The 70945-nt window shown below is 44.0% G+C and overlaps 1 protein-coding gene across 1 annotated transcript; it reads right to left on the bottom strand.

The window, feature by feature from the left end:
- Nucleotides 1–7452: 7452 nt before the first annotated feature.
- On the bottom strand, nt 7453–45923 carry EIF2B5 (eukaryotic translation initiation factor 2B subunit epsilon). Its single transcript, XM_083177426.1, has 16 exons — nt 45652–45923; nt 43509–43633; nt 39450–39635; nt 35031–35208; nt 34077–34157; nt 33889–33966; nt 32088–32400; nt 24203–24348; nt 23973–24111; nt 23623–23721; nt 19094–19201; nt 13597–13687; nt 12737–12860; nt 10416–10541; nt 8362–8472; nt 7453–8055 (listed from the first exon to the last, which is right to left on the bottom strand). Exons 1-16 carry the CDS (start codon nt 45772–45774, stop codon nt 7996–7998), a joined length of 2088 nt encoding a protein of 695 aa, XP_083033552.1. The 5' UTR covers nt 45775–45923; the 3' UTR covers nt 7453–7995.
- Nucleotides 45924–70945: the final 25022 nt, after the last annotated feature.

Raw genomic sequence — 70945 nt, forward strand, 5'->3', positions numbered from 1 at the left:
ATTTCCAACCTACGGCCGGGTCCTAGGGGTATCTGACATGCTTTAAAAATCTACAGCTAATGGCCCTATCTAGATAACTTACTATACCTGACTTTTCATTAAGGTGACCACAGGGGTGACTACTCCTAGCTATTGTGACTTTCAAAGTGGGCCAAAACAATAATACCACGCTCACGACAAAGGCAGAAAAAGTTTCACTCCCCCTCAGCGGAGGAGATGGACAAATATATTGATAAAAACATGCCTTCCAAGACCCCTGCAGCTCCTAAAGCTGGAAAATCTAATAAATCCTCCCAAAAAACAGCCCCTCCCTCCCCGATACAATCAGATGTAGATATGTCTGATCCTCAACCCAGCACCTCCACCCCACTAACCGCTAAGGAAATCGCAGACTTCATGATGCCACTGTTGGATAAGAGGTTTGAAGACCTCCAAATGCGAATGGAGGCAGGATTGGCAAAGATAGATTCCCATGCCTCGAGGTTGGTGGCCTTGGAGACTAGAGTTAGTGACGCAGAGGATCATATTCATGTCTGTCAAAATGCAGCTGAGTCCCAAGAAACCCTTATCTTGTCCCTACAAGATAAAATAGAAGACCTAGAAAATAGGTCACGTAGAAACAACCTACGCTTTGTGGGAGTTCCTGAGTCTGTTAAAGGGAGGGACTTATCTGACTACATTGTGAATGACGTTCTCGCAGCCTTAAACGTCAAAAATGATATAGAATTACCACACGTGGAACGTGCACATAGAATCGGAGTGGAACAGGAGGGAAATGGGAGGCGCCCACGCCCCGTAATAGCTCGCTTTCTTGATTACAGGGCAAAGGAGAAGGTTCTGTACTCCTACCGTAGAGCCCAGAACTTAGTGGTGGGAGGCCATAAAATCCTAATCTTCCAGGATTTTTCAGTTTCGGTGGCCCAAAAGCGAAAGGAGTTTTCTGAGGTTTGCTCCTTCCTACACAGCCAGAACACCCGCTTTGCCCTCCTATACCCGGCAAAATTGAGAGTTATAGAAAATGGGGCCCCAATTTACTTCACAGATCCCAGGGTGGCAAAAGACCACTTCCTGCCCCCAAGGTCACCTCGACACTCCCCTAATAGATGAAACAACAGATCATAGCAGATCTACATTGGAACACTTGGAGATAAAAGCCCTAGGTAGGGCCCCTAATGGATATAATGTTACCCCAAAGGGACCGGTTCTTGTCCCCTCTGAGTTTAGGTAATAGGTATAGGTCAAGTTAAACTTAGTCTAGTGCACACCACTTATTCAAGATGGTGTCCACTACCTTGTTGGTGTTGAAAAAGTTTGAAAATGTGTATTTGAGGCAATGCAACTGGAGTCCATTTCTTTTTATTGAGACTAAGAATGTTATTTTTCTGTGTGTACATAGCGTCTTGCTTTTATATGTTGTATTGAAACCAAAATGGAGTAGGAATCCGGAGCCTGGGGGTGTAGACTTAGACCCTCCTATACATCTCAAATCCCGACATGTGACTGGTATCAATCATTTATCTCATGCTATACCCTTGACACAATGGTGACTCCCCCTTTACTGAATGAGACTGTAATAACCAGCCCGGCCCAGCCCCTAAAAATACTGTCGTGGAATGTGGGAGGACTGAATAGCCCAGTGAAACGTAAAAAGGTCATAACACACATTAAACGGTTTACTCCAGATATCACATTCCTTCAAGAAACCCATTGGGTTAATAGCGAAAATAATAGTCTAAAGGCAGCGTGGATAGGCACCTGCATATCTGCACCATTTAGGAGAAAAGCTCGAGGAGTGGCCATTCTTTTTAAAAGAGATCTACCAGTCACTATACTATCTCAAGTCCTAGACCCTGAAGGACGATTCATCATCTTGGATATCAACCTACACAATGTCCAGTACACCTTAGTCAATGTGTACGCCCCAAATGTAAACACGCACATCTACATGCAAGATCTAGAACATACCTTACAAAGCAGACAAACATATACTCTAATTGTTGGAGGTGATTTCAATTCAGTGGAGAACCCAGCTTTAGATAGGGCAACAACCTCGGAAAGACCACAGGGTCCTCACGTAAAGGCACTCCAATCACTACGGATGAATCTGGGGCTGGCGGATCCCTGGCGCCTGTTAAATCCTACAGATAGGTCACACACCCACTTGTCTTTAGCACATGGGTCGGTCTCTCGAATTGACAAAATACTGATATCAGACATATTGATGACTAGAATTGCTAGGGTGGACATTCATGATATTCTTATATCAGACCATGCCCCAGTTTCAATGGCTATAACCTACCCAGGCATGCAGGAAATAGACCGCATGTGGAGATTTCCACACTATTTAAAAGACTCAGCCGATTTCAAGTCATATCTTACTCATCACTGGACGAATTATGTTGACGACAATCTTGAATCATGGGACCAACCAGCACTATTCTGGGAAGCCTCTAAGGCTGTAATGAGGGGCCATATCATTAGTTATATCTCTAAGAAGCGAAAAGAAGCTAAACTAGAATATGAGGCCTTGAGGGAGGCAGTAGAGAACTCCTTACAATTATACACCACACACCCAACAGAAGAACTGCTAAATGCCTACAAACTCTCCCGACAGCTACTAGAAAATTACCTTATAACGCAGGCTAAGACATCCATGTCATACACGCAACACAAATATTACAAATGGGGGAATAAAGCAGGCAAGCTGCTGGCCTCACTATCTCGGCCTCATAGATCCAGGCATACAATAACCAGCTTAAAAGACCCCCTAACAGGCTCTATCCTAACCAAAACACAAGACATATTGCATCAATTTCAAAACTATTTTGAGACTCTGTTCAGCCCCGCGCCAGTTGACATAGATAATCAAAACCAATTCTTCAATGATAACACCCTGCCTAAATTAACCCAATCTCAAAGAGAATCCCTAATGGGAGAGATCACTATGGAGGAAGTAAATGAGGCCATCTTGGGTCTTCCATTGGGGAAATCGCCAGGCCCCGATGGTTTTTCTGGGGAATACTATAAATTATTGCAACCCCATTTGGCCCCAACGCTAGTAGAACTCTATCGAGATTTACAACACAACAATAGTCATTTCCCATCATTTAATGAAGCCTACATAATGCTCTTCCCCAAACCTAATAAAGACCCACAATTAATAACTGCTTATAGACCCATTAGTCTTCTCAATGTGGATTATAAATTAATGACAAAAATCTTGGCCACCAGGCTCCAAACCATTCTTCCGTCTCTTTTAACAGACCATCAGGTAGGATTTGTCCGTGGGAGACACGCGGTAAAAGCCATACGTACAGCGATAGCAGCAGTAGTAGCAGCGGGGGGCTTACCTGGCAATAAAAATATGCTACTGAGCCTGGATATTAATAGGGCCTTTGACACGGTCCTGTGGCCTCATTTGTTCTCGGTCATGGAGAATAGAGCATTTGACACCAATTTTATTAACATGGTACGCCTCTTTTATAAAACACCCTCAGCCACCTTGTTGGTGAATGGAAAAGTGGGAACAAAATTTTATTTGGGTAGGGGCACACGCCAGGGGTGCCCGCTATCCCCCCTTTTGTTTAATCTAGCTATTGACCCTCTCCTAAGAAAATTGCAGCACGATCCAATATTTCAGGGCATTAAATGCGGACAGAGAGATATAAAAATTTCAGCTTTCGCAGATGACATCCTCTTGTATATCAGTAACCCTGAGAGGTCCCTCCCGAACCTAATGGAAAATATTGCCCTATTCGGCTCAATCTCAGGGCTGTATATTAACTGGGACAAATCCACCGCTTTGTCTTTGGAACCAGGTAGACACACTCCCAGGTGGGCTGGATCCACCCATATACAATGGGCAAGAGAATGTATCCCATATTTGGGAATCCTGCTACCTCGAAATATTAACAACCTGTATAAACTGAACATTGGAAAGGCAATACACACTTTTAACAACAACGTGAAGTCTTGGGAACGGCTTCCACTCTCTTACCTTGGTAGAGCAAATCTTCTGAAGATGGTGGCAATCCCTAGAATTCTGTATACTATTCAGTCTTTGCCACTTCTCATAACTAAATCAGACCTAGCACTAATTTGCACGGCTATACGTCGGTTTATTTGGAAGGGAGGTAGAGCCAGAATAGCTATGAGGAAGCTACAACAGCCAAAGTTCAATGGGGGAATTAATTTACCCGATATAGCAACATATAATCACGCAGCAATCTTACAACACTTACGTGATTGGCTTCACAAAACTACAACATACACAGATACAAATCTAGAACAGAACTTCCTTGATAATTGTGATTTGGTGTGCTTCCTACATCTTCATGACCAGGAGATTCATGAATCTCTTAAATCAAACCCTTTGCTGTGGACCACGCGAAGATTATGGCACATTCTGCGACACAAAGCGGGTCTTAATCCCTATCATTCGCTACACCTCCCCATAATAAAGAATCCAAACTTTTTGGATGGTATGGCCGCACACCCTTTCACAATGTGGAGGTTGGCAGGAATATCTACATTGCGAAACCTGGTCTCCACTGATAGGAAAGCTCCACTGACATATGCAGAACTATCCAACGACCATGCAATGATAGCCCCCTACCCGCTAGCTTTTCTCCATATGAGATTTTATATCAACCATGTGATTAGTCACTTTTCACCCCTTGATTGGCAAAACACACTTGACACTTTACTAACGTATGTGGTACCCAACAAAAAAGCCATATCAACTCATTACACCTTCTTAAGAACAATAATTGACAATGGGAAAATATCAAGTGGGATGTCTAAGTGGATATCACATTTTCCCCACCTTACAATAGACACTATTGAAAAAGCTTTAGAGTATTCAAGGAAGACATTGCCCGCTACCATGTATACAGAACTCTTCCTAAACACTTTCCATTATACATACCTCTCCCCATTGCGACGTTATCACATGGGTACTAGTGAGAATACTTCATGTCTTCGATGCCACCAGAGTGACGCTGATCTCCTTCATTGCTTATGGTCATGCCCTTTTGTTCAATACTTCTGGCACTTAATCAGACAATTCGCAGAATCCAAACTCATTAACTATGTCCCCTTTACACCAGAGTGGGCAGTGTTGGGAATCCTTAATCCTAACCAACGTATGACATTGAACAGTAAAAAAATACTGCTAGCCCTTAGTGCAGCGGGTCGCAAAACAATACTACAAGGTTGGCTGGACAGTACACCTCCACAAATTCCACTATTCAAACAGAAGTTCAATTTCATCTTTAGGATGGATTGGATGGAGACATTATTAAACAAAGAAAAAAAGAGTAGAAAAATTTATATCCCTATGGGAACCTTACATAGACACCTTGCCACTCTTGGTGAAAAAACAATTGCATGGTAGCCTAAAAAACACAATTTGGTATCTCACCAGATTAGCTGCGAATGATCCCCCAATTAATCTGAGTGACCACTAGATGGTTTTGGGACTGCACCCTCCAGGCTCCAAAATAAATAAATAAATAAATAAGCAAACAAACAAAGGTACATATGCAGTAAGAAAACTCAAACTCCAAAATGATATAAGTCTTAAACCCTGTTTATTGTATATCTTGTCATCACAATTGATTATAAGATGCAAATGAGACTAAATGATAATTAATAAACGGTTCTCATAATCTGTACAGCTACATAAACATTGAATGGATATGCTGATGTATTATGTTTGGTATTACTGTAAAAGCTGTATTTTATTGCCTCAATAAAAATATAATAAAAAAAAAATAAAAAAATTCATTAGAAGCCTTACGGGACAGTGTGTGAAATACCTTCCAACTGTCCTGATTTTCCCAGGCAAGTCCCGCTTTTTGGGGGCTGTCCTGCATCCCACACAGGGCCGGTAGTGTCCAGCAGTGGAGCAACAGTGAATAAACGGTATGCACACAGCGCCTATTCAGAGAGGCTGGGGGCATGGCGGAAAAAATGGGGTACATGGCCTCGCAGGAGTACCACAATTGTAGGTCATGCCCCCTCATTTCGGGCGTGTGCCTGTGGCATGCGCAGATGTCCCTTCTCTTCTGCCTCCAGTGTTGGGAGGTATGTATGTGGTATATTGGACATTGCAGTGTGTGGTATATTGTGTCTGGGGCAATGCGGTGTGTGGCATAATGTATCATTTATCAGGCCTTGATAATAACATTACTTCACAACTTGCCAGCTATTTTTTTTTACTCTACCTTTTTCTTATTCAACATAAATTAATTGTTGTACATCCATAGTTAATGGTATGTTGCAATAACACAACTGCAGTATAATTGACAGTGTTCACCACGATCACACCTGAAGGTTTTCCTTCCAGGCAATAACTGACATTTACATGGAAAGTTCAGCAACAAAAAGAAATGCAGTATATTCTAACTTAATGCTTCAATGCACCCACCTCTGGTTACATGTTATGCTATCTCCTCTAGGGCATGGATAAATCCATCAAGAGTTAGGATGCATTTCAGCACTAAATCCATTTCAATTACTTTCTGTACACCACAGGTGACCGTAAAATTATAAGAACATGTAAAATAAATTTATTCTAAAGAGTAAAGAATTTAGGAACAGAACAGAGGTTCTTGTACTGCCTCATTCAATAAGCCCCCCAGAGAATTGGATTTGGAACTTGGATATTCATGTATTTCTTATTTAGTCCCATGGCAATTTATGTTTATGATTTTAACCCCTTACCGCCGCAGCCTGTTTTTGCCTTCCTGACAGAGCCCTTTTTCAAATCTGACATGTATCACTTTATGTGGGGATAACTTTTTATTGCTTTTACTTATCCCAGTGATTTTGAGATTGTTTTCTCGTGACACATTGTACTTTAAGTTAGTGGTAAATTTTGGTCGATACAGTCTGTGTTTATTTGTGAAAAATACCAAAATGTCGTAAAAAAATTGAAAATTTTGCAATTTGCAAAATGTTAAATTTTCTGCTTGTGAGACAAATAATCATACCACTCAAAATAGTTAATAACTAACAAAGACCATATGTCTACTTTATGTTGCCATCATTATTTCAACCTCCTTTTAATTTTTTTGGACACTAGGGGGCAGCAGAGACAAAATTATACACAGAACACAGAAAACGCTGCAATTGGCTGTTCACATTTGAACAGCCAATCGCAGCGATCGCCGATGGGGGGGGGGCATCGCTGCCCCCCCTGGGCCACGAGGGAAGATGTCTGCTGTCAGGGACAGCAGCCATCGTCCCTCTGTCACCGCGTCTATAGACGCGGTGACACTTTAAATGCATGACGTACATTTATGCCATGCGTCGGGAAGTACATCCCGACCATGACGTAAATGTATGTCAAATGTCGGGAAGGGGTTAAACATTTGCTTGACTGATTGAAAAAAATATAGGGCAATAATTATAGTAATTCTGTACACTGAAAACAATTCCAAAGGCAGACACAATCCATATAGATTTTTATTTATTCCCTGAAATAAATATTTCCACTCAAACACAAACGTTTCTCCATCTGGTAAGGTTCGGCACTGGGGCAGGTGGGTCACGTAGCCAGATCTTGGCAGATTACAGCGGATCCTTGGTCACAGAAGAAAAGATTTAATATAATATTTTATAGAAAGTCGTTTTAAAATAAGCAGTACCCAGAGCATCAGTACACACAAAGTACAATACTTTATGTATAAGCAAATAGATTTCCCTTGAAGGCAACGTAACGATCACACCAAGTGGTATGATAAGCAGTTTCCTAAACTGATACACTTAGTTCGTTCAGAAAGGGCAGGCTCAAAATATTCCTTGGTTAGTAGACTATGTATTTGCATGTTGTGCCATTCAGGCCCTGACCTGAATGTTAATGGAGCCGTTCTCTGAATGTCAGCTTCTGCATGCTGGTGTAGGAATCGGAACAGTGAGTGGTTCCATATACTGTATACCAGCCAGCCACAACGTGTGGACAGAAGGAAGCTAGGTAAACTTCCCTTTTCATCACTCATCATCTGAAGATTCCTCCTCCGCTTCTTCCAACCACTGTATAAATTTCTGAAGCTATGTTGGGGGGAAAAAAAAGTGTAGTGTGAATCAAGACATTCAAAGGGTGAAATTTAATAGGATGAGAGATTCAGAAAGTGAGAGATTTGGTAAGAAATCTCCAGTTTTTTTAAAGCGGCAATTATTTACACTGCAAAACCAGTTTGATTTTGCAGTGTAAATGATTGCCGCTTTTTAGAAAAAACTGGAGATTTCTTACCAAATCTCTCACTTTCTGAATCTCTCATCCTATTAAATTTCACCCAAAGCCATCAAAACAGTACATTCAGTAATGCATTTTAAGAATGTGATAACTACACTCACCACTTGTTTTTTACGCAACTGCCTGCCTTGGTCTGTTATTTCTGTTTGTGAAAACCAGCGAAGAATCATCTCTTCTGCTAGCACATCATGCTGGTAGAATCCCATCAGGACCTGTGGTGAAGAGTGGATACAAATCAGTAATGCCTTACAATATCATAATGCAGTATCATTTTTCCAGGCTCTAGGTATATAGCAATGAACCTAGTGCTGACCTCTCCTTCAGCAGGTTTAGGCCAGTTAACGGAACCCATCCTCTGTATCAGGATGCCAGGGTCAGTCTTTTGACTGCTGGAATTTTGTGTGTATCCCATCTATATTTCTATAGTCTGTAATCACATAAAATAAAGTTGGGATCTCATAATACTTGTTGGCTCGGAAGGTTTTTACACCCATCTTCATTAATGTCATGACTGCTTGGTTTCTTGATAGTTATAGGTTTCCCTTATATTATTTTATCCCATATTGCAGTGGTTCCCTGGGGTGCCTTGGAGGACTAGCAGGGGTGCCCTGGATAGGTGGTCCATGACTCATTAAAATTATTTTATGACCAATGTAATAGGCAAAATGGACAAACAGAAGTGAATCCTGTCCCCATCACATAACGGACACTTAATGTGCCCATACACAGTACAATATTCCCCGTATGTTTTGAACTCGATCGCATGAGATCGGGACCTACAGATGAAGCTGGCTCCATCTTTGGCCAGCGCTCGCCAGATGCCTTTCACTGGCGAGCGCCGGCGATAGAGACTGGGGCGCGCGAGCGTCACGCGCGTCCCAGTATCACGGCGGCTGTGCAGTGTCTCCCTGCCCATCCCCGCTTCAGGGAGACACTGCCCAGTTCGGGGGGGGGGGGGGAAGGGGAGCAGCGGGGGACCTCCGCCAAGCTCCGTCGCCATGGGGCGCGCAGGTGTCTCATGCACACTATCTTGGCGGTAGCCGGCCGCTGGCGGTAGAATCGCCATCCACTGCAAAGATGGAGCCGGCTCCATCTGTAGTTAAAAAAGCACGGGCTGCACAGACTTTATGTGTTGTGCGATGGGATGCCGCATCGCACATCACCATTGTACCGTGTATGGGCACCTTAATGAATAGGTATAAACACAATTTACTTACGTTAATATTTATTTCTTATTTTCTCAATTCGAAATATTTGGGCTAGGGGTGCCGTGATTGAAAAAAGTTTGGGAACTACTGCCATAGTGTACTGAGATACTATTTTACTGGTTAAGAGGAATCATGGTCAGCTTCTGCTGTAGGAAATATTGTTACAATGTAATTAGTTACATCTCCAAATCACCAATTTACACTGTATCTATGAGTGAATTGTCACTCTTATCTAGGATTCACAGTATGGTTTACTAAGGTTTGTAAGGTTTTTTTTAATAACAGTATCAATGTATCCTAGCTGCTTGGGAAAAAAAATTCTAGGAGACATAGTATGCCTGAGCAAGGCAATGTCGCTTGTGTAAGAATATATTTGTTTTTCTTTTATATCCATACAAAGACATGTTGCATATATTAGACCTTCAAGAAACAAGCAATATAAGAAGCTTTAGGCAATTTGGGTAAGGATATATTTCTATTGGTGCACGCTGTCACACTCTTCTATCTCTCAGTATCAAATGCTGCCTATAATAATGTGGCTTCTATGTGCCGATATCATTTATAACTATTATTTAATGTCTGAGACCTACACTGCTAGTGCTGTCATTAACTAGTAAATTGCATGTAATATGCTGTATTATTTTGTATGGTATCTATCTCCCCGCAGTTCATCAGCCGCGGGACCGCTGGTTTGTGGCTGTGCGTAAGTTAATGCATATCAGATGCTAGTAGTCTACGTTTCGACCCGCTTGAGGTCTTTGTCAATACATAAGTAGATGACCAAAGGTACAGCAGGCAGGCACCTCTACTGCTTTGGGATGTGAGTGCGGATCCTCCCTGCTATCTATCTATATATACACATACACTACTGTATGTACTATATAGGCCTTCCCTAGCATACTATATAAAAGCATATCAGTTGCTTTTTCCTTTGGTCACTAAGTTACCTTTGCAATTGCTGCCCAAAGAGGCTCATGTTCCAAGAAGAAATCTTCCATTGCTCTAAGGCAGCATAAATGGTCTGTAGCACGCTTAATGTAGTTCTTGAGAAGTGGGGTCCATATTTTCAGGAGCTGTACAAAGAACAAACAAAAGAGGTTATACAGATCTGATCGCTGTGGCATGATTAAACAGCAGCCTGCAAACACCCTGTGATCAGATAACTGTTGCCCAGTTCAAGTGAAATCCCGCCCCATGCAAGCGTCATGCTGCTTGTGCTGGATCAGCGATTAGCTGCAAATCCATACGCAAGCAGCTGTCTGTAGCCCATGACTTATTTGGCAGCTGCAATAGAAGCTGTCGGTTCGGGGCCGGAGTGGACGTCACACAACTTCCCAAATGCCTTGGTTTTCCCCTGACACTCCCAGAAAACAGCCAGTTAGCACCCATAAATACCGACTTTGGTAAGACCAGCGATAAAAAAAATAAAAAAATAGCAGGACATAATCGCAGGGTGGTCACGCACATACGCACTATGATCCGTACACATGCCCATTCATTGGATAATCGCTCATGTTGTGAATTCGCAGCCGTGGGATCATGTCTGAATAACCCCCAAAGTCATCTACACTTTTAATGATCAATTGTTACACTGATATTTTTATTTTAAGCTTAGTTTTTCCGGCACTTAAACATTACTGCCTCTGCCACAGCGGTTTTCTTTATCAGATTTTTTACACTTCATAAAAAGGGGTGTGGGTTGTTAGGTCTACACCAACTAGGTCGACAAGCATTGGGTCGACACCACTAGGTCAACAGGCAGCAAGGTCGACAGGACATTAGGTTGACATGGGCAAGGTCGACAGTCAAAAGGTCAACATGGGGTTTTTCACAGGTTTTTTTACCCCATCTGTCGACACAGTCGACATGGACACCGCTTTGCTCGGCACACTATTTTATCCTCCCACCACACCCTAGTGGATGGTAGGACATGAAATACCGCTTGTCGGCACATGTCGGCTTAAAAAACAGTGAAAAACCCCATGTTGACCTAGCCCATATCGACATAATGCTTGTGTTGACCCACAGATTGAGCCGGGCTCCCTCTTGCTGGCAAATCGCCAGACTGTCTCTGCTGGCGATCCGCCAGCAGCCCGGCGCTCCATCTGACTGAGACGTGCATGCGCGTCTCAGTTTCTGGGCGGCGGGGCGACGGGAATCCTGTCCGTCTCCACGTCAGGGGAGGCGGTGGGGACCCCGGGTGACCACGACAAGCCGGCGGGGACCCGGGGGAAGCGCCGTCGGAAGGGGACGCGGGCGCATCTCGTGTGCGCGCGTCCCCTTTCGCAGATACAGATGGTGGCTGGCTATTCTGCCGCCATCCCCTGCAAAGACAAGCCCGGCTCCATCTGTAGTTGGTGTAGACCTAATGACCGTATCCCATTAAAAAGACACTAAAGTGCCAATTCCAATAGTGCTTTTTGTTTTTTTTTTTGCTATTTTTTTGGTTAACAGAGTTAATATAAACAAGTTTTTAGAAAGCACAAAACAGGCCAGATCCAGCTATTAGCAAATCTCATACAAGAATATGTGATACACTGAAAGAATGGGTGGAATTTGCATACAATTAAATACATTTTTTCCAGGCCAGGTAGATAATATAATCAGTGTTATGTTTTCCACCTGAGATATAAAGGGCTGTTCAAATGAAAGTATCCCTATTTAAAGCATTCTGGAGCAAGTTTTAATAATCGTCGTATTAAAAAAGAAAATTCAGGCAACTGCTATTTCAGAGAATGCGCTGGGTATTTATTGGAAAAATAAGTACTTTTAGATTTGGTCACCAGGTGGCGATGGTATAATACAAACCATTTGAATAACATTACAATTTTTCAAGATGTCCTCTCCATAGTGGTCAACAACAGTTACCATTCAAAATGCAGTATTCTCTATAGCAAGAGCGTAATGTGTTAAATGGAATAGCCAGCATGACATCTAATGAGGTCATTCAAATTTGACACCTGGTTAGTCAAAAAAAAACCCCCACATCATTGCCAATTAAAACATGATTAGGATAGGCATATGAATATTCTTGTAAAAAACTAAGGATCAAAAAAAGGGTACAGTCTAGATAGGCCAAGTGGTTCTTAGCTGGCAAATTCTAAGTTTCGATGTTAATCTGTTTTCAATAAATGCTTGGCCCATCCTCTGAAGGCTCACAATGAAGAGAAATTTGGACAGCCGGAACTTCAAAGTATATTTATGTTCAATGGTGTTTAAAAACACAAAACAAAAAATACTAGTGCAAATAAAAGCAGGCAAGACTCACTGGCAACAACACATTGCAATAAGGATTGACATCATGCGGTCCATTCAACTGCTGCAATGGGAACTCCAGGACCACCTTGCACAGAACTTGCATCACTTCCACAAGGGAGATATTATAGGCATATCTGTTGGGAAACAGAACAATGACAAACTGACCACCAAACCCTCTCCACATCTGAGGAAGCCGCCGACACACCAGAGGCGGAGAAACGCGTATGTGAGCCTCTAATCTATTACCAAGAACCGCTGATAACTACAAACCCATTGCTATTGGGCTGACAGAGACTGTGACTGTCATATGGATCTGAGCAACATCTGAGCCTGGGAGTGTGGAGGTCCAGTTGGATACAAATAAAGGGGGCACTTATACCCCACAAAGAGAAGACTGCCAAAAGCACACCAGGGAAGAATATTTTCAAAAATCACAATATATGGTCACAGATGAGATTGACTCTCTGAAATGCGGGACTGGTAACTATATCCATTGCCTCATATATATTTGAAAAGCCTAAATTACCAAAGCCTCATTAGAAATAAATACAGCCTCATAATGATTCTAGTTATATGTTATATGTAGTTTGTCCTGTTTGTCTATTATATCAAGAAGTGCACTTCGAATAATTGTATTTTTTATGCTATATGGAAAATAAATTTATATTTTGATTATATATTAATTGTGTTTATTGCTCTGGGTATAGCTGCGCCTCCTATAAACAGAAGTTGCTATTTACCAATCTTCTACCCCCAAAAACCTCTCCATATAACCATGTGAGATCATCTATATGCAATATTTTTCATCAAATAAAAGAAGGATGTTTATGTCAAAGACTCTGTTAATGAAGAAATTATTTTTCAACTTACTTCAGCGAATTGATTTCTAGCACGAGATTATCACAGGAGATGTTCTCCTCTACTCCCCTCTGCAAAGTTCCCAAAACTTCGTTGTGAAAAACTTCAGAGTGGGAAAAACAGTATTAGAGGAAAATGGATATAGCAGCAAGTTCTACAGTATAATGGTAAGCCTTTAGGAATATGGCAGTAAGTCCTACAGTATAATGGTTAGCCTTTAGGAATATGGCAGTAAGTTCTACAGTATAATGGTAAGCCTTTAGGAATAGGGCAGTAAGTTCTACAGTATAATGGTAAGCCTTTAGGAATATGGCAGCAAGTTCTACAGTATAATGGTAAACCTTTAGGAATATGGCAGTAAGTCCTACAGTATAATGGTTAGCCTTTAGGAATATGGCAGTAAATCCTACAGTATAATGGTAAGCCTTTAGGAATAGGGCAGTAAGTTCTACAGTATAATGGTAAGCCTTTAGGAATATGGCAGTAAGTCCTACAGTATAATGGTAAGCCTTTAGGAATATGGCAGTAAGTTCTACAGTATAATGGTAAGCCTTTAGGAATATGGCAGTAAGTCCTACAGTATAATGGTAAGCCTTTAGGAATATGGCAGTAAGTTCTACAGCAGGGGTTCCCAATCTTTTTAGAATCACGGCACCCTAGAGTACCACAATTTTTCCACGGCACCCCTAGGCCAAAAAAAAAATATATAAAATGAAGTATATTGTGTTTATATGTGCTTCTAAGGTTCAGTTATGTGGTAAAGGGCAGGATTTGCTTCTGATTGTACACATATTTATGATTGGCAGCCACCAGCACTGGTTTTGTCCATAAATAATTGATCATAAATAATTTGAATGGTCCTGGATGACCAACCCGAGGCACCCCTGCAAGCGTCCCGAGGCACCCCAGGGAGCCGCGGCACACAGTTTGGGAACCACTGTTCTACAGTATAATGGTAAACCTTTAGGAATATGGCAGTAAGTCCTACAGTATAATAATAAGCCTTTAGGAATATGGCAGTAAGTCCTACAGTATAATGGTAAGCCTTTAGGAATATGGCAGTAAGTCCTACAGTATAATGGTAAGCCTTTAGGAATATGTAGTGTTCCCGCTAGGCTTATTTTACAGGGCGCTGCGCCCTGCCCCTTTAAAAGCCGCCGATTTCCGCCCTGCCCGTTTTTGCCCGCCCTGCGCCCTGTACAAGTTAATAACTGCTGCCGCGCTAGAAGTCTCCTCCCGCTGACAGCTTCTAGCGCGGCAGCGTGTGAAGTGGTCACTCCCCTCTCAGCCTGACATGCCGCTCACCTCCTATGGTGAGCGGCTGTCAGCTATTCCATCAAGTATCCCTCCTCCCCCCTGCCACGCCGCTCACCTCCTCTTATGTGAGCGGCTGTCAGCTATTCCAAGGAGCATCTCTCCTCCCAGCGCACCGTCCGCTACAACCCCCCCCCCCAACCTCACCTGATCTGCCCCGCATACCTCCGTCCTCAAAGTTTAGTGCACTCGCAGCTTCCCCCGCCCGCATAGCTGAGCGCTGTGGGTGTCAGCGCAGGAGCTGGTGTCAGTAACAGTCACTGCTCCTGCGCTGTTAAAAAAATAAAAAAACACAGCGAAGCAGCAGTGACTGTTACTGACACCAGCTCCTGCGCTGACAGTTGGGGGGACGACACACTTTGTGCGCACCACCAGAACCCGCTATCGTAGCCCTGCGGGTGCACCATGCATGGAAAAAAAATAAGACATCATCTTTGCCTGTGCCGAATCAAGCCCCGCCCACCGGGCCCGGGAGGAAGGCACAGCAGGGACACCAACACCATCTTCCCCCCATCAAGCAGCAAGAAGGGAGAGCAGCGGCACCAGCATGTTTGCCATGGACAGGGACTCTGCACGCACAGCCGGCCACCCCTTACAACTGGTAAGTGCAATCCCATCTGCACTTTATGCCTTGTGGGGTCTTGTAGAGAAGGCAGTCACCGGGCTAAGGAGCAGCCATGCACATTCTGACAACAGGGGGGCCTTATAATAGGTCAGGGGTGGGGGGGCAGCAAAAAATGTAGTGCCTATGGGCGGTCAGGCACTTAAATCCGGCCCTGGTTTGGGGGGGGGGGGTTGTCGCGGACGGTGCGCTGGGAGGAGAGAGGAGAGCCCTACAACTTAGCACACCGCCACCGCGATGACAGGCGCTGCCCTATTTGCTGCTGCTCTTTCCCATCCCTGTCTTCCCACCGGCGGGTAGGCAGTAGCAGCCGGAATATAGTCACATGCGCGGCGCTTGCTCCTCCCACCTGCAAAGAAGGGACAGGAGCGCAGTGTCACATGAAAAGCACATGACTTCACTTCATCACCTCACCCTCCTCTCTCCTTCCATCACCTTACCCCCTGATATGTGATATAGGTGATGGAGGAATAGGCAGGTATTCAATGCCACTGCGAGCGGCCGACGAGGGGGTTAAACAACGAGGATCGCAGAAAACCAGCGATCCTGTTTAACCGATGCGCCGGCCGGTTGCACTATTCAACGTTATGGGGAAATCCTTGCCATCACAGGATGGCGAGGATTCCCCTAAACAGCGAGACCTGCAGCTAATGCAGCAAACTCACTGTAATTAGCCGCAAGTCTCACAGCTTCTACAGCCACATACGCCGATTCCCCCTCACTCAAAAAACGGAGCGAGGGGGAATTGGCGTATGAGGGGGGTTAGTTGAATACTGACAGGGTGAGCGGTGACAGCGAGCAGAAAGCCCTGCTCGCTGTCACCGCTCCCCCACGACATTGAATACAACCCAATATGTGTGATGTAGGGGCTGGAGGCATTATGTGTGATGTAGGGGCTGGAGGCATAATGTGTGATGTAGGCATAAGGTGTAATTTAGGTGACCTAGGCATGATGTGTGATGTAGGGGCTGGAGGCATAAGGTGTGATGTAGGGGATGGAGGCATAAGGTGTGATGTAGGGGATGTGGGATAAATATGCTGATGGTGTGACGCTCAGGTGTCACAAGATGGTTATATAGCATAAATGTGCTGATGGTGTGACGCTCAGGTGTCACAAGGTGGTTATATAGCATAAATGTGCTGATGGTGTGACGCTCAGGTGTCACAGGATGGATTATATAGCATAAATGTGCTGATGGTGTGACGCTCAGGTGCCACAAGATGGTTATATAGCATAAATGTGCTGATGGTGTGACGCTCCGGTGTCACAAGATGGATTATATAGCATAAATGTGCTGATGGTGTGACGCTCAGGTGCCACAAGATGGTTATATAGCATAAATGTGCTGATGGTGTGACGCTCTCAGTTGTCACAAGATGGTTATATAGCATAAATGTGCTGATGGTGTGACGCTCTCAGGTGTCACAAGATGGTTATATAGCATAAATGTGCTGATGGTGTGACGCTCCGGTGTCACAAGATGGATTATATAGCATAAATGTGCTGATGGTGTGACGCTCAGGTGTCACAGGATGGATTATATAGCATAAATGTGCTGATGGTGTGACGCTCAGGTGCCACAAGATGGTTATATAGCATAAATGTGCTGATGGTGTGACGCTCTCAGTTGTCACAAGATGGTTATATAGCATAAATGTGCTGATGGTGTGACGCTCTCAGGTGTCACAAGATGGTTATATAGCATAAATGTGCTGATGGTGTGACGCTCTCAGGTGTCACAAGATGGTTATATAGCATAAATGTGCCGATGGTGTGACGCTCTCAGGTGTCACAAGATGGTTATATATCATAAATGTGCCGATGGTGTGACACTCTCAGGTGTCACAAGATGGTTATATAGCATAAATGTGCTGATGGTGTGACGCTCAGGTGTCACAGGATGGTTATATAGCATAAATGTGCTGATGGTGTGACGCTCTCAGGTGTCACAAGATGGTTATATAGCATAAATGTGCTGATGGTGTGACGCTCTTAGGTGTCATAAGATGGTTATATAGCATAAATGTGCTGATGGTGTGACGCTCAGGTGTCACAAGATGGTTATACAGCATAAATGTGCTGATGGTGTGACGCTCTTAGGTGACATAAGATGGTTATATAGCATAAATGTGCTCAGGTGTCACAAGATGGTTATATAGCATAAATGTGCTGATGGTGTGACGCTCAGGTGTCACAAGATGGTTATATAGCATAAATGTGCCAACGGTGTGACGCTCTGGTGTCACAAGATGGTTATATCGCATAAATGTGCTGATGGTGTGACGCTCAGGTGTCACAAGATGGTTATATAGCATAAATGTGCTGATGGTGTGACGCTCAGGTGTCACAATATGGTTGGTTATATAGCATAAATGTGCTGATGGTGTGATGCTCCGGTGTCACAAGATGGTTATATAGCATAAATGTGCTGATGGTGTGACGCTCAGGTGTCACAATATGGTTGGTTATATAGCATAAATGTGCTGATGGTGTGACGCTCAGGTGTCACAAGATGGATTATATAGCATAAATGTGCTGATGGTGTGACGCTCTGTTGTCACAAGAGGGTTTATATAGCATAAATGTGCTGATGGTGTGACGCTCTGTTGTCACAAGAGGGTTTATATAGGTGTGTTGATGGTGTGACGCTCCAGGGGGCAGTCCTTCGCATCGCACATCGCAAAGCACAAAAAGTATGTGCTGCACATACTTTTTAACTAGATGCAATGTGATCTAGTTCAAAATGTATGGAGCGCATCGCTCCATGTATGGGCACCTTAACATGAATTTTGTCTGATTCCGTGTGGCATAATGTTTATGGGGCAAGTAAAAGGGGATCTACTATGTGTTACATAATGTACATAAGAGGTACACTCAAGGACACGTCCCATTTTAGGTGATCACGCCCCCTTTTTCTGGAGCCTTCGGCGCGCACATAACCCCAACCTTCATTTTGCCCTTTAAAATTAAAATGTGCCTTCCTGACTGGAAAATGTGCCCTCACGATTGAAAAATGTGCCCTCCCCGTGGTCAGCACCCTGCCCTAAAAAGTTTCTAGAGTGAACACTAAATATGGCAGTAAGTCCTACAGTATAATGGTAAGCCTTTAGGAATATGGCAGTAAATTCTACAGTATAATGGCAAGCCATTAGGAATATGGCAGTAAGTTCTACAGTATAATGGTAAGCCTTAAGGAATATGGCAGCAAGTTCTACAGTATAATGGTAAGCCTTTAGGAATATGGCAGCAAGTTCTACAGTATAATGGTAAGCCTTTAGGAATATGGCAGCAAGTTCTACAGTATAATGGTAAGCCTTTAGGAATATGGCAGCAAGTTCTACAGTATAATGGTAAGCCTTTAGGAATATGGCAGCAAGTTCTACAGTATAATGGTAAGCCTTTAGGAATATGGCAGCAAGTTCTACAGTATAATGGTAAGCCTTTAAAACAGGTGAAACACCCTTTCAATTAAAATATATTTGGTCAGAAAAGTACTTTAGAAGAGTCCAAACAAATTGGCAATCTATAAGTAGATAGCATAGTTTATAAGATATCCAGAAAACGATATTCACCTTTAATGTCATCCAGAAGAGGGGAAGCTGGGCGACTGTCTATTTGCTCTGAACATGCACTCTTTCCGCTGTCACTGTCACTGTCCTCCTCTCTGGTTATGCTGAGCCCTAGAAGAGAGAACATTTATTTATTTATTTATTTATTAGCAGTTTCTTATATAGCGCACACATATTCCGCAGCACTTTACAGGGTATATTAGAACATTCACATCAGTCCCTGCCCCCCGTGGAGCTTACAATCTATATTCTCTACCACATGTACACGCACACATAGACATTCTAGGGTTAAGTTTTGTTGAAAGCCAATTAACCTTACATTTTCTTGTTGGATTGTGGGAGAAATCCGGATTACCCAGAGTAAACCCACCAAGCACAGGGAGAAAATACAAACTCCACACAGTTAAGGCCAATACACTATACACAGAGATTATTTACTAGCCCCTTCATGACAGAGCCAGTTTGTGCCTTCATGACAGAGCCCTTTTTTTCAAATCTGACATGTCTCACTTAAGTGGGGATAACTTTTTTTTGCTTTTACTTATCCCAGTGATTTTGAGATTGTTTTCTCGTGACACATTGTACTTCAAGTTAGTGGTAAATTTGGGTCGATACAGTCTGTGTTTTTTTGTGAAAAATACCAAAATATCGTGAAAAAATGGAAAATTTAGCAATATGCAAAATGTCACATTTTCTGCTTGTGAGACAAATAATCATACCACTCAAAATAGTTAATAACTAACAAAGACCATATGTCTACTTTATGTTGCAATCATTATTTCAACTTCCTTTTAATTTTTTTGGACACTAGGAGGCTTCAAATATGACTAGCAAATTCTCAAATTTTCAAGAAAATTTCAAACACTGATTTTTTTAGGGACCAGTTCAGTTCTGATGTGACTTTGAGGGACTTGTATGTGAGACACCCCCATAAATGATGCCATTTCAAAAACTGCACCCCTCACAGTATTCAAAACAGCATTTTGGAAGTTTGTTAACCCTTTAGGTGTTTCACAGGAATTAAAACAAAGTGTAGGTGAAATTTCAAAATTTCATTTTTTTTTCGGATTTTCAATTTTAATACATTTTTCTAAGGAACACAGTACATTTTACTAGAGAAATGTGACTAAAAATTGATTCCCCCAATTCTTTGGTTTTCATAAATATCCTATATGTGGCCCTAGTGTGCACGGTGACCAAACCACAGGCTTCATAATAGAAGGAGCACCTACTTGATTTTGGAGACTCCTTTTTATGAGATTATTTTTTAGGCACCATGTAGGTTTCTAGGCACCATAAGATGCTAAAAGTTAGGAACCCCCCCACAAGTGACCCCATTTTGCAAACTACACCCCTCAGGGAATTCATCTAGGGGTATAGTGTACATTTCAAACCCCCAGGGGTTTCACCAATTGTGGTACAACTGGGCAGTGAAAATGAAAAAAAATAATTTTTCATTTTCACAGCTCAGTTGTATCAAAATTGGTGAAACCCCGGGGGGTTTGAAATGTACTCTATACCCCTAGATGAATTCCCTGAGGGGTGTAGTTTGCAAAATGGGGTCACTTGTGGGGGGGTTCCACTGTATGGGTGTTTCGGGGGTCATTTAACCAGAATCTGTGCTGCAAAATCCAAAAATCACTCCTTCCCTTCTGAGTCCTGCCATGCACCCAACTGGTATTTTTTGGTCACATGTGAGGCATTGCCGTACCCGGGAGAAATTGGGGCACAGATTTTGGGGTGCTTTGTCTTCTTTCATTCCTTGTGAAAATGAAAAATTTTGAGCCAGATCTGCATTTTTGTGTAAAAAAATTTAATTTTTTACACAAAAATGCAGTTCTGGCTCAAAATTTTTAATTTTCACAAGGAATGAAGGAGACAAAGCACCCCAAAATCTGTGCCCCAATTTCTCCCGGGTACGGCAATGCCTCACATGTGACCAAAAAATACCAGTTGGGTGCATGGCAGGACTCAGAAGGGAAGGAGTGATTTTTGGTGGTGGAATGAATGGCGGGTGCTATGTCGCATTAGCAAGACCCCCGAAGCACCAATACAGTGGAACCCCCCCACAAGTGACCCCATTTTGGTCACCAGCTTTGGGAGGGGGGCTGGCGCTGCGGCTGGCGGGGGGGTGGGAGGGGTGCTGGCGCTGCGGCAGCCGGGTGGGTGGGAGGGAGGGGGGCTGGCGATCGTTGGTGATCGGTGCGGTATACGCACACACACACACACACACACACACACATATATATGTGTGTATATATATATACATATATATATACACACACACATATATATATATATATATATATATATATGTGTGTGTATATATATATATATATATACACACACACACACACATTTGCACATTTTTTAATTTTAATTTATTTTTAACTTTTCCAGCAGCAGCATGATGCTGCTGCTGCTGCTGCTGCTGCTGCTGCGGGGGGGAGGGGGGAGGAGGGGAGCGCAGCGTGCGCTCCGGATGTAGCGGTGGAGCCGCTGGAGCTGCTGCTGCTGCCGGGTGAGTGCCCGGCGGGTGGGAGGGGGGTGCTGCCGCTCGGTGGTGATCGGTGCTGCACCGATCACCACCGTTTTCTGTGTTACCGAGCGGCTTAGCCGCCGGTAACACAGGAAACGCTGTGATTGACTGTTCAGATTTGAACAGCCAATCACAGCGATCGCCGACCGGGGGGGGCACCCCTGCCCCCCCTGGGCGACGAGGGGGGATGTCTGCTGTCAGGGACAGCAGACATCTCCTAACTGTCACCGCGTCTATAGACGCAGTGACAGTTAGAATCCATGACGTACATGTACGTCAAATGTCGGGAAGTACTTCCCGACCATGACGTACATGTACGTCAAATGTCGTGAAGGGGCTAGTAAGTGCAGGATTGGCCGTTTATCATGCCATGTTGAAGATTTGTATGCAGGAAGATGGTAACTATGTAGATGTGCATATATTTGTATCTGATAATAGTCATAGAAGTCCACATGCCTAACTAAGCAAATATTTATTGTACCTAGTGCAGGGCCCAAGGACATAAGCATGGTGACTTTGCAAGTTACAGGATTAAAGGAGAGTTTGCCAGAATGAAAACCAACTCTAATGTAAAGCAGGCAGTCTAGGACAGCTAATACACCATAATTCACAGTGCATCCGGAAAGTATTCACAGCGCATCACTTTTTCCACATTTTGTTATGTTACAGCCTTATTCCAAAATGGAGTCAATTAATTTTGTCACTCAAAATTATACACCCAATACCCCATAATGACAACATGAAGATTTTGCTAATTTATTCAAATAAAAAAACTAAGAAATCACACGTAAATACTGTGTAAAGTATTCACAGTCTTTGCCATGAAGCTCAAAATTGAGCTCAGGTGCATCCTGTTTCCATTGATCATCCTGAGATATTCCTATAGCGTAATTGGAGTCCACCTGTGGTAAATTCAGTTGATTGGACACTGTTTGAAAAGGCACATACCTGTCTGTTGTGGCAGGGACAGCACAAGTTCACATGAGGTGAATGTAAACTAACTGAACCAGATTTAATAGTGGGTCTCGGACGCTCCAGCAATGAGACGCTCCTGCGTCTGAGTAGCTATTACGGCAGGGTACAGCAACCCAGCCTATAGGGTTAGGGGATCTGTAGCGCCTTTTCAACCCCCCACTATCCACGGCAGCCCAAAGCGTGGCGAGTGCAGCGAGCCCCGCGAGGGGAAGAGTTACATGTCCACCGACCTGTTCATACCCACACTATCCACGTCGGCGTGGAGTCGATAGTGTGGCGAGCGCATGCTGATTACATGTAAGGTCATCCGAGGCCGCTCGCCACACTTCGGGCTCGGTGGCTCGCCACACTATATAAAATCAAGTCCACGCCAACGTGGATAGTGGTTGTATGAAAGGGTCGAGAGGACGCGTAACACGTGCGCTCGCCACGCTTCGGGCTGCTTTGGCTAGTGGGGGTTTGAAAAGGCGCTGCAGAACCCCTAGCCCTGTAGCCAGGGTTGCTGTACCCTGCCGCAATAGCTACTTAGACGTAGGAGCGTCTCATTGCTGGAGCGTCTGAGATGCTCTTGCGTGTCAAACAGATGGAGCGCCTCTCCGCCGGCACCAGCATGATCCCCTCTCCGCCAAAGAGAAGGGATCATGCTCGCGCCGGTGGTGTGAGAGGCGCTGAGTAGGCTTGCCAGGGACAGAGATGCAGTTCCCGGCAACAGTACGGTAGTTACTTGTGTAGTTTCACAGCGGCAGCCTACGCTGATAACATAGCCAGGGACACTTAAGCGGCCGCGGGAACACTACGCTACTTCTGACTGACTAAGCTAACTATGCTGGCCGCGGGAACACTATGCCGATTCTGACAGGAACGCTATGCTGACGGCATAACTGCCGCCGTGAAACTACACAAGTACCAGGATTTCTTTCCACCAATTCTAATTGTTATATTCACAAAGTCTATTTTTATAATTATATACAATTCAACACAAATAAAAAACTCTATGCAAACTATATCTCCTGCTTACCCCACAGGCTCCTCTGCAATTCCTCCTCCTCTTCCTCAGGCACTGAAGACTTCCATATGTAGCCTTCACCTTCTGATCCAACCTCTGCTTTATTGTACACTGTTTGAGGATGGTACAAAATTGGTTACTCCTAATGGTCCTTAGATTGAAGTCATTACAAGTTAGTCAGAACCCACTGCACTTAACGTACTTGCATACACACCATTAACAGACAAAATATACATTCCCATGTGGAATTCCTTCACCTCTCTAAAATATACTGGTATCTTATGTAGTGAATGAATAGTAAGATCACAGTTTTTATATTTTACCAATATCTTTAATAACCAACTGATTGTTTGCATCATTACCTTTGACCTTCGATCGTTCTTCCTCTTTTCCAGTTGCTGCATCATCACTGAATTCATCATCATCATCTTCATCCTCATCTGGATGATGCAGAGAAATAACAGTGTTCTCTGGCAGCTGTAAATCGGGGCCAACAATGACCTTCCGGTAGACACAGAAGAGACCACTATAAATTAATGATTTTCCAGTGGGACCATGAATACAACACATTAACCCTTACTGATTTAATTACCTTTGAAGTTAAGACACAGCGGGGATTAATCTGTACTTTATTCTTCACAATAACATTGTTGCAAATTATAGACCTCTTAATTGTGACATCATCCTCAATGTGAACCCCATCCCAAATACAAACATTATCCAGGACTACTCTATCCCCTGCAGAAAAACATAAAAATTGAGATATGAGAGACATACACTGACAGTAGCAGAGACATGTGAAACATTTGTGCAATCGGAGTTCTTAATCACTTAGTAAACTATTATGAATTTAGATAAAGCATCATATCAATGGAATAACAGGATTTTTGGTCTTACCAGTTAACTCTGTTTTCTAAAGCCATGGTGGAACACTGGGACCACGGGTAGGTTCACAGACCTGGCACCAGGGAGTTAAACTTCTGGAGTGCAGCAGAGAGAGGCTCCTTCTCCACTATACCCAGGCAGAAAACACATCCACACACGCACGCACACATAATCATCTTTAAGAGATTTAAAGACAAAGATAGACCTCTCAGTCAAGGGGATACGGTCATTAGGTCTACACCAACTAGGTCGACAAGCATTGGGTCATCACCACTAGGTCGACATGGGTCAAGGTCGACAGGTTATTAGGTCGACATGGGCTAGGTCGACAGTCAAAAGGTTGACATGGGGTTTTTCACTGTTTTCTGAGCCTACAGGTGGTATTTCATGCCCTACCATCCACTAGGGCGTGGTGGGAGAATAAAATAGTGTGCCGAGTGTAGCGAGGCACCGTGCCCGAAGCAACGCGAGCGATGCGGTGCACTTCAAACTGTGTCCATGTCGACATTTGGGTAAAAAAACTGTGAAAAACCCCATGTCAACCTGTCGACCTTGCCCATGTTGACCTAATGCTTGTGTCAACCTAATGTCCTGTCGACCTAGACCCTGCCCTGTCAACCTAGACCCATGTCATCCCAATGCGTGTCGACCTAACAACCCACACCCCAGTCAAGAGGAGCGAATGGTGGGCATAGAGTTCCACCATGAAACATAGAATTTGACAGCAGATAAGAACCACTTGGCCCATCTAGTCTGCCCCTTTTTTAAACATGTTCCCTTAAACCATATTTGATCCTTATTTTTTTGTAAGGATATTAATATGCCTATGCCAAGCATGTTCAAACTGTCCACGAACCCCATAGAGGGAGAATAGAATAGGTGGCTCTCGTAGCGAGCCACCGAGCCCGCAAGGGGCTTTTTTACGCTCGCCATGCTGTCTGACTCCGGGCAGTCGGTATCCCGACTTCGGGATAATGACAGTCGGGATCCCGACTGTCGGGAGTCCCGTACCACACCCGGCTATTCCACTTATCTACTTCTGTGAAGTAATTTTTCCTCATATTTCCCCTGAATCTTCCTCCCTCTAGTTTCAGTGCATGTCCTCTTGTTCTGTTGCTCCTCTTCCTGTGAAGAATGTCTCCCACCTGTACCTTGTTAAAACCCTTGATATATATGAACGTTTCAGAATTAACAGATTTAACAGGTAAGACCAAAATCCAGTTTTTTTCCTTCAGCCTAAAGTGCCACACTGGGACCATGGGACGTCCGAAAGCAGTCCCTCAAGGGAGGGGAAGCTCCCGAGCTGCACTGAGGACTCCCCTGCCAAACGCCGCACTGGTGGAGGCAATAGAATCAAAGCAATTATTTAAAAATAAAAATAAAAAAAGGTATGCACAGAAGACCAAGTAGCTGCTTTGCATCCTGACCTGCTGCCCAAGACACGAGTACAATGGACCCGAACAGACACTGGAACCAGCTTTCCAGAAAGGCTTGGCAGATGACCAATTGCACCATGGCTGCCCAGCCTCTTTTATGGTTGACATACAAGATGATCAAAGTATGCGTCTCGTGAAATTACATATTACGACGAACATACATGTAGTGGCGCACACGAAATCCAGGGTAGCCAGGGTGCCCGAAGAGCTGGAAGGAGAAAGGGAGAGAACAACAATCTCCTGATTTAAGTGAAAACTTGAAATAACTTTAGGAAGATAATTCAAACGAGTGATCAGGATGAAAAACCAGGAAAGGCGTACAGTATTAACAGATAAGGCACTCAGATCTGAAACTCTGCACATGGAGGCAATGTGCCTCCATGAAAGGCCTCCGGGTCTCCAAGGCGAGAGTCGAAGCAAGGAATTTGGCAATTGAATTGCAAAGCCATCAGGTCTATTTGTGGCAAACCGATGCCCGACCAGTGACTGGAACAACTCAGGGTGAATTGCCCACTCTCCCGCTGAATGTCTTGCCGGCTTAGGAAGTCTGCTTCCCAGTTTTCAATACCTGGACTGTACACTGCGGAGAGCGTGAGCAAGTAGCATTCGGGCCCAGGTCAGATTCCGCATGGCTTCTCTGATGGCTGCACTGCTCAGAGTTCCCCCATGGTCATTGACATATGCCACGGCGTTGTTCGTTTGAGCCTTTACTGCATGACCCTGATCAAGGGACCGAGCCTGGTGAAGAGCACAGATAATCAATTCCAGTACATTTATGAAAAGCCTTAATTCCTCCCTGGACTAACGGCCCTAAAAGGAAGAACTTCCCAGGACCGCTCCCCAACCTCAAAGGCTGGCATACGTACTGAACAGGGTCCAATACAGGATTGCAAACGGATGGCCCTTCAGCAGATTGGAGGCGTGAAGCCACCAAAGCAGTGAAGTGCGCAACTCCCTGGAGAGGAGGATGGTCTGAGACTTGAGGGATCGAGGAGAACGATTCCACCTGCAGTGGTTGAGAATGCAACTGAGCGAACTCCACCATTTCAAAACAGGCAACCATCTTTCCCAGGATCCGCATAAAAAAATGAGCCTGAAGGTACAAAACCTTTTCTCCTGCAAAAATAGAGCCGGAGAGTCGAGTCGCGAACAGAGGTGGACCATGGACGGAGACATAAGACTGGACTTTTTCCAGTTGATCAACCAGCCGTGAGACTGCAGCAGGTGTAGCGTCAACTGCAGATGGTGACAAAGCGCCTCCTGAGACTGTGCCAAGATCATGAGATCGTCGAGGTATGGCAATATGCAAACTCCCTGGATACAAAGCAAGGCCGACATGATCTTGGTGAAGACTCTCGGAGCAGCGGAGTGACCAAACGGTAAGGCCAAGAATTGGTAGTTAAGATCCCTTATCACAAAGTGGAGGATTCTTTGATGGTCTGCCTGGATGGGCACATGCATCTCTTATGTAGAGGGACGTCATAAAGTCCCCGGGTTCGAGCGCTTGAAAAATAGAGCAAGGGACTCCATATTGAATTTGGGAGACTTGAGAGAGAGAGAAGTAGGGCCTGGATGGCCTGGGACAGTGCCAATGTCTTCTTCAGATTGATGGGTAGGCCCGTTGTAAAGAAGCAGGCTGGAGAACATCCCAGAAACAAGAAGGAGTACCCCATGGTAACTATGACTCTTACACAAGAGTCAGAAATGGTCGCCTGCCACCTCGTGTGGAAATTAAGCAGGCAGGCCCCCACCTGGGCAGAGACCTGGGTTCATGGACAGTCATGCTGCCGGCTTTTCAGGCTGCTTTCGAGCCTGCCAATGACCTGACCTGGGTTGATGTCCATGAGATGCCAGCCTTCATTTAGCAGAGGGGTGAAATCTAGCCGGAGGCTGTCCCCAGGCTTTCGGAGGGGCTGAAAGCAAACAGGCCGTCTACAAGTCAGCATTCCATGTGCACAGCCAAAGCACACGTCCTGCCACAACCGAAGCAGCAGAGACCCTCGAGGAAAAGGCAGCTGCCTCCCTCAAGTACATAGAAGCCTCACAACTTTGTTGAGGAGCTCAGAGCACCGAGTGACAAAGTTTATATGGTCAAGCAACTCATCGGCCCAATTTGAAATAACTTTAGCCATCCAAGCAGATGCTAGATTGGGTCTGCATTGGAAAAAATTATCTTCAGAAGATGCTCCGATTTCCGAGCCACATGAGCATCCACTTGAGATGGTCAGACTGCTCAAAGGAGTAAAAGGAAGTTAGGCACTTCGACACTGGGAATTTCTTATTCGGATTCGACCAAGCATCTAGTAAGACATTGCTAGTTGTGTAAATGGAGGAAACACAGCAGGATCCTTCTTCTTGTCCTTGAAGAGGGGAGCTTCGGCTGCCTCTGGCTGGTTGTCCTTAAATATAAAGGGAGGTACGAACCACCTTACGGAATTGGGTCATTCGGTCCTCCTGGCCAGAGACCAAGTCCTCGTCAGTGTCAACTGCCAAAACCTCTCCGACTGAGCCATCCTCTGACCCAGGGATATGCTGTATCACCACATGGGTGTCAGCGCTTCGCAGAAGAACCCAACAAAGTATGGATAGGGAGCTGGAGACCTGCACCAAACCCTGCACAGATGTAGAGATACCCAGGCTGGTTCAGACAGAGGCTGTTGGGGAACCAACGAGGTCGGATCCGCATCAAGAACCGTGGATGGGGAGGGCTGTATAGGGGCCCTGGCTACCACAAACCGTGAGGCAAGCTCTCTCTGACCCAGAGGGGCTGACCTGAGAGTCCTCCACAGTGCAGCAATCACACATACCAGAATGGTCTTGTTCAAGGGATGAAAAATTTTCCTTGCAATTAGTGCAAATGTACGCTCGCAGCATAGGAGCGGACTTCACCTGAGGGCTTAGCCTTGGATCCCCTAGAAGACATAATGTCTTGACAGCCCAAGAAGCCCTGGCTGTAGACAGCAGCAGAGTGCCCACAGATAAAAGTTATGCACCAGCCCTTGGACAACTTCTGTTCTGAAAGTAAAAATCACTTTACAAATATACTGCAGGCAAAAGAAGCAGGAGAAAAAGGCAAATGCAGTACACTCTGTACTCACAATGAAATAGTGTGGTAGCAGGGTATCAAATCTGGTCCTGGACTGGGGAGGGGGTCACAGGTAGCAGGAGGCTGGGGTGAACTTACCAGTACCAGCAGCGAGGAGCAATGGTGCCAGGACGCCGAGGAGGGGGTGTAGAGCAGTTTGCCTCAGATCCGGAGGACCTATGAAAGGCCCCGTTACTGAGGGGAGGAGGGATGAAACTGTGCCTCCTCCTGGAGCCTCTAATGGTGGACTCTAATGGCCACCCAGCCCGCCGAAATCCCAGTGGTCTAGTGGATGGGCTGCGATAGCAGGGCGCCACTGCCAGGGTCACCGGAGGATGCCCCTGTGAATCAAAGCTGTGCCAACAGTCCGGACCGCGGTAGACTGCTTTCCCTGGGAACCCGCTTACCGGGACTGGATGCGGTGTCCTCCAATGGAGTAAAAAAAAAAAAAATGCACCATGCCAGGAGGCACCAAGAAAAACTGGAGGCCTGTGCTGCACACAAAGAATTCTTGACTCCTTAAAGCAGGGGTGGCCAAACCGGTCCTCGAGATCTACCAACGGTCCACGTTTTCCAGGTGACCTAGCTGGTGCACAACTGTAGTCATTACTAACTGTCACATTACCAAACCTGCTGCATTCATTTCTACTATAGATCCACAGGTTGCCTGGAAAACATGCACCGTTGGTAGATCTTGAGGACAGGTTTGGCCACACCTGCCTTAAAGCCCTGTCGCCGAAGCTCCACCCACTAAGCACCCTATAGCGATATCTAATGTAAGGTAACAAGTACTTTTAGCTAAAAAGGACAGAGAAAAAAACCTTGCTAACAGACAACCCCCAATCTAGTGAGAGCATGGTAGTGAAAATATTACAACCCCACTAAATAGGCATCACAAACCCAGCAACCAAGCGAGGAAGGGGAATATACAACCTGACGCCATAGCAGTGCAGGGCGGCAAGGTTGAACTCTCAGAAAGGTCTCTCCCAATGGAAAACCGCTCAGCTCCCTTGACACTTGCTGTAGCTTGTAGACTCGCTGACTCCACCGTGAGGAAATGGCCACTGTACGGGGTGAGGGAGGGGCGTAAAGACAGAGATATATGACCTGAGGTGGGAAGCTGTATACAGAGACCCATGCTGAGGTTTGGGGCAGAGCTACAGGATGCTCTGACCCTTGCCCATCCCAGGGACTGCATCCTGCTGCGGCCTGGTGGCCTAGTGGTGGTTTCCAAATGATCGGGACAACACATTCGGGAACACTGGTGCTGCCCCAACCACCGACAGTGATTGACAATTTCGGTAATCTGGAGCCCCAACAGGACTCTGCTTACCTTAATAGAGCCTTTGGTGCACAGCAGCAGCTCTCCCAACACCCTAGGAAGTGCCAGGGCTTCTGGCCATGGAGGTCAGAGACCGGGCAACAGCGCAGCCTCTAATGCTGCAACGGGCATGCTGTAAGTAAACAGTGCTCATGCAGCCAGTAATAATAAAATTAAAATGTTAAAGTTTAAAATCAGGGTGGCTCCAAAAAAGTGTGCCCTTTTCGTGAGGTACCAAGGAAAAAAGTGGCTGTCCTGGGGCAGGCTAGCTATAGGGGTGTAGGAGCCTCTCCCTGCTGCACTCCAGAAGTTTAACACCTTGGTGCTCAGTCTGTGGACCCATCAATACCTATGGTCCCAGTGTGACACCATAGGCTGAAGGAAAAATAAACAGTATGACTGATATCTATATAGGTAACTTTCATGAATCTGGCCATGAAATCGTCCCAAATCGCATATGGAGACATACCCTCCGACCCGATGCGTGGCTTCCTATGCGTTTGTATGTTTGTTTGTTTTTGGAAGTGCTGTGCTGCTCCCGACACTCGCACTGTCGCTGCAGCGTCTTCTCCTGCTCGGCTCCCTGGTACTCCGCGCCGCCCCCCTTGCTTCCTGCCCAGCGGCTTCTTTCCTGGCTCCCTGCACCCGCTCTCTGTCCCCCTGTTGTCCCCCCGCTGCCATTGTCCCTGCAGCTCCCCAGGAGTTGCATGCGATTTATCACATGCAAAACTTGGAACATGAAGTGCCATCGCATGTGATCCCTCCCGGGGAGCTGCCGGGACAATCAGGTCCGACTTGTCCTTATGACAAGTCGGACTAATGTATGGGGGGCCTAAAACATACTGTATATGCAAGTGTACTACAGGTCGAGTCTCCCTTATCTGTATTTTCCGAACCGTGGGTATTTCGTTTTGTGTTTTTTATTTTTCATACCCCCACAGCCTCTTTTATCTTGTACCCCGGTGTCCACGACGGCTTTCAGAATCCTCTTCAGCTGCATCTCCGGTCCGTGGGGTGCATTGCACTCCTGGGACTGGATATGCCACTGAAGAGGATTCCAAAGGCCAGGGGACATCAGGGCACCATTGAGGGACCAGACAAGTATTTAAAAAAAATCCGTAAAAATCCCTCATCCAAAATGCTTGTGGTCCTGAGCATTTCAGATAAGGGATACTCAACCTGTATTAACTAATCTATTATTTGGTAGGATAATATATAGATTAAACAATGGGATCATAAAGTAATCCAATTTTCAATTCTGTGTTTCACAATCAGATGTGTATGTGTTAATACATCCCAAGTCTCAGGTAATATTAATTAAAATGTTTAGAATATTACCAAAATAATCCTATCATTTTAACAGTGCATTTAAATAAGTATTTAAGTATTAAAACCATTTTAAAATCGAAGAACAAAAAGTATAAGACTATAGGCTAAATTTACTACGTTGGGTATTCAAAATGGGATCTTGCCCATAGCAACCAATCAGATTCTACTTATTGATTTAGCATTTTCTAGAAGATAATAGATAGAATCTGAATGGTTTCTCAGGGCATCATCCCATCTTAGTAAATTTACCCTAATAATTGAATAATTCGGTAGGCAGTCAACATATTAATAACCTTTCTTCATATACACAGCGTACTAGTAAATTATCAACATCGAATCAGCAAATACCTTCCCCTATATCAGCCCTGATGAAACCTCTCTCTCTCGCTCATATCCCCTTGTGTTACCTGGCATGACTCACCGATTTTACAGTTTCTGCCAATACTGGTATTGCTGATGCTACATTTTGCCCCAATGGTCGTGCTGCTCCCAATAAGTACATTCTCATGCAGGACACTGCCATGGCCACGGCTGACCTCACACCCCCTGTAAATATTGTGACGGGAGTGTGTATAATTCTGTGCCTCCTGGTCCGTGAAGTTGGCTTCAGGTGTTATGGGGTAGAGCCAGCGGCACAGGATATCAGAAGTTACAGCCTCGTACATTGACAAGTTGGAAACCCGAGCACCATACTCTTCCTGAGTCACATGAAGGTGAATCTGATTCCCCAAAATCTGCAAGAACACAAAACACTGAACACTAATCTGCTAACTACAACAGTAAAATAAATGACATTTTTGACAAGTATTCTCTGCAAAATTTGCCACGTAATCAGTATTCTGTTAAGTCCTATATATATAAAAATAAATAAATATAGCAGGAACTTTAAGGGGGGTATTCAATGTCAGGGGCACGGCTGTCGAGCAAGCGCGACAGCCGTGCCCCTGTCCCGTTCTCGGTGAGCTCGCCTGGAGCTCGGCAGTCGGGATTCAATGTCCCGGCCGCCGAGCGGCGAGAAGGGGGCGTGGCCGCGAGTTGCGGCCGGGAAGTGACGAGCTGCAGCTGGCAGCTCGTCACTTCCCGGCTGTTCTCGGCAGAACGAGCCCGACAGCTAGAGATGTCGGGCTAGTTCTGCCAGGAAACCCTGTTCAATGCCGTCTGGGAAGACAGCATTGAATAGGGCCCGTCTAGCATCTCCCCCACGGGAGATGCTCGACGGCGATTGAATCTCCCCCTAAGGGAGAGATTCAATCGCCGTCGAGCATCTCCCGTGGGGGAGATGCTCGACGGGCCCTATTCAATGCTGTCTTCCCCGACAGCATTGAACAGGGTTTCCTGGCAGAACGAGCCCGACATCTCTAGCTGTCGGGCTCGTTCTGCCGAGAACAGCCGGGAAGAGACGAGCTGCCGGCTGCAGCTCGTCACTTCCCGGCCGCAACTCGTGGCCACGCCCCCTTCTCGCCGCTCGGCGGCCGGGACATTGAATCCCGACTGCCGAGCTCCAGACGAGCTCACCGAGAACGGGACAGGGCTGTCGCGCTAGCTCGACAGCCGTGCCCCTGACATTGAATACCCCCCTAAGACTGTACATTTGTAAAAAAAAAAAAAAAAAAAAAAAAAAAAGAGGGTGCTTGTGTAATATCTGGGTGCCCGATTTTTTCATTGCATCGCATGCAATATAGTGGCATACAATTCTAGCGATGCAATTTTTCATTGTAAAGACCCGATTTTTAATTGTATAGTCACCCATGGGTGATTTCATACCCCCACTATCCAACTACGCATGGAGTTGATTTTATATAGTGTGGAGAGCACAGCGAGCCACCGAGCCCGAAGCGTGGCGAGCCCCGCAGAATACATGTAAAGTAATCCGCGTCCGCTCGCCATGCTTCGGGCTCGGTGGCTCGCTGCGCTTGCCACACTTTATTAAATCAACTCCATGCGTAGTTGGATAGTGGGGGTATGAAATCACCCATGGTTGACTATACAATTAAAAATCGGGTCTTTACAATGAAAAATCGCATCGCATGCCTTAAGTAGTGGCATGCAATGAAAAAAAATCGGGCGCCCAGATAATACACAAGTACCAGAAAAAGCATGGTTTAAAACTCTTCTGAACGGATTTTATTGTTGCAGGATGATATTTTCTGTAGAGCAAGTTATAGATCGCTTATATCTCTTCCTCACCCCACTTCATGTGACCACATTCTTCAATGCCTTACCTCTTCATTAACAAGAATGCCGCGGACAAAATCATCCCTAGTTTGGTAATCAAAGTTGTCAGTGAATAACTCAGCAACCTATGATGGGGTAGACATTAAAACACAAATGGGGGAAAAAAATGTTAGTTTGAATATTTCTAAATATTTCTCTATGCTAACAGTGACATAGAACGTTCACAGTTATTCACCTGAGGAGAACAGATGCTAATGTGACAGTCCAGCAAATCATGACGCAGCTCTATCTCATCAGTCTTACTTTGGAAGATACTCTGAGAATATAGCAACAGACACATTACAACATGATTCACCAAGCAACCACAATATGATCGGCATAGTCCCTTATTCTGGTTCACTCGCAAAGGTAAATTCCTTTACAAACCATGTGCACTGCAGGTGGGGCAGATGTAACATGTACAGAGAGAGTTAGATTTGGCTGCTATATTGTTTCTGTGCATGGTAATTACAGTTTTATTTTTACACTGCAATATATATCTCACTTTGAAGTAAATCCCCACCCAAATCTAACTCTCTCTGTACATGTTACATCTGCTCCAACTGCAGTGCACATGTTTTTGTCCATTTGAGAAGGAATTTGCCTTTGCGAGTGAACCAGAATAAGGGCCATAGTCTGAAGCCTATGTCCCAAAACAATCACTACAAAAGTAGCTTCTAAACAACACAGTTGGAAGCTGAAACAGATGCTTTAGGCGCTTCCTATTCCATGGGTGGGTATAATAGGTCAAAAATGTCTAGGTCGAAACTAAAGGTTAATACGCGAAAGAACAAAAAAATGAAAACTACAACACCTGAGCATGTGGACCCCCTAATTATTGTACCAGGTCCCCTCGCCATTCTGCTATGCTCAGCACACTTTACTGTTCCCAGAGTCAAAGAGTAGGAAGAAGTTCAAAAAACCCAAAATACATGTCAACCTTTTCACATACAGATCATAGCTATGTCGACCTTTTTCTTGTGTTGACCGTATGACCTTGTCAAGCTATACATTATTTGTCAGCCATCTGGATGACCTGTTTGATATATTACACAAGGTCTATGAAAATCTGCTGATGTGAATGGCTCACCCGATAAAAGACTATACACAGATAATATCATCAGACATAGAAAAACGGTTAGTCTCTAACCGTAGGGAAATGGTAGCGTGCCAAGTCCTGGCTTTTTTGATAGAGCAGCACTCTTTTTTTCTTGCTATCCATAGCAATAAGAACATCATCCTCCTGACACCTTGTGCGGTGGCCTGGCGAGGACTCCTTCAGAATCATGGTCATAACTGAAATGTTCTTCTCCAGCTTTCGACGTGTTCTGAAATGGACAGCACATGAGCAAATTAACTAAAACAGAGAAACTAAGGGGTACATTTACTAAGCTCCCATGTTATGACATTTTTATTGCCTATATTACATAAGCTACCTTCCATGTTGGATTTGTGTTTTCCCGATAGTGAGCTCATTTTTGTTTGGCTGCCGAGTTTGCCGGCAGTCAAACACTACTGAACATGAAGCACGCACGAATCAGTCAGATCCATGAAGTTCTTCTGTGTGTACAAGAAAAGGTTAAAAATGTCAAAACAACCCCCCAAAAAAACTGTGTGGGGTCTACCTCCTAAGAATAATCAGCTTTGAGATCTTTGAGTCAGTGCTGGTTCTCAAACTATAGGGCAGAAATAGTATAAGGTTCCCCATATTTTTAAAATCAGCACCAGACTCCACTAGTCAGCAATGTAATGCAACGGCCAGGGAACACATTTACACTGGTCTGTGCAGCCATAGCATTAACCCTCACCCCCAGTCCCTGTGGTCGGCAGACTTTAGGAAAACCATGAATAAATCTACAGTGAAAAAGGTTGACACATGAAAATGGTCAACATGCACTAGGGCGACATTGACAAAAGGTTTTTCATGGCTTTTTTTGTGTCCATGTCAACATGGACCCCAAATTAGTGTAACGCATAGCTCACTATGCCCAGCACCCCTTGGCCAGGGCTGACTACTTAGCGGGTTAATGCTACGGCTGCAGGGGCTGGCTATGGGACTGCCTTACTGACTATTGGAGCCCAGTGCTGGTTTCAAAAATACAATGTCGCCAGGTCCGGACGGATTTATATCTGATTTCTACATCACATTTAAAGACTTAGTAGCCCCACTACTGACGGACCTCTTTAATGAACTATCCACGCTGGGGTCTGCCCCACCAGAACTACTCGAAGCCCGCATAGTGACTATCCCCAAGCCGGGGAAAGACCCATCCCTATGCCAAAATTACCGCCCCATAGCGTTGCTAAATTGCGACATTAAATTGTTTGCCAAAGTGATGGCCCTGCGTATCAACCAGGTATTGCCGTTGCTGGTGCACCCTGACCAGACCGGGTTTGTCCCGGGAAGACAGGCCTCCGACAACACCAGACGGGTGTTCGATCTTATCGACTCCCTATCTGGTGAGCAGGACCTCCTCTTACTATCTTTAGACGCAGAAAAAGCGTTCGACAGACTGAACTGGCGCTACATGCAGGAGGTACTCTGTCGACTTGGCTTCAGAGATCGCATCCTCACGTCTATAATGACACTCTACAGCTCCCCTTCGGCCCGGGTGCTCAGCAACGGCTTCCTCTCAGATACCTTCAATATCACTAATGGTACTAGGCAGGGCTGCCCTCTTTCACCGCTTATCTTTGTTCTATCAATCGAACCTCTAGCCATTACCATACGCAATGATAACAGGATAGGCGGTTTAAAGATTGGCCAGAGCCAACATAAACTGAGTCTATTTGCGGATGATGTTCTGCTTTTCATAACCAACCCTATTACAACTCTCCCTTACCTCCATAATATTTTAGATGCATATAGTTTGGCCTCCTATTACAAATTAAATACTTCCAAAACAGACGCACTCCCAATCAACCTCGCCCCTTCCATCCCCCACCTAAAGTCACTATATCAATACAACTGGCAAAAAGAATCAATAAAATATCTCGGGATTAATATCCCCGCCATCACATCTAAGGTCTTTGACATTAACCTTACCCCCCTGCTTTCTGCCCTAACTGCCCTATCCAACTCCTGGACTGCATACGATATTTCCTGGATGGGCCGTATGGCTGCTTTTAAGATGTCCCTCCTCCCAAAATTGATGTATCTGTTTCGAACTATACCCTACGACTTCCCTCAGAAGCCCCTCCGGCTAGGCTCATCTATTCTGACAAAATATGTGTGGGCCTCCAAGCCCCCAAAGATCGCTCGCGCCAAAATGTGCTTACCCAGAGCATTCGGAGGACTAGACCTTCCGGATTTGTTCTTATATCAGTGGGCATCCCTCCTGGCCCCAATCAAAAACTACTCCACATCTGACTCCCCCACGAGCTGGGTTGCTATCGAGCAATCCCTCTCCCCTCGCATACCCTTGGCCGACCTATTTAGAATACCGCGGCATCTTAGACCGACCCAGCCTCAACTTCTCCCATCCACCAAAGCAGCCCTACGAGCCTGGGACCAATTACTAGCCACTTTAACTACCACGACTAACAACTTGCCCAATATCTCCATAACGACTGTAGCTAAACTCATCCCAAACCTAAACTTAAACTCCTGGAAAGCTCGGGGCATTACCACCCTAAGCGACATCATGGACTCACACTCCCTCCAATCCTTCGCTTCCCTACAGTATAGTTTCCAGATCCCCGCTTCGGAATACCTACATTACACACAAATTGCTCACTGGTGGAGAATCAACATAGCGACCCTACCTCCACCACAGCCCTCTCTCCAAACTATCTTTTCCAGACCTTTTTCAGCCCACACTAAACGTGACATCTCTTTCTGGTATAAGACCCTAATAACCCCCTCTGTTTTCTCGAAAACATCTGCGCACACGAAATGGGAGGCTGACCTAGGTAGAACGTTTACCCCCGCACAATGGCGCCAAATCTTTATCACCTCTTATGATATGTCCAACTGCTTGAACCACACAGAGATGCATATCAAGCTCATAAATAGAATCTACATGACTCCTGAGCGTCTGCACACATTCTGGCCATCATCCTCCAACAAATGTTGGAGGCTGTGTGGTCAAGTGGGGGACATATTCCATATCTTCTGGTCCTGCCCCCTAATACTTAAATATTGGACAGAAGTATTTGATCTAATCTCCTCAGTACTCAAGATCAAAGTCATCCCAGACCCAGCCCTGGCCCTGCTCCATGTCTACCCCCAAGAGATCCCCCCCGTGAAGAGACCAGTCATGGGCCACATACTAATAGCTGCAAGGGCCAACCTAGCTCAACAGTGGAAACAGCCCACCCCCCCATCCTTTTTACAGGTCATTATGAAGATGAACCACCATTTCTTGATGGAGACTGGCCCGACCTTTCCCACCACTCCACCCTTGCCTTCCTCCCACCGCTGGCTACTATGGCATACATATGTATCTGAGGGTGAGGGAGCCCGGTTCTTCCCCTGCACGTCCGCATCAGACCCCCGCCAGTTCAGTCTAAACGAGAACGCGGAGGCCGATGGAGCTGTTGACGCTTCAACCCTTCCCCCATGCATGTAATAACTGTATTGAGTCTGGCAATGCTGGTTCAGCCACTCTGCTGCTTTGTTGCTATAAGATTATATTAGATCTTACCTCTTTTATTTTATCCTTTTTACATTGTATTGTTCGCTCTGCGTAGCGAATTGTCCGATTTATTATGTGCCCTATTCTCCCCCCCCCCCCCTGACAATGCTTCCCTTTTCTTCCTTTTGTACCCCATATACTGATTATACTTTAATAAAAATTTATTGATGTTAAAAAAAAAAAAATACAATGTCGCCCATACGTACTTATTTCATTGTATGTTTGGAACCGGGAACGGTCAAATAGACTGTGGCTGATACTTTAACTACAGGACCACCCTGTGTAATTTTCCCCCTGTATTTTTAGAACCAGCACCAACTCACAGATCCTGGTACTGGTTATGGTCAGGAGGGAGGACGGAGGTGGATACTCAACACAGTTTTATTTTTAACCTTTTTTTCCCCACAAAGGAGGACTGCACGATATGACTGATCCGTGCATGCTTCTACAAACACACCAGCCAAAAGGTGTTCTATTGAAAAATGCATTTTGAGCCTAATTCACTGCATAGTTTTCAGAAATTACCATATATACTCGAGTATAAGCCTACTTTTTCAGAACAGTTTTTATGCTGAAAAAGCCCCCCTCGGCTTATACTCGAGTGCGGGTCCCACTTGAGTCAATACGTTTTCCCAGTTTTTTTATGTAAAATTAGGTGCCTCGGCTTATATTCGGGTCGACTTATACTCGAGTATATACGGTAATCTTTGTAAATATCTGTGTTGTAGTGGTGCCTATGGAAGTCCTGTCGAGTTTGGCCGATGGTCTATGGATTTAAACAGGTGTTCTACCATTTTTTTTAATTCATATATGAGCAAACTATGCTGAGTTTTGTAAATTACCAAGATGCATTTGATGGCCAAGAATTTTTTAATTAACATAAATTATAGTACATTTACCCCCAAGTGTACTGAAAATGCAAAATGTCCTACCTGTGCTCCTCCAAAGCTGCTTCAATGTTAATATTAGATACAACATCTCCAGTAACCAACACAAAGTCCGATCGCAGTAAGGATTTGGCATCCACATCTCTGAGAACATCTCCAAGTGAGAGGTAAAGTTCTGAGGTCACCACACGCACAATATTGGAGCTGGTAGCCCGACACCATTTAGAGTTCCTATCCAGGAATAAATAATGTGAGTAAAACAGCTAAATTACATTACCTACATGCATAGCATACTGAAAATTGTAGCAGTCAAATCAATCCTAAAACCAAGCAACGTAACAGGAAGATTAGATATAAATATTACTAATTTAAATTGTCTCAAGTTAGAGTAAACCAATAAAGATCTTATATTGGAAGATTTTTCATTCAAAAGTTACATAAAAAGATAATTAGTCTACTGGTGACGAAGTTCTGACAAATACCACTTATACCCCTTTCAGACCGTCAATATCGGGTCTTACTGACCTGGTATTTGTGGACTGTAAGCTGCCTGTCCGACCTGGCTTATTGCCGGGTCGCTGATGACACAAGGGGCAGGGCGGAGCATCATCAGGAGGCGGGGGCAGCACTTGCAGCTGACAAAGACGCCTTCGCCATAGTGTGAACGGGACCCGGGTCACTCATCCCGGGTTACCCGTTAACACTGCACCTTGACCCGGGTCAGAGACATGTTCTTCCCTGGAAGTGAACAAGGTTGAAATCCCGGGTTTCTCAACTTGGGGTGGCGCTTTCACACCCTACCTCATCCTGGGTTTGCTTACATAATGACCCAGCAATAACACGGGTTGTGAGTGCGGTCTGAAAGTTAGTGCTGTTTTTTTTTAGACTAGGAGAAAATCTGCACTTTTAAGATTTTTTAGAGCGAATGTGGATTTGCCTTATTCAATTCGATGGCCATTTTTTTTGCCAAGGTAAAAAATTTGGCAGTGCATATAAAACACCTAGATCAGCTAATTTCGGTACTCTTTACTTAGAACGGCGCCCACGATTTTGATCGTGGGCATCGTTAGTAAAAATTCGCGGGCATTGAATGCACTAAAAAATCGGGTGCGATGCGACTGACGCGATGCCCGCGATTTCCCATAGGGAACAATGTTAAATGTCTCAATTGACCCGATTTTCCTGTTCAATGCCTCAATTGACCCGATTTTTCCATAGGAAACCATGTTAAATGGCCCACAGAGGCCAAATAGGCACCCTGAAGTGTGAAACGGCCCCCACAATTGTTAACGCCACCCCACGATCAACGTGAACCCGAAGCGTGGCGAGCGCAGCGAGCCCACGAGGGGCGGCGGTACGCGTCCTATGACCTTTTCATACCCCCACTATCCACGTCGGCGTGGAGTTGAGAATAGAAAGTGTGGCGAGCACAGCGAGCCACCGAGCCCAAAGCATGGCGAGCCCCGCGAGGGGACGCGGACAGCTGTGAAGCCCGCGAGGGGACGCGGACAGCTGTGAAGCCCGCGAGGGGGCGCGGATACCTGTGAAGGTATCCGCGTCCGCTCGCCACGCTTCGGGCTCGGTGGCTCGCTGCACTCGCCACAGTTTCTATTCTCAACTCCACGCCGACGTGGATAGTGGGGGTATGAAAAGGTCGTAGGACGCGTACCGCTGCGCTCGCCACGCTTCGGGTTGACGTTGATCGTGGGGTGGCGTTAACAATTGGGGTGCCCATTTCACACTTCAGGGTGCCTATTTGGCCTCTGTGGCCCATTTAACATTGTTTCCTATGGAAAAATCGGGTCAATTGAGGCATTGAACAGGAAAATCGGGTCAATTGAGACATTTAACATTGTTCCCTATGGGAAATCGCGGGCATCGCATCGCACCCGATTTTTTAGTGCATTCAATGCCCGAGATGGCCACGATGGGCGCCCTTCTAGGTAAAGAGTACCCTAATTTCTGCAACCAATGCTTTTTGAGGCCTTTTTAGCCAAAAAAGTGAAAAGTCATCAACAAAAAATACCTTCAACAGTGTTGAAAACATACTGGTTGGTCTTTCCTGCAATCTTCACACTGAGCAGCTGATGAAAAGTCATTGCATTGTAAAGCTAGGTAGAGATTACATCATCTAGCATTCTAATCTATGACCAAATGTGACAAGTCATTATCAAACTCAAATCATTACTTAAGGCTTGGTAACTGTGGAAACTAATTTAGTGATCTGAACATTATTTTAAATAACAGTTAAAAAATTTTAAAGTTTAAAACATTTAAAAAAATATATAATAAAAAAATCCTCATTAGCATAGAATATTCTAGATTAGTATTATAACCTATTAATGTGTAACGTAATTATTGCCTTACAACCAAAGCCATTGAGAATAACGGATCATGAAGTGTCTAATTGACACCAATGGTACTCAATTATCTGTGGTAAATTACTGCAGCTAATGATGGCCAGTGGGTTATCCAGTTAGCCCTGACTAGCCAGCATTTATTGGTTAGTAGGCTTTGCAAAGCAAAGTCCCTGATAACAGGCCCTTAAGGCCCCCATACACTAGGGCGACTTGTCCTTAGGACAAGTCGCCCCCGACTTCCCCCTGAGCTTCCCCGGCTGCTCCCCGGGGGAGCTTGATTAGATTGGCACTTGATGTGCCATTTTTTACATGTGATAAATCGTCTCGATTTATCACATGTAAAAAACCCGGGGAGCAGGGGGGGCTACAGAGGTGGGAGCAGGGGGGCTGGGGACGTTGCGGGGGACAGCGTCTGTGCTGCGAGTCGGTAGAGGGAGCAGGGGGGGCTGGGGACGCTGCGGGGGACACGTCGGTGTCCCCCGCTGCTGGGGACGCTGCGGGGGACAGCGTCTGTGCGGCAAAGCGGTAGAGGGAGCAGGGGGGGCTGGGGACGCTGCGGGGGACACAGGCGGCATAGAGCCGGGCAGGGGGAGCCGGCCGGGAGCTGTCAGTAATGAATAAAAAAAAAAAGCCCATACAATGAATGGGCAGCCTGTGATTGGCTGCTGAGCGCTCTCTCAGCCAATTGCTGACTGGCTGAGAGAGCGCTCAGCCAATCACAGGCCGCCCATTCATTGTATGGGCTTTTTTTTTTTATTCATTACTGACAGCTCCCGGCCGGCTCCTCCTGCGCGGGTCTATGCCGCCTGTGTCCCCCGCAGCGTCCCCAGCCCCCCCTGCTCCCTCTACCGCCGCGCCGCCCCACTAGGTCCCAAGTCGGGTGGTCGGACGTGCAGCAGGTCCGACCACCCGACGCAGATCCGATGCGCACGGGACCGCGCATCGGATCTGAGGGGACATCAAAACTAGCCGATTTTGGTCCGATTTCGGCCAGATCCGACTGATCTGGCTGAAATCTGACCAAAATCGGCTAGTGTATGGGGGCCTTTAGAGTCCAGTTTCCAACAGTGGGGCAGATGTATTAAGCCTTAACAAGAGATAAATTAAAGTGTGATAAGGAGAGATATGTCCAGCCAATCACCTGCTAACTGCCATGTTACAGGCTGTGTTTGAAAAAAGTCAGTAAGGAGCTGATTGGCTGGACATTTATGTCTCTTTATCACCCTTGCATTTATCTCTTGTTAAGGCTTAATACATCTGCCCCAGTCATACATAGGGTATGGGAACTTATTGGATCCCATGCATTGTCACAGAAAAATGGATCATTTACCACACCGTAAAAACAGGCTATAATTGCATCGCCCGATAATGACCATTAGTCAAAAATTGGGCTAAAAGGCAATTCAATTACCGCCAGCAACAGGATAATCCCCAATATATCCCTACAGATATGATTTGTTGAAATATCCTGAAAACGGGTTAAGTGCACATAAAAATTGTCCATGCTTTCTTTATGTGACCATTTAAAATCACTGTAGAGAAAAAAAACAACAAGATATCTGTTATCCCAGGTAAAAAGTATAGTGTTAGAGCTTTATGTTCGGAAGATAAAGTGAGCAAATCCCTGAAAGTCAGAGAGAAAGAGAAGGTCCACAATCTATGCCCAAGATAACACATGCCTGTTCTGAGAGAAAATGGCACCTTTCGGTCCTCCTACAATTGACAAGTTTTGCTCACTGGTTACCTCAGGTGATCTTTTATTTCATTTGCCATCCAGCAGCAAAACACAAATGTTTCTTTAACACCAGTGGCAGTGAGGAATTCCAGTGTATAATCAATTAAAGCCACATTAGCCAGTGGCAAGAGAGCCTGTAAAAAAAAAAAAATGAATATCACTGTGGCATTATCAAAAACTTGCACAAATGTTACACAAATAATGTGAGCATGGTTAGCATTACTGCATCACAGCACTGAGGTGGTGGGACAATATATACCAGAGGCATTCTACTGTGGCACTGTAATGTTAATAACCGGAACCAGGTCATAGAACACCGGACAGGCTCCATTCATTAATCTCTGTCGTTCCTGAGCCTCCTGTGACTCATGTCACCAGGGAGAGAATAAAGCCTCCCTGTATAGCCTGGGGATTAAATATAAACCGGAACAGTCCTGACAATACTGAGTGTAATCTCCACTTCCCCATGCCCCTGGTGAAAGCTATCACAGGCACACCTCCCGGAAAGGACATCCCCCAGACCGGACACTAAAGGCTCTGGAATGCAGAGTTTGCCCGGTATGGTGTTATGGGGTCCACTGTAATGTATCATAATATAACTGGGAGCACTGTAGTTTTAAGTTCATAACATGAAACCCTATGAATTGCATAACTAAAAAGCTTCAGTAGACTGTACACTTGTTCAGAACATAAAGTAAACTAAATAATCACTTAAACTACTTCTTACTAATGTAATGTTTACTTTACTTAAAATTCAAAACAAGTCTACTGCTGTTTTAAAGCAATTTAGTTATGCTAACCATAGTGGGCCTTATGTTCTGAACTTGAACAGACACTGTGGTGTAAACTACGGCACTACCATGCTTTATAAAACTGACTAGGGCTCTGCTTCCAAGCATTGGCCCCTTAAAAATGTTTTGAGATCGAAATGATAGATTGGCACCATATGATCGAGAGGTACAAAATGTTGACAGGTTAACAACAAAAATCAACATGACAATGTTTTACAAATGTTTTCCGGGCTTTTCACATTTTCTCAACACTTGCTTGACTTACTACCCACGTGGACATCTATTGGCAATAATAAGCTTTGGTGAGCAAAGTGGAGCGAGCCATCTTGTAAGCGTGGCAAGTGATGGGAGCCAGAGGGTACACATTTGTATGGATATGAAATATATGATACAGTATGGCCCAAAAACATGCATTAACCATTGTCATGGCGATGTTTTGTACTCGTCGACCTTAAGCACTCTTGGCCATAACATTGTTGATCTATTAATTCACACCCAAATTTTTTACGTGAGCACAGAAAGTTCTGGCTAGCTGGAATATGGAGCATGGCGCACAGGAGCATATGTACAAAGCCCATACACTTATCCGATTTTGGTTGATTTTGCCCAATTCTGACAGAGCAGACCGAGAAATTGTCCAAATCGGATGTGTTTGACATCCCATCCAACCCGATGGGCGGTCCCATGTGCATTGGGTCAGATCATACATTTTGAACCTGCTGCAGGTTCAATCTGTCGGATCGGACCCATCAGCTGCACATCGCGAGTGCTTTTTAGCACCCACGATGTGTTGGTCCGATCCGTAGGGGTGTTCCAGCGGTGAAGCACCGCTGGCACACACCTATGTGAAGGGGCGGGAAGCAGGAAATGCACGGGGGGCTGTGGGTTCAGCAGCGAGGCGGGCAGTCCACACAGAAATAAAAATACCTGCCCGCTCTGCCGCTGCACCCTCAGCCCCTTCACGTAGCCCAGACTCCATGCTGCCAAATGCCAAATCGTAGTGAACTTTTCCAGGCAGCTGCCAGAGAAGCTCAGGAGAAATTAGGGCGGACAAGTAGCCTAATGTATGGGGGCCTTTTGACTTGAGATAAAGTACCAACCAATCAGCTCCAAGCTGTCATTTTTCTAACACAGGCTGAAACAGTGTATCTTAGGCGCTAATTAGCCTGTATTTTATCTGCCCACATTCTCCGCTGACGGCTTACTGAGCCTCAGATGCTTGTGCATGTCTGTATTACCGAGTACGGCTGCTCTGCTGCGGGTACTGCACTTGTCCCAGTCAAACACATGTGTCACCCGGCAGCCAGCCCTATGCTCGCCCAGCCCAGCTCAGCTCTCACCCGCGCTGCAGCTACACTTACCCGTGGCCGGTCCTTGGTAATGGGGTAAAACCTCCTGTTGAAGCTGTCGGCTATCAGCACGGCCTGTAGGGGAGGTAGCTCATCTTCACCCCCCGCACCTCGCTTTCCCACCCGCGCAGCCATGTTACTCACTCATACACTCAGCAGTAATCCCCCTCCCCGGCCACCGTAGTCCGTGTCACCCGGCGCTTTCAACGGTGGCCGAGAAGAGACAAAACGAGTAGCCGCTAGCAATTTGTGTGGCAGCAGCATTCAGCCATCTTGCTACACCTTATTAAATAATGCGATAGACTGAGCTAGGACAGACATGTACATCGTAAATAGTTGTTGGCTGGCGAGGAAGGTGTGCAGAAGGAATAACTGGAAAGCAACGTAGTTAAGGTGGGCAATCGACCCTCCAATGAGATTATTTCGAGCTGCGCTGCAGTTAGTAAACTAACTATTAATGGCTTCTATCGAATTCTGCTAAATTCACTCCACCATCGATGGTCATGGCTACTATGGTCTCACTGTCTGCTGGAACTTGGGTAGCTTGGCTTCTTTAACCCAACCGTTACCCGGCCTCCACAGCCTAAATTTAACCATCAGCCCCCCTTTCCCAAACAGTGCCCCCACAGGGTTGGATCCCGATTCCACACGCTCCTGAGGAGACAGGATTAGGGATGGCCATCGACGCATCCCCCATCTATGCTTGCCATCGATGGCATTTTAGGACGGAACCATCGATGGCTATAAACCATTCTATCGCCAGCCATCGATGGTTCCCACCATCGCTTACTTGCGTATGCACAGAGGAACGGGGCAGGCGCTGGCGCCGGGAGGTGCGCGCATGCGCGATAGAACTTTACCTAGTCGCGCTGGATAATAAGGGTTTTCTTATGCGCGTCCAGTCCAACTGTGTGACGTCACGGACGTCTCCCGGCTGAGCCAAGGAAAGGAAAGAAGGAAGCCACGCACGCGCACCACCAGTGGTGGCACAAACAACTTCAAGTCCGCAGTGCCGCTGCACCGCATGACATCATTCATCAATTTGCTAAGTTCAGTGTGAGTCAGAGACAGTCTAGGACCCGGAGTCAGACTCGGAGAGGGTGGTATAGCCGGGCAGCTTCGACCCTTGCCTATCGATGCCCAAAACATCGAGCACTAGGTCCTGACCATTGATGTTTTGGGGACATGGATAGTCGATGGCCATCCCTAGACAGGATCCGGTGACATCAGAGCATACTTCCCAACATGACCCTCTCCAGGAGGGACACAATGCTCTGCTTCAGGATTTAACTCCTAATTTAGGATTACCATCACCTGTGGTGAAGCGCTTTTCTTATCAATTAACCTATTTAAAGCAGGTAATCATATAGTGTTTAGTATACCACCCGCCATCTTTGAAAACCCATGCAGTTCCTCTTCCCTGCCCATACCTCCCAACAGTCGGTCCATACCCTTTTTTTGGGACGATCCCGCCCGGGCTGGCAGTGTCCTGCGGCAAGGGGGGGGGGGGCAGTTGGAAGTCCCCCCAGCCTGATGTATTAGACCCTGTGTGCATGCGCACAGCATCTATTTAGCGTTGTGGAGGACGAAAAGGGGGCGTGGCCCGGCGGCATCAATTGCATATGATACACCCCTAATTTGCATAAGCCAAGCCCCCTACACCGCGCGAGGGTCCTGCATCATGTTATGAAGAAGGAGGTATGCCTACCTGGGGTGTCGCTGTCTGCTGTGGTGTTTCTAGCACAGGTCTGGTTTGCAATGCTGATATACAGACCACACTGTGCTAGAAGCACTACAGCAGACAGCGGCACCCCAGGTAGGGAAAAGGAACTGCATGGGTTTTCAAAGATGGGGAGTGCTAGAATTAACACTAAGTCAGTGGTTCCCAAACTGTGTGCCGTGGCTCCCTGGGGTGCCTCGGGACACTTGCAGGGGTGCCATGGGTTGGTGTTCCAGGACCAATTCAAATTATTTATGATCAATTATTTATGGACAAAATCAGTGCTGGTGGCTGCCAATCATAAAATGTGTACCATCCGAAGCAAATCCTGCCCTGTACCACATAACTGAACCTAAAAATCAAATATAAACACAATGTGCTTCATTTTATATATATTTTTTGGGGCCTAAGGGTGCCATGGAAAAATTCTGATACTCTAGGGTGCCATGATTCGAAAAAGATTGGGAACCCCTGCACTAAGTGATTAAATGGAGAGTGATAAACAACCAGCCAATCAGCTCCTGGCTGACAGTTTTCAAACACAGTCTGTGACATGGCAGGTAGGAGCTGATTTGCTGGCTGTTTATCACTCTCCATTTTATCACTTTTGAAGCTTAGTGCATCTAGGCCATTAAGAGGGAACTCCAGAAACAGCATTGTGTCCCTCCTGGAGAGGGTCATGTTGTGAGGTATGTCAGAGGGTCGTTTAGCCAACTTGGCACTAGTTGCTACCATGCAACTTGGCTCTGTAGGCTGCCCAATGGGTGTGACACTCTTGCTTGTGGCTAGCAGGATCATTGTTTTGGCACCGCCAAAGTGCCCAGCACTTATAGTATGTACAGACGATCAGAGCATTCTCATGATGCCCTGAACAGCTCTGTACTTACAGTGCTGCTGACCCTTTCCTTCTGTTGCAGTGCTGATCAAGGCTGTGTGGGGTGGTACACCAAGTCTTTGACTCATATATACATATATATACATATTTTGAAAAGGGGGGGTTCTATTGGAGTGCGCTGATTGGTGTACCACCTAATTACTTCAATACAACATACAATATTAATACAATTTTGTGTAATGACAGTTGATATTTGTCCCTTTCCCGAATGAGACGTGCCAATCTGTTCAAGGTATAAAAAAGTTCTTTATTGAAACCCAACGCGTTTCGTCAGAACGACTTCATCAGGGGTAAAAGCTAGAGGTGGTACAGAAAGGAAAAGGGATGTACTGATCAATTATGAATTACATCATCTTGTTTATCCAAATGGCAAATACATCTACTGGTTTCAGATACATACCAATAAGACTTTCAAATATGTGGTTTGGTCCACTTTTAGTACTTGTACAAAGTAAAATCTAAAATCATTAAAATAACATAAATTACAATCTAGAACGAAAACAACGTGAAGAGCAAGCAAAAGGATGAAAAAGGAAAAAGGAGAAAGGTTGGCGTTTTAGGCCAGACTACATACCCATATGTGGGGTTTGGGCCAGTACACAGGCTTAGTGACAAATGTAGATCCGCGAATAACAATTAGGAGATTTAAGTCTGTAAATCATTATGAGTAGATTTAATTAATATTAATATGGCCCATATTGATAATCAAAAGAATTAATTTAAATTTTTAATTTTTTAACATACCCCTATTAAGGATGGTTCAGGGGAAATTCCGTGTGGTTTGAAGATATCAGGTCTGTGGACACTGGAGGCACTGGTTTGTGAACCTAGGTAACCATATATTAGTCAATTTTTAATATTTTTATTACATAATGGAGTAAATTAGTTTATATAGTTTTACCCACCAGTGGTGGGTGACTCCGTAGTATAAGCACAGGATCTATTCAGTAGAAGATTTTAGTGGTTTTGGAGAAGAATCTGAATAACAGAGTATGGTATCAAATTAGTTTATGGGTCGGTTTCTTAGAAGACATAACCAAATGTGTTGGACATACCGATTATAAGGTGCATTGACGTGCAGAATTCGGTCCTTTAACCCCTTCCCGACATTTGACGTACATTTACGTCATGGTCGGGAAGCACTTCCCGACACATGGCGTAAATGTACGTCATGGATTTAAACTGTCACCGCGTCTATAGACGCGGTGACAGTTTCAACATGTCTGCTGTCCCTGACAGCAGACATGTCCGTGCATGCCCAGGGGGGGCTGCGATGCCGCCCCCCAGTCGGCGATCGCTGTGATTGGCTGTTCAGTGTGAACAGCCATTCACAGCGTTTTCCTGTGTCACCGGCGAATAACGTTCGCCGGTGACACGGGATCGGAGGTGATTGGTGCTGTAAAGTACAGCACCAATCACCGCGGGGTGTAAGGGTGACACTGGTGTCACCCCACCTCACCCCGCCCGCCCCCAAAGGCCGTGATTGGTCGTAGTATAAGCACAGGATCTATTCAGTAGAAGATTTTAGTGGTTTTGGAGAAGAATCTGAATAACAGAGTATGGTATCAAATTAGTTTATGGGTCGGTTTCTTAGAAGACATAACCAAATGTGTTGGACATACCGATTATAAGGTGCATTGACGTGCAGAATTCGGTCCTTTAATTGTAGGATCACTCCATTCCTATATATTAATCATACAGTTATGCAATTATCATAATGATTCCCAATGAGAAGTATGGAGGGGGGGGGGGGGTGGGGGGGTGGAGTGAATCTATAAATTTTACGTACCAATGTATGTATTTGGTGAAGGCTCCACCAGCCTTATATGGATAAAATATAACGATTGTCAAAGAGATAAAAACCCAATCTAGAAATAAAAGAATTTTTATTTTTATTTTTATTTTATTTTTTATTTTTAAGTTCTTTTTTTATTTTTATATAGAGGGGGCGGGTATATGATAAACATACCGTATCAACGTAGATTAATTGTTTCCCACCAGACAGAAGGAACACTTGTTTTCTCAAACAAATTCTCCTAAGAAAAAATGGATATAATTCACCTTAAACCACATGGTTTTTATGGGGGAGGGGAATATTATAATTTTATAATTATTAGTCTTTTCAATGCATTTGCTTGCACTTTTACAACCTTTACTTTTACAACCTTATCATAAATAATGTTCAGGAAAAAAGGCAATATAAAAAGATTTTTTTGCCATTTTTATATATATATATAAGTTGTAAGCAATGTATTTATTTGTGCTTATTACATTATTTCTAAATAAGTTCACATACAATGTATTGGATTACAAGGTGTTACTCAGATAAAAAGGGGCAATAATTGCAATAATGAAAAAATTGTCATTTCTTTAGACAAGTTTTAAACTAAGCAATATACTATTTATACTTGTTACATTCTTTAGAATGTGCAAATGAGTTCATATACATTGTATTAGATTACAAGGTGTTACTCAAACAGAGTAACTACAAAAGATTGCAAAGATACAGACTCACCACAATGTAGCACTTTCCTGAGGCTCCTTCACTGGCTGGTAGTACTTGCCTAGTGAATACTGAAGCCTATATATAGGATATGAACCCAGTTTCACTTCCGGTATTCATTATTGTCAATTATAGGCTAATGGTCTGTTTTAATATTGTATAAGTATAATGGGCTGGTAGAACAGTATTAATTATATTACTCTATCAATAAAGATAAATATTTTACAAGTGTTAATGTCCTAAACGCCAGCTCTATAAGTGGTGGAACGCACGCCAGCTCGTGTGCGTTCCACCTGTCAACTTCCTGTTAGGGCGGATATCCGTTAAGGCGCAGTTCGGATCGTTATCTCCGTTTTACTGCATATTGGCTGTTTGCTGTAATAACGCGATCACTAGAGAGAGTATGCTTAGATTGCTCTCAAAATTCTACTTATAATAATAATAATAATTACGTATGTGTCTGGTGTATATATTTCACAATGTGCATATTTAAATGCTTCCCCGTTAGTCTCAAATATAAGGTTCCCTATGTCAGTTGCTAAACTGAATGGGTGTGTGTTCTTATTAGTTTCCCCGCTATTCCCTACTTATTAGTTCCCAGTGTGGAACTCTATAACTGCGTTCACTTTAGATTATACAGCATATACTCACTTAATAGTTCCCAGTGTGTAACTCTATAACTGCGTTCACAATAAGTCGTGCAGCATATGCCCAATTGGTATTTTAATAGCGCTAAGTGATTACTTATATATTAATGGATAAATTATATCAACAAAGTGGGATTAGTGATGTGTCTCAATAATAGCTTCCCCGCAATTCCTAGTTACTTGGTATTTATAATAGCGCTAAGTGATTAATTATATTTACTATATTTATTTATTATAACAACATAGTGGGATAAGTGATGTGTATCAATAATATCTTCCCCGCAATTCCAAGTTTAAGGGAAGGTTTAACTATTTAATAGACCTTCATTAAATGGTGTATTAATTAATAATTCTATAATTAATGTGTTTGTTTATGTGATTTATTTATTTATTATGTTTGTATTATAAAAATATTATAAAAATATTATGTTTGTATTAAAAAATTTTATTTTTGATTTTTTATTTTATTTTTTATTTAATTAAGTGATCTCTTATTAGTGGGTACTATGATGTAATAATGTGAATAATTTTTTAAATTTTTAATTTTTAATTTTTAATTTTTTATAAAAATGTGAAAACACCCGGTTGAGCTGTATCTTTGCAATGTACATTCAAAACATTATAGCCACTGTGCGATGTTACAATATATATAAAAATATCTTGGGTTATATTCCTCATTATCATTCAATATATCGTAATTTCTAAGAATAAAGAGAAAGAAACAGAGACATAAAAAAAAATAAAAAAAAAATTATTATATAGATGAGGAACGGGGGCTAAAAAACCTTATCATATGGGGGCAAAATTTTTTTACATTATGGGGCAATTTATTGAAGACCTGGTTCGTTTAAGGATGTTATCACCATATTTCACAAAAATGAGACTATGTCTATGTTCTCGTTGAGTCTCATTTTTGTGAAATATGGTGATAACATCCTTAAACGAACCAGGTCTTCAATAAATTGCCCCATAATGTAAAAAAATTTTGCCCCCATATGATAAGGTTTTTTAGCCCCCGTTCCTCATCTATATAATAATTTTTTTTTTTTTTTTTTTCATGTCTCTGTTTCTTTCTCTTTATTCTTAGAAATTACGATATATTGAATGATAATGAGGAATATAACCCAAGATATTTTTATATATATTGTAACATCGCACAGTGGCTATAATGTTTTGAATGTACATTGCAAAGATACAGCTCAACCGGGTGTTTTCACATTTTTATAAAAAATTAAAAATTAAAAATTAAAAAATTAAAAAATTATTCACATTATTACATCATAGTACCCACTAATAAGAGATCACTTAATTAAATAAAAAATAAAATAAAAAATAAAAAATAAAAAAATTTAATACAAACATAATATTTTTATAATATTTTTATAATACAAACATAATAAATAAATAAATCACATAAACAAACACATTAATTATAGAATTATTAATTAATACACCATTTAATGAAGGTCTATTAAATAGTTAAACCTTCCCTTAAACTTGGAATTGCGGGGAAGATATTATTGATACACATCACTTATCCCACTATGTTGTTATAATAAATAAATATAGTAAATATAATTAATCACTTAGCGCTATTATAAATACCAAGTAACTAGGAATTGCGGGGAAGCTATTATTGAGACACATCACTAATCCCACTTTGTTGATATAATTTATCCATTAATATATAAGTAATCACTTAGCGCTATTAAAATACCAATTGGGCATATGCTGCATGACTTATTGTGAACGCAGTTATAGAGTTACACACTGGGAACTATTAAGTGAGTATATGCTGTATAATCTAAAGTGAACGCAGTTATAGAGTTCCACACTGGGAACTAATAAGTAGGGAATAGCGGGGAAACTAATAAGAACACACACCCATTCAGTTTAGCAACTGACATAGGGAACCTTATATTTGAGACTAACGGGGAAGCATTTAAATATGCACATTGTGAAATATATACACCAGACACATACGTAATTATTATTATTATTATAAGTAGAATTTTGAGAGCGATCTAAGCATACTCTCTCTAGTGATCGCGTTATTACAGCAAACAGCCAATATGCAGTAAAACGGAGATAACGATCCGAACTGCGCCTTAATGGATATCCGCCCTAACAGGAAGTTGACAGGTGGAACGCACACGAGCTGGCGTGCGTTCCACCACTTATAGAGCTGGCGTTTAGGACATTAACACTTGTAAAATATTTATCTTTATTGATAGAGTAATATAATTAATACTGTTCTACCAGCCCATTATACTTATACAATATTAAAACAGACCATTAGCCTATAATTGACAATAATGAATACCGGAAGTGAAACTGGGTTCATATCCTATATATAGGCTTCAGTATTCACTAGGCAAGTACTACCAGCCAGTGAAGGAGCCTCAGGAAAGTGCTACATTGTGGTGAGTCTGTATCTTTGCAATCTTTTGTAGTTACTCTGTTTGAGTAACACCTTGTAATCTAATACAATGTATATGAACTCATTTGCACATTCTAAAGAATGTAACAAGTATAAATAGTATATTGCTTAGTTTAAAACTTGTCTAAAGAAATGACAATTTTTTCATTATTGCAATTATTGCCCCTTTTTATCTGAGTAACACCTTGTAATCCAATACATTGTATGTGAACTTATTTAGAAATAATGTAATAAGCACAAATAAATACATTGCTTAAAACTTATATATATATAAAAATGGCAAAAAAATCTTTTTATATTGCCTTTTTTCCTGAACATTATTTATGATAAGGTTGTAAAAGTAAAGGTTGTAAAAGTGCAAGCAAATGCATTGAAAAGACTAATAATTATAAAATTATAATATTCCCCTCCCCCATAAAAACCATGTGGTTTAAGGTGAATTATATCCATTTTTTCTTAGGAGAATTTGTTTGAGAAAACAAGTGTTCCTTCTGTCTGGTGGGAAACAATTAATCTACGTTGATACGGTATGTTTATCATATACCCGCCCCCTCTATATAAAAATAAAAAAAGAACTTAAAAATAAAAAATAAAATAAAAATAAAAATAAAAATTCTTTTATTTCTAGATTGGGTTTTTATCTCTTTGACAATCGTTATATTTTATCCATATAAGGCTGGTGGAGCCTTCACCAAATACATACATTGGTACGTAAAATTTATAGATTCACTCCACCCCCCCCCCCCCTCCATACTTCTCATTGCATAATAATATAATAATTGCATAACTGTATGATTAATATATAGGAATGGAGTGATCCTACAATTAACCCCTTCCTGACAGAGCTAGTTTTTGCGTTCCTGACAGAGCCATTTTTTTCAAATCTGACATGTCTCACTTAAGTGGGGATAACTTTTTTTTGCTTTTACTTATCCCAGTGATTTTGAGATTGTTTTTTCGTGACACATTGTACTTCAAATTAGTGGTAAATTTGGGTCGATACAGTCTGTGTTTTTTTGTGAAAAATACCAAAATGTCGTGAAAAAATGGAAAATTTAGCGATTTGCAAAATGTTAAATTTTCTGCTTGTGAGACAAATAATCATACCACTCAAAATAGTTAATAACTAACATAGACCATATGTCTACTTTATGTTTCCATCATTATTTCAACTTCCTTTTAATTTTTTTGGACACTAGGAGGCTTACAATATGAATAGCAAATTCTCAAATTTTCAAGAAAATTTCAAACACTGATTTTTTTAGGGACCAGTTCAGTTCTGATATGACTTTGAGGGACTTGTATGTGAGACACCCCCATAAATGATGCCATTTCAAAAACTGCACCCCTCACAGTATTCAAAACAGCATTTTGGAAGTTTGTTAACCCTTTAGGTGTTTCACAGGAATTAAAACAAAGTGTAGGTGAAATTTCAAAATTTCATTTTTTTTGCAGATTTGCAATTTTAATACATTTTTCTAAGGAACACAGTACATTTTACTAGAGAAATGTGACTAAAAATTGATTCCCCCAATTCTTTTGTTTTCAAAAATATCCTATATGTGGCCCTAGTGTGCACGTTGACCAAACCACAGGCTTCATAATAGAAGGAGCACCTACTTGATTTTGGAGCCTCCTTTTTATGAGATTATTTTTTAGGCACCATGTAGGTTTCTAGGCACCATAAGATGCTAAAATTTAGGAACCCCCCCACAAGTTACCCCATTTTGCAAACTACACCCCTCAGGGAATTCATCTAGGGGTATAGTGTACATTTCAAACCCCCAGGGGTTTCACCAATTGTGGTACAACTGGGCAGTGAAAATGAAAAATTACATTTTTTACACAAAAATGCAGTTCTGGCTCAAAATTTTTCATTTTCACAAGGAATGAAGGAGACAAAGCACCCCAAAATCTGTGCCCCAATTTCTCCCGAGTACCGCAATGCCTCACATGTGACCAAAAAATACCAGTTGGGTGCATGGCAGGACTCAGAAGGAAAGGAGTGATTTTTGGATTTTGCAGCTCAGATTCTGGTGGAAATTTGGTGGGTGCTATGTCGCATTAGCAAGACCCCCCAAGCACCAATACAGTGGAACCCCCCCACAAGTGACCCCATTTTGCAAACTACACCCCTCAGGGAATTCATCTAGGGGTATAGTGTACATTTCAAACCCCCAGGGGTTTCACCAATTTTGATACAAGTGGGCAGTGAAAATGAAAAATTACATTTTTTTACACAAAAATGCAGTTCTGGCTCAAAATTTTTCATTTTCAGAAGGTATGAAGGAGAAAAAGCACCCCAAAATCTGTGCCCCAATTTCTCCCGAGTACGGCAATGCCTCACATGTGAACAAAAAATATCAGTTGGGTGCATGGCAGGACTCAGAAGGGAAGGAGTGATTTTTGGATTTTGCAGCACAGATTTTGGTGGAATGAATGGTGGGTGCTATGTTGCACCAATACAGTGGAACCCCCCCACAAGTCACCCCATTTTGCAAAGTACACCCCTCAGGGAATTCATCTAGGGGTATAGTGTACATTTCAAACCCCCAGGGGTTTCACCAATTTTGATACAAGTGGGCAGTGAAAATGAAAAATTACATTTTTTTACACAAAAATGCAGTTCTGGCTCAAAATTTTTCATTTTCAGAAGGTATGAAGGAGAAAAAGCACCCCAAAATCTGTGCCCCAATTTCTCCCGAGTACGGCAATGCCTCACATGTGACCAAAAAATACCAGTTGGGTGCATGGCAGGACTCAGAAGGGAAGGAGTGATTTTTGGATTTTGCAGCTCAGATTCTGGTGGAATTTTGGTGGGTGCTATGTCGCATTAGCAAGACCCCCAAAGCACCAATACAGTGGAACCCCCCCACAAGTGACCCCATTTTGCAAACTACACCCCTCAGGGAATTCATCTAGGGGTATAGTGTACATTTCAAACCCCCAGGGGTTTCACCAATTTTGATACAAGTGGGCAGTGAACATGAAAAATTACATTTTTTTACACAAAAATGCAGTTCTGGCTCAAAATTTTTCATTTTCAGAAGGTATGAAGGAGAAAAAGCACCCCAAAATCTGTGCCCCAATTTCTCCCGAGTACGGCAATGCCTCACATGTGAACAAAAAATACCAGTTGGGTGCATGGCAGGACTCAGAAGGGAAGGAGTGATTTTTGGATTTTGCAGCTCAGATTCTGGTGGAATTTTGGTGGGTGCTATGTCGCATTAGCAAGACCCCCCAAGCACCAAGACAGTGGAACCCCCCCACAAGTGACCCCATTTTGCAAACTACACCCCTCAGGGAATTCATCTAGGGGTATAGTGTACATTTCAAACCCCCAGGGGTTTCACCAATTTTGATACAAGTGGGCAGTGAACATGAAAAATTACATTTTTTTACACAAAAATGCAGTTCTGGCTCAAAATTTTTCATTTTCAGAAGGTATGAAGGAGAAAAAGCACCCCAAAATCTGTGCCCCAATTTCTTCCGAGTACGGCAATGCCTCACATGTGAACAAAAAATACCAGTTGGGTGCATGGCAGGACTCAGAAGGGAAGGAGTGATTTTTGGATTTTGCAGCTCAGATTCTGGTGGAATTTTGGTGGGTGCTATGTCGCATTAGCAAGACCCCCAAAGCACCAATACAGTGGAACCCCCCCACAAGTGACCCCATTTTGCAAACTACACCCCTCAGGGAATTCATCTAGGGGTATAGTGTACATTTCAAACCCCCAGGGGTTTCACCAATTTTGATACAAGTGGGCAGTGAACATGAAAAATTACATTTTTTTACACAAAAATGCAGTTCTGGCTCAAAATTTTTCATTTTCAGAAGGTATGAAGGAGAAAAAGCACCCCAAAATCTGTGCCCCAATTTCTCCCGAGTACGGCAATGCCTCACATGTGACCAAAAAATACCAGTTGGGTGCATGGCAGGACTCAGAAGGGAAGGAGTGATTTTTGGATTTTGCAGCTCAGATTCTGGTGGAATTTTGGTGGGTGCTATGTCGCATTAGCAAGACCCCCAAAGCACCAATACAGTGGAACCCCCCCACAAGTGACCCCATTTTGCAAACTACACCCCTCAGGGAATTCATCTAGGGGTATAGTGTACATTTCAAACCCCCAGGGGTTTCACCAATTTTGATACAAGTGGGCAGTGAACATGAAAAATTACATTTTTTTACAAAAAAATGCAGTTCTGGCTCAAAATTTTTCATTTTCAGAAGGTATGAAGGAGAAAAAGCACCCCAAAATCTGTGCCCCAATTTCTCCAGAGTACGGCAATGCCTCACATGTGAACAAAAAATACCAGTTGGGTGCATGGCAGGACTCAGAAGGGAAGGAGTGATTTTTGGATTTTGCAGCACAGATTTTGGTGGAATGAATGGTGGGTGCTATGTTTCACCAATACAGTGGAACCCCCCCACAAGTCACCCCATTTTGCGAAGTACACCCCTCAGGGAATTCATCTAGGGGTATAGTGTACATTTCAAACCCCCAGGGGTTTCACCAATTTTGATACAAGTGGGCAGTGAAAATGAAAAATTACATTTTTTTACACAAAAATGCAGTTCTGGCTCAAAATTTTTCATTTTCAGAAGGAATGAAGGAGACAAAGCACCCCAAAATCTGTGCCCCAATTTCTCCCGAGTACGGCAATGCCTCATGTGTGACCAAAAAGTGGCAGGACTCAGAAGGGAAGGAGTGATATTTGGAGTTTGCAGCACAAATTCTGGTGGAATGATGGTGGGTGCTATGTCGCATTAGCAAGACCCCCAAAGCACCAATATAGTGGAACCCCCCCACAAGTGACCCCATTTTGCAAACTACACCCCTCAGGGAATTCATCTAGGGGTATAGTGTACATTTCAAACCCCCAGGGGTTTCACCAATTTTGATAAAACTGGGCAGTGAACATGAAAAATTACATTTTTTTACACAAAAATGCAGTTCTGGCTCAAAATTTTTCATTTTCACAAGGAATGAAGGAGAAAAAGCACCCCAAAATCTGTGCCCCAATATCTCCCAAGTACGGCAATGCCTCACATGTGACCAAAAAATACCAGTTGGGTGCATGGCAGGACTCAGAAGGGAAGGAGTGATTTTTGGATTTTGCGGCTCAGATTCTGGTGGAATGAATGGTGGGTGCTATGTGGCATTAGCAAGACCCCCGAAGCACGGTGAAATTATGAACCTAATATTCCATAGATGTGTGGTATATTTTAAAACACTCCTTTATACATAGGCCGGGTTTGTCGGGGCAAGTGTCACACTGGAAAATAGTTTGCTTTCTTATTCCCTTTTTATAGCAAACTTTGCACCTTTTTTGTGTCCTGCCCTTTTTTCCAGTGGAGGGGATTTCATCAGGAAAATGCTGCCCTGGTACAATACGGGGGCCAGTACTAGAAGTACTGGGGCCCTCTGCCTGCTGGTTTCCAAATATTAGGCCCTTTATGACTTCCTCTTGAAAGTGCATAAATGTCCCCCTCTGGCCGGTAGAACGGAATAGCACGTAAGCGTTATACAGTGCCATCTGGATGATATACACGGCCACCTTCTTGTACCAGATTTTTGTTTTCCGCAGGGCACTGTACGGCTTCAGTACCTGATCTGAAAGATCCACTCCGCCCATGTACCTATTGTAATCCAGGATACAATTAGGTTTTGAGGTGTGGGTACTGGTACCTCGTACAGGGACGGAGGTGGTACTGTCTCCGTGAATTGTTGTCAGTATAAGGACATCCCTCTTGTCCTTATATTTGACCAACAACATATTTTCGTTGCATATTCCCCTGCTTTCACCCCTTCTCATTACTTGGGCAATGTGCGTTTTTGGGAGGCCTCTTTGGTTCTTGCGCACAGTACCGCAAGCTGCTGTACCTCTTGAACCAAGGGCCTTAAACAGGGGGATGCTAGTGTAAAAGTTATCCACATAGAGGTGATAACCTTTATCCAGGAAGGGGTGCACTAAATCCCAGACAATTTTCCCACTAACACCTACGAGGGAGGGGGGGCATTCTGGCGGTTCATTTCTTGAATCCTTCCCTTCATAAACCCTAAACCTGTGGGTGTACCCTGAGGTGCTTTCACACAGTTTATACATTTTTATGCCATACCTTGCCCTCTTACTGGGAAGGTACTGGCGGAATTTAACCCTTCCTTTAAAATGTATAAGGGACTCGTCGATACAAATAAATTTTTCAGGGATGTACACCTCTTCAAATTTGGCACTGAAATGATCAATGACCGGCCTGACTTTGAATAGCCGGTCAAAGGTGGGATCATCTCTGGGTGGGCACTGTGCATTATCGGTGTAATGTATAAATTTAAGAATTGTCTCAAATCGAGTCCGGGTCATGGCCATACGGTAAAATGGAGTACTGTACAGAACATCTGTACTCCAATATTGCCTAATTTCTGGCTTTTTTACTATGCCCATATGAAACACCAGACCCCAAAACGTCATCATCTCTACTGCATCTACAGGGGTCCACCTAGCAAATGATGACGTGGGGTTTTGAGCAATAAACTGCTGGGCATATAAATTAGTTTGGTCCACCATTAAATTTATAAAATCATCAGAGAAAAATAATTTGAAAAAGTCAATTTCTCTGAGACCTGTGGAATCAAATTGGATTCCTGGCATGGCCAAAAACTCAGGAACCTGGGGCTCAAAATTGTCTGGTGGTGGGGTCCATACGAGATCAATTGTTGGGGGGGGGTCTCAGCTGCTCTACGGGGGCGTCTTTGAGGGGGTCCCTCATCACCAGAGGAGGAAGAGGAGCTTAAGACGAATCCTTCAAATTCCCCGCTTGCATCACTGGCTGTGTCAGAGTCAGAAGCAAGCATGGCATATGCCTCCTCCACTGAATACATTCTCCTGGATGACTGGGAGGCAGGGCCGGAGCTACCACTAGGCAGCTTTAGGCAGCTGCCTAGGGCGCTGGCCACTAGAGGGCGCCCCAGTACCACGATCATGTAAATTAAGTATTTTACTGGACTTCGTGCTTTGTAGGGGAGTCTGGCACTTCCCCCAGCACATTTTGCACATTGGAATGCTGTTACCCAGGCCTGGGAGCAGGTACTGCATTCTGTGGGTGATTGCTGGGCTCAGCTTCCAGCAGCAGCCGGCAGTTATGAGGCTTGTGGTTGTGTCCCTGCTCTTCTGCTTCCTGCTGCTGCTCTTCACAGAGATCGTCTGGTAGCTCCGCCCCCTCCAGCACAAGATCCGATCCTGCCAGCAGCCAGATCATCCAGACATACAGCAAAGGTGACTGGCACATACTTTATGTATTTGAGGGAGGGGAGGTGCAGGGATGGTTTTACATGTGAGTTGGGGGAAGTGCAGGGCTGGGGACATGTGTGTTGCAGCTCTGGGGAACATGTGATTTGGGGGAGGTGCAGGGCTGGGAGACATGTGAGTTGGGGGAGGTGCAGGGCTGGGGAACATGTGTGTTGGTTGAAGTGCAGGGCTGGGGACATGTGTGTTGCAGCTCTGGGGAACATGTGATTTGGGGGAGGTGCAGGGCTGGGAGACATGTGAGTTGGGGGAGGTGCAGGGCTGGGGAACATGTGTGTTGGTTGAAGTGCAGGGCTGGGGGACATGTGTGTTGGGTGAAGTGCAGGGCTGGGGGACATGTGTTTTGGGGGAGGTGCAGGGCTGGAGAACATGTGTGTTGGGTAAAGTGCAGGTCTGGGTGACATGTGTGTTGCAGTGCTGGGGAACGTGTTTTGGGGGAGGTGCAGGGCTGGGGAACATGTGTTTTGGGTGAGGTGCAGGGCTGGGGAACGTGTTTTGGGGGAGGTGCAGGGCTGGGGAACATGTGTTTTGGGTGAGGTGCAGGGCTGGGGGACATGTGTGTTGCAGGGCTGGGGAACGTGTTTTGGGGGAGGTGCAGGGCTGGGGAACATGTGTTTTGGGTGAGGTGCAGGGCTGGGGAACATGTGTGTTGGGTAAAGTGCAGGGCTGGGGGACATGTGTGTTGCAGGGCTGGGGATGGAACATGTGGTTTGGTGGAGTTGCAGGGCTGGGGAACATGTGTTAGGGATGAGGCTGGGTGCAGGGCCTGGTTACATGTGAGTAAGGGAAACAGCAGCGTGCAGGACAGGGGTACAGGTGTGTGAGGGATACTTTGAAGTACATTGCTGCGCACCGGGTGCCCGCACAGAAACATATATATATATATATATATATACTTTATTCCTAATGAATAACGAAACTGGGTAGGGGGGGGCGCATTATTAGAAGTTTTGCCTAGGGTGCCAAACTGCCTTGCACCGGCCCTGCTGGGAGGACATTTGGGAGGACATTTGGGAGGACATTTGGGATGCCATTTTTATTTTTGTGTTACTGGTAGTGAAATGTTTCAACACGTGTATAGTGTAGGGGGGGGTACAAACTTTATTTCAACCTGGGGAGAATGTAGTGTGTAATGTGTATGTAGTGCAGAAAAAAAAAATACTTTATACCAAAAAAGAAAATTGAAGGGGTTAAAAAAAAAAAAAATTGAAGGGGTTAAAAAAAAAAAATTGAAGGGGTTAAAAAAAAAAAAGGTCCTGCGCCAAAAATTGAGCACAGATGTTGGTCAGTAACGTCTGTCACTGAACAGCGCTCAAAGGCAACAGGAATTTGATCAAAAAAAAAAAAAAATAGATCAACCCTGTGCCGAAAAAGATGATCAGTGATGTACGTCACTGATCCGCGCACAGTGGCCACAGGACACCCACAAAATCACAGTGTGTGTAAAAAAAAAATTAAAAAAAGACCACACAGCACCCACAAAAAAAAAAAAAAGGTGGTCAGTGATGCGACACTGATTACCAGTGAGGGGCAGCAGGTGCACAACCTTTGGTGCAACTGACAGGTATATATAAAAAAAAAAAAACCTCTGTACCCCCAAAAAAGTTGCTGATCACCTCAGATATAGTGATCAGCACAAAAGGCGGGGGCAGCAGACACAAAATTTAGCACTCTCTATCACTCTCTGTCACTATCTCTCTCTATCTCTCTATCTCTCACTATCTATCACTCTATGACACTGCAGCAGGTATATCTATATATAAAAAAAAACCTGCGCCCCCAAAAAGTTGCTGATCAGTTAATTTATACTGATCAGCACAAAAGGAGGGGGCAGCAGTCAGTTATATAAAAAATATATAGCACAATCTGTCACTATCTCTCTCTATCTCTCTCTCTCTATCTCTCTCTATCTCTCTATAACTATCACACTGCAGCAGCACAAAATATAGCACTCTGTCACTAGGCCTCTCTATCTATCTCTCTCTCTCTCTCTATCTCTCTCTATCTCTCTATCTCTCTCTCTCTATCTATAACTATATCACACTGCAGCAGCACAAAATATAGCACTCTCTGACACTATCTCTCTCTCTATCTCTCTCTATCTCTCTCTATCTCTCTCTATCTCTCTATCTAGCTATTACACTGCAGCAGCACAATTTCACAGCACAGGAAGGCACAAGTAGCAACAGGATCCAGGAAGCATTCCAGCACACTACAAGCACAGATCAAGCAGTGATGAAGCAGTGATCAGGTAAGTATGGAGCAAGGTTCTGGTCAGTATATGGCGGCAGGTGGGCACGGTGACCGCACTGCACGCTATTCCAGACCGGAATGGCGTCTGCAGTGCAGTCACCGTTAGTTTAAACCCCCCTCCATGGCTGTGATTGGTCCGTCGGTCCGACGGACCAATCACGGCCTTTGGGGGCGGGCGGGGTGAGGTGGGGTGACACCAGTGTCACCCTTACACCCCGCGGTGATTGGTGCTGTACTTTACAGCACCAATCACCTCCGATCCCGTGTCACCGGCGAACGTTATTCGCCGGTGACACAGGAAAACGCTGTGAATGGCTGTTCACACTGAACAGCCAATCACAGCGATCGCCGACTGGGGGGCGGCATCGCAGCCCCCCCGGGCATGCACGGACATGTCTGCTGTCAGGGACAGCAGACATGTTGAAACTGTCACCGCGTCTATAGACGCGGTGACAGTTTAAATCCATGACGTACATTTACGCCATGTGTCGGGAAGTGCTTCCCGACCATGACGTAAATGTACGTCAAATGTCGGGAAGGGGTTAAAGGACCGAATTCTGCACGTCAATGCACCTTATAATCGGTATGTCCAACACATTTGGTTATGTCTTCTAAGAAACCGACCCATAAACTAATTTGATACCATACTCTGTTATTCAGATTCTTCTCCAAAACCACTAAAATCTTCTACTGAATAGATCCTGTGCTTATACTACGGAGTCACCCACCACTGGTGGGTAAAACTATATAAACTAATTTACTCCATTATGTAATAAAAATATTAAAAATTGACTAATATATGGTTACCTAGGTTCACAAACCAGTGCCTCCAGTGTCCACAGACCTGATATCTTCAAACCACACGGAATTTCCCCTGAACCATCCTTAATAGGGGTATGTTAAAAAATTAAAAATTTAAATTAATTCTTTTGATTATCAATATGGGCCATATTAATATTAATTAAATCTACTCATAATGATTTACAGACTTAAATCTCCTAATTGTTATTCGCGGATCTACATTTGTCACTAAGCCTGTGTACTGGCCCAAACCCCACATATGGGTATGTAGTCTGGCCTAAAACGCCAACCTTTCTCCTTTTTCCTTTTTCATCCTTTTGCTTGCTCTTCACGTTGTTTTCGTTCTAGATTGTAATTTATGTTATTTTAATGATTTTAGATTTTACTTTGTACAAGTACTAAAAGTGGACCAAACCACATATTTGAAAGTCTTATTGGTATGTATCTGAAACCAGTAGATGTATTTGCCATTTGGATAAACAAGATGATGTAATTCATAATTGATCAGTACATCCCTTTTCCTTTCTGTACCACCTCTAGCTTTTACCCCTGATGAAGTCGTTCTGACGAAACGCGTTGGGTTTCAATAAAGAACTTTTTTATACCTTGAACAGATTGGCACGTCTCATTCGGGAAAGGGACAAATATCAACTGTCATTACACAAAATTGTATTAATATTGTATGTTGTATTGAAGTAATTAGGTGGTACACCAATCAGCGCACTCCAATAGAACCCCCCCTTTTCAAAATCTCTTGTCTGACTCCCACTAACAGGGGAGCCCTATTGGAGCAGCAGCAGATTATTGTCAGCGCAAAGCGAGGTCCATACTGTATTTTTATATATATACATATATACATATACTCATACATACCCTCCAACTGTACTGATTTTGCCGGTACAGTACCGTTTTTTAACGGTCTGTACCGGCTAAAAAACAAATGTACCGATGTACCGATTTTCTGCGCCGGTGGCCGCTCCTCCGACTCTGCAGGCGAATGCTCCGGGTGATTGAGCCCAGTGGGGGTTAATTTGTTGCAGTGCGGCTGTTCCCGTTCCCAGGTGTGCCTTGCGCGACACTCAGCATTCAAGCGTCGCATGACGTCAGCGCGCTGCCTGCTCATCCGTCATGCACGCTGCCTGCGCGCCTGTTGAGCTGGCCCCTGCGAGTACCAGTCAGCCCCCCAATCACACTCCCTCACAGGCACAGTCTTCTCCCCCGTCCCCGGATCACCCACTAGTGAGCTCGCCATAATGACAGCTTCTGCCGTGTCTGCTCTGCGACAGTGACAACGGCTGGGCGCCCAGACTACCTGCGCTCCCATTGATCTGCCTGGTGCCGGGATTAGCTCAATGGGCCGGGGTACAGTACAATTTTAAATTAATGTCTATTCTCAGGTGGGGGCATGGCCATGAATATATGAGTTGTTGCCACACCCCCTCTACATTTGACCACGCCCCCTATATCAGTGGGCACGCCCCCTGTACCGATTTCTGTGGCGAAAATGTTGGAGGGTATGCTCATATATACACAAACCCAGTGGTGGGGATGCCAGTGGTCAAAAGACCAACACTGGCATGCTGATACAGTCAGCCTAACCCCCCTGCTAGTGCCTAACCCCTGTACTCCACAGCTTAATCCTAACCAGGTTAACCCTAACCCTCCCCCTTCTAAGTGTGAAAACCTAACCACCCTCCCTGCAGCCATCTAAGCCTAATAACACCTCTACCACAGCCTAATCCTAAATCCCCTTAGTGCCAAAACTTAAACCCCCCTCTTCCTTGGGCCTACACGTGCTGTTTTACCTTACAATGCAATGTGCGCTCTTGCGTACATCATAGGTACAAAAAGTATGTGCAGCACGTATTTTTGGACTAGATCATGTCGCATCTAGTTCAAAACACATGCTGCTTTAGCATATTGCATGCATTTTTAACTAGTTGCAATTTGATCTAGTCCAAAGCGCACATCGTCTGATACCACTTGTCACTACCCTTTCTGTGAAGTAATTTTCCCTCAGATTTCCCCTGAACCTCCCTCCCTCCCTCAAGTTTCAGTGCATGTCCATGTGTTCTAATACTTCTCTTCATTTGAAGAATGTTTCCCTCCCGGACCTTGTTGAAACCCTTGAAAGTTTCTTTCATGTCCCTCCTTCCCCTTCTTTGCTCCAAACTATACATATTTAGATTTTTTTTTAGTTGTTCCAGGTAAGTTTTGTGATGTAGTCCATGCACCATTTTAGTTGCCCTTCTTTGTACCTTCTCCATCAGGACCTCGGTAGAAGTCCCGTGTAAAGGGACACTGCGTTACCCATTTACGCCGCCGCTGACCCGGATCTGACCTTTCCATGACCCGGGATTTTGTAGCGGTGTAAAAGGGGTATTTCCTTCCTCATTGCTTTGTGAAGGTGCCCATACACTGATAGAAATAAACTATTTATCCTTTAATACGAGGTAGTGATAAAGTATATTTATTATGCGAGCTTACAAAGAGTTGGACATTTCAATCTCCGGCTTTAGGCCAGATAACAGTCTCTTATATACAGTAAGATCTCGAGTAACACAATAATTAATAATTAACAAACAAGGCGTGTATATTTTAATGTAGAGGCGTACATAATTATAATAGGGGGTGTATCTTCATAATCATTATAATTCTCCATGTATTGGTCATCAATGCATGGAACCTCCTTGATAATGTAATGTCATGTACATCTCCAGAAGGAGGCGAACGTTACCACACTTGACAACTCTGATACTCCAGAAAGTGGAATCAGTTAGCATAGATGATGACTGTCGTTCATAGTCCATAACAGAAAGTTTGTTATCTTCTAAGTAAACAGAAGCCATTGTTAGTTTAAGCTTTTTTACAATGTCACCATGGTCTTAATGTCACAATATACATGGGTTTAATGTTTGTTCATATCGCATGATACTAGGTTCTAATAGAAACAACACAGTTAAAGTCAATTTCAAATCTCCTGACACTGCTTATTCTAAATTCATCTGTATTAAGCTTACTATATATATTCTTAACTTATAGATTCCAATACCAATATTTTATTGCACATTATCAGCACGGTACAATTATTGTATACAATATCTCATCGCATTGCAACACTGCTTACCTAAGTCACCAATCAGCTGAAATAGTGACTCCTCGATCCCTTTCCTCCTCAGCAGTTTACAATATAGTGCCATTAATACTATATTTAGCCTTTGGGTACTTGTGTAGTTTCACGGCGCCGTGCTACTTCCGGGTTCTATGCTCGTCACAAACTATGTTAAAAAAAGTAACTTAACTTCATGCCAACATGGATAGTTCATACCCCCACTATCCATGTTGGCATGGAGTTGATTTTAAATAGCGTGGCGAGCGTAGCGAGCCACCGAGCCCGCAGCGTGGGCTACACGAAACTACATGAAACTTGTGAAACTACAAAAGTACCCGCCTTTCAGTGTTCCCTCTAAGCTGTGCGCACGTGCGCGCGCACACAACTCGAGGAGCGTGCGCACAGACATTACAACAGAGCGCACAAAGCAGCACTGGTCCCTTTTTGCAGTTGTGGACTCAATTAATGTGTGTTTCACTCATTAACTACATTGTGTGCTGTGTTTTAAATGTTTAATATCATTTTGAAGTAAAGTTAACACAAATGCTGAACGTCATTTTCCAGTTATATATATGTGACGCACAAAAATGTAAATTTCCTTCCAAAATTGCACAGCCAAAATCTTTTGCCGCACACAGCCTTCGTAAAATTAGAGGGAACATTGCCGCCTTTGTATTTTTGAGACCCAAGTGCATGATTTTCCCTTTTTAGGAATTAAACTGTCATTGCCCTGCTCTTGACCAGTCCTTTAGTTTACCTAGATCACCAACCATTTCTTTTACCCCTCCTGGGGTGTCATCTCTGTTGCATACCATTGTGTCATCTGCAAAAAGGCAAATATTCTCTTTAATAATTTCACTTCAAAATGCTCAGAGTAGCCGGAGCCTAATCCAGTAAGTGGGCAGAGCGGTACTTGTTTCCTAGCACGGTGCCTGTTGGGTCCCATCGCATACCTTAACTTAAGGTATGCAATGGGACCCGACCGATTTGATTTTCGGGCTTTAAAGACGTTTTTAACGCATTTTGAAAATCAGTCACATTGCATGCCATTAATGGCATGCGATGCGACCAACCAGATTTTTACATTGGACCCAATGTAAAAATGGTCCCTGAGACCCGATTTTACATTGGACCCATTGTTAAATGCCCCCCAGACCCGATTTTTAATTGTAAACCCACCCTGAAGGTAAATTATGTAAAATGCCCCCCATAGTTAACGCAACGGCACGATCAACGTCAACCTGAAGCTTGGCGAGCCCACGACCTTTTCATACCCCCACTATCCACGTCGTAGTGTGGCAAGTGCACAGAGCCACGGAGACCGAAGCATGGCGAGCGGACGCGTAATACGTCTGAGGTGATGCGCGTCCCCTTGCTGTGCTCGCCGCGCTTCGGGCTCGGTGGCTCGTTACGCTCGCCACACTATATAAAATCAACTCCACGCCGACGTGGATAGTGGGGGTATGAAAAGGTAGGAGGACGCGTATCGCTGGCGCTCACCGCGCTTCGGGCTGACGTTGATCATGGCGTGGTGTTAACAATGGGGGGCATACAATGAAAAATGGGGTCTGGGGGGCATTTAACATTGGGGCCAATGTAAAATCGGGTCTCAGGGACCATTTAACATCGGTCTGGTCGATCGCATCGCATGCGATTTGGTTGCATGCGATGCGATCGACCGGATTTTTGCGACCCGATTTCATACAATTAAAATCAGTGGCGCCGTGCTAGGAAACAAGTACCGGCAGAGCTATGACCGCGATGCTCGATCAGCAAAAAAAGACCCCATTTGCTCCATCAGGAGGGTTTCTGGGTACTCGGAAGCCCCCTGCGTGCACTAATGTATGTAATATATAAACTTACTGTACATTAGGTCTCTACACAACGCTTCCTAAATTCACAAGGGACTGGCATATGGACCTTAACATTGCAATCACTGACGAATAGTGGATACAAGCCTTAAAATTTCTACATGCCTCCTCCCAAAGTGTTTTTGTTTTTGAGACACATTATAAGGTTTCTACTAGATTTTACAAATGTCCTAGTGTTTTGAGTAAAATGTTCCCCGGCCTTCCTTATGTTTGTTGGCATTGTGTTATGAGCCCAATTGTGGCATTGTGACTGTTTCCAGTGGATGTCAGAATACACTCCCCCTTCCCCCTTATTGCCCTCTCCTCTTTTTTATTTTCCTCTTTCACCATACTTTTATTTTTTTCATGTTATAATTAGAAATTATAACATGATGCATTATGTTATGCAACATATGAATGTTGATTTTGACTCAGTTGGCTGTATTATGCATTTTTAAATAAAAGAATATACAGAACAAATATAAAAAGATAACAATATAAATGGTTTCTGTATATTATAAAACAACAGAAATGTAACAGTTAATAGTATGTACCAATACAATGATCATCGTTAGCCGGCTGAGCATGTCTTCTGCCACTCAATACACTTTAATCAAATTTTGGATGTTCAAAAGACATTGGCATGATAAAACTCTTGTAGGCAGGGCTTTTTTTGTGCAGGCTCCAGCAGGAACTGTGGCCCTTATTCTAGAGTCACTCTTTCTGACAAAATATTTCTTAGATGGACAAAACCATGTGCACTGCAGGTGAGGCAGGTGTTACTTGTGCAGAGATAATTAGATTTGGGTGGGGTTTTACACCTGCCTCACCTGCAGTGCACATGGTTTTGTCCATCTAAGAAATATTTTGTCAGAAAGAGTGAACTAGAATAAGGGCCACAGTTCCTGCTGGAGCCTGCACAAAAATAGCCCTGCTTGTAGGTAATGAAAAGCAAAATAAACACAATATACAAAGGGGCTCTTTTATGTGAATGACTTGAGCAACATAAAGATGCATATTGGTGAAATACTCATGCCCTAATCACAGGAACTACTTTTGCCTTTGTTCAGACATGCACATATCTTGCACTTACCGTCTCCTTAAAAGCATTCTTCCTTTTCTTATTTTGTATTTGAGCTCCATGGATCTTAAATTACTTTAGCGATGGGATGTTGCATTTACATAAACCAGGTGCAAGTTTTGGACTTGGTAATGAGTTAAGTTGCCTACTCCCAACAATCCTGATTTTGTCAGGTCACCTGATCTTGCCCATACACGCTGCTTTGTGGGCATGCTTTCCGTGCTGTACTAGCAAGGATTGCATTGCATGTGCATCCGTTGTGCATGCAATGCGATGCAATGTGATGAAACCTAAGTACAAAAAGTATGTGCAAGCACATACTTTTTGTACTTAGGTTTCATCACATTGCATCGCATTGCATGCACAACGGATGCACATGCAATGCAATGTGATCCGTGCTAGTACAGCACGCCCACAAAGCAGCGTGTATGGGCTGCTTCAGGGGATGGTCCTGTAGATGGATGGTTGATCTGACTCAAAGGACATTGGGAGCATGTCAGCAGTAAACCCTGTGCTGCACAATGACAGGCGTTTAAAGAAGGTTGGGGGCATCCTTGCACTACAGAAATTGTAAGCATGCCCAATGAGGGTGCGTAAGCTTTACCTGACATGTCCCATTTTTTTTAAATATTTTTTTAGAAATTAGTGTGGTATGGTACTGCATCTTCTGTACACTGCATACAGTATATTGCATCTGA

Source organism: Crinia signifera, chromosome 3 (assembly GCF_055691185.1).
Source record: "Crinia signifera chromosome 3, ASM5569118v1, whole genome shotgun sequence".
Taxonomy (NCBI): Eukaryota; Metazoa; Chordata; class Amphibia; order Anura; family Myobatrachidae; genus Crinia; species Crinia signifera.

Coding starts and splice junctions, on each gene's coding strand:
- EIF2B5 (XM_083177426.1), bottom strand. CDS start 45,774: ATGGCTGCGCGGGTGGGAAAGCGAGGTGCGGGGGGTGAAGATGAGCTA. Junction 43,634..45,651: donor TTACCAAGGACCGGCCACGG/GTAAGTGTAGCT, acceptor TTTTTTTTACAG/GCTCTCTTGCCACTGGCTAA. Junction 39,636..43,508: donor GAAATAAAAGATCACCTGAG/GTAACCAGTGAG, acceptor ATTCCTGGATAG/GAACTCTAAATGGTGTCGGG.